The 72,089-nt window shown below is 33.8% G+C and overlaps 1 pseudogene; it reads left to right on the forward strand.

Annotated features, from left to right (window-relative positions):
• The first annotated feature begins 44,771 nt into the window (after positions 1–44,771).
• On the forward strand, positions 44,772–59,230 carry LOC149551859 (peroxisomal 2,4-dienoyl-CoA reductase [(3E)-enoyl-CoA-producing] pseudogene; annotated as a pseudogene).
• The last annotated feature ends 12,859 nt before the right edge of the window (positions 59,231–72,089 follow it).

Here is a 72,089-nt window from a genome sequence, read left to right on the forward strand (position 1 = left end):
TCTAAATATATACCTTTTAGATTATCAAGTCGGCTCAAATATAAGTTACAACAACTGAAAAAATCATTACATTAGTTAGTTGCATGAAACAATTGAACTTAATACCAAAACAATAAAATCCTTCGCTGGCCAACCCAGCTCGGTGATTACTGCTCCAAAATGGTTTTCTAGTGTTAACCAAGTGAGGCTTGGTAAACACTACAAACCTTGCAAAAAATTCTTTGGAGACCGAGTGAACTCGATTAGAACTGACCTTCCTTTGCTAACCTTGTGAGCTCGGTAGAAGCTAACTCTCTGCCACATTTCCTTTGATAATCGAGTGAGCTCGGTAGATGTTAACTTTTCTTTGTTAACCTTGGGAGCTCGGTTAACACTAACTTTTTGCTACAAAATCCTTTGATGCCTGAGTGAGCTCGGTAAACATTTATTTTTCTTCATTAACCTTGGGAGCTCAATTAACACTAACTTTTTGCTACAAAATCTTTTGATACCCGAGTGAGCTCAGTAAACATTAACTTTTCTTCATTAACCTTGGGAGCTCAGTTAACACTAACTTTTTGCTACAAAATCCTTTGATGCCCGAGTGAGCTCGGTAAACATTAACTTTTCTTCGTTAACCTTAGGAGCTCAGTTAACACTAACTTTCTGCTACAAAATCCTTTGATGCATGAGTGACCTCGGTAAATATTAACTTTTCTTTGTTAACTTTGGGAGCTCAGTCAACACTGTAAATTGCTTTGTTGATCATCTGAGCTTGGTAGATTCTGTCTGATGACTGGTATGACATAATTTGTGTAACATCAAAGACAATACACAATTAACAATTGTATCCAACAAAGAGAGGGGAGATAAATTCTTAAGTCCAAATCCTAAACGTTCAAGCCATTTGTCCTAACTGACAATTAGGACAAGTATCTGAGTCATGTACCCTTCGAATGCGTTAGATGATGTTAATTCATGATTATAACCCTTTAGTTTGATTTTGTATGTATTTTTCTCTGATGGGTTTTCTTATGTTGTTTTATGAGTCTTTGGTAAATTTTTTATTAATTAAGTCTAATTAAAAGATTAAATTAATGATTTAATTTAATGGAAAATTATCATGATATTTTAATATTTAATTATTTAAATAAAAAGAATTAAATTTGAAGATAAAGTTATAAGTTTAAATTTGGAACATGATAATATTTATTTAATTTAATAATAATATATTTAGAGTTCATTTTTAAATAAATGCTAAATATTATTAATATTTAAGTTAATAAATATTTTATCAATTAAGTTTCAAAAATAAATTTAAAAGTGAAAATATATTAATTTATTAAAATTGTAAGTTTGCATGATGTATTCATGAGATGAAAATATAAGAAATTAATTAAAAAGATAAAACAAGCAAATTTAATATGAGTTGCATAATGCATGCATGAGAATTTAATAATTAATTAAAAGCAAGTCAAATGGAAAATTAAATAAAATTATTTAATAATTCAATTTAAAATGCATGAAAAAGATTAAGAAAAGTTAATTATGAGTTAAAGGTTGTGAGCAAGGAGTTCTCCCGGGTGGACGCACAATTAGTGCCACGGTTTAAGGAGAGAATTCTTTATCACAATTAGAGGATTCATTTTTGGGGGAGATGAATTTTGATGTGAATTTTGGAAGCAAATTTTGGAAGAGAATTTTTGGAGAAAGTTTCAGAGAGAAGTTTTTGGATAGCAGCGAATTCTCTCACAATTTTTGGGTGGTTGTGCATTAGCATCAAGCTCAGGTAGGGTCTAAAGTTTTGACCACTAAATGAATTATGAAATTCAATATGTTCTGTCTACTTGGTGCTTGTAGAAAAAAAAATTCTCAATTTTTGTTGCATGAATCTTACCACCCTTCATTTTGAATCTTTTGGTATTCGATTTCATCTGTAAATTCAAATTGAAAAACTATTTGGAAAAACCTCATTCCACAATTGAAAGAAATTAGTTTTAAATTAGGGAGGGTTTGAGATCTAGAAAGGAAAATTTTAATTTAGAAATTTTTTTATATAAACTTTATATTGAGAGAGATGATATTCTTTTAGAAAATTTTAATTTAGAAATTCAAATGGTCAATCGAATTTCTCTTATCAGAATAGGATTGCAAATAATTATAAAAAAGAAAAAGAAAAGAAAAGTATATTTGTACTTTGAATGAATTGTTTTTAAAAAGTTTTCAATAAACAAAATTATTTAAATATATATATATATATTCAAAAATGTTATTATAACATTTTATATTTTTAAAAAAAATATTTAAAAAAAGAATAAATAAATTTGAAATAGGAGGTAGGGGCCACCACCTCCCCCACTCCCCCTTGGCGTATAATGTTGTCGGTAGTCACTGCTAGTGTAGGGACTGCGTCAGCAGGAAGCCGTGTGTGATATCCTTTTTAAGGCAGGCTTGGGGGCCTAAAATGCTTAATGTTATGCGATTCAACTTTTTAAATTTTATTATTATTATTATTTAGTTTATTAATACTAAATTATATTTAAATTAAATTTTTATTTATTAATAACTTTTGTTAGCATTTAATAATTTAAATTATTAATTAATGAAATTTGTAATATAGTTTATTATTATTAATTTAATTAATAATTAAATAAATGACATTAATATAGTTTTTTCTAATTATTAATTTACCTAATTAAATTTATTTTAATAAGGTTAATTAATAAAGAGTGTTATAAAGTGAAGTTTTTAATTTATTTAAGTATTATTATAGATAATACTAAGTGTATTAAAAATTGTAAATTATTTTATTTTAAAATTAATAGGTATTATTTAATAATTTAAATAAATTATACCTTTGATTATTTTGGAAAAGTTACTTTAATCAAGTAGGGGTAATTAACTTAAAATCAATAAGGGTAAAATTCGAACTAAGAATGGGTTAATTTGTAAGGGTGATCTTTTAGACTTATTTACTTAAAATATATATTGAAACAAAGACTGATAGCCTTCTGAAACTTGAAACTTTATGTCTTTGAAATCAAGATGAATTATTAGACTATTATGTTTTCTATGTATTGTCTATGATTTGGGGGTTTTGGGGTTGAATAGATGTTGATTAGTTTAGGTTGTTACCAGAGGCTCGGGGGTTGTGTGATTATGATACTATGATGTTTTGGTCTTGATCTTTTTAAAACCCAACCACAGTATGTGATGGTATATTGTATGATATGGTTGTATTTATTGTTGCTATTGCATTCTAGTCTTCTTGTGTGAAGCTGAGGTGTATGTTTATGAGATACCTAACTTAACTATTTTTGAGCCCTCAATTAGTTATACTTGGATTACTTTCCAGTCACTTTGATAGGACTAAAGTGTTGCTTTGTTTTGATGTCATGTTGTGACATGTTTGATTTGACCATTTTGGAGTCTTCAATCAGTATTATTTTGGGATATGTTCTGGTTGCTCGTTGAGAACCAATGGATATTGTGATTTATCTTGAGATTCTTTTTAGCTGCTCATAGAGAACTATTGTGATTATTATGATTATCTTTTGGTGCTTTCCAATTACTCGTGGAGAACTGGTATGATTATTGTGGATTATCTTTGATGCTTTTCAGTTCCTTGTATAGGACTAAGCTAATATATTATGATTATTGATTTGTGCTTTTATGAGCCTAGGGTAGGTCATCTACTTGTAGTGTTGGGAAGTGGCTTGCAATGGGGGCCAGGTCCCTAAGTGGCTGCCAGGGTAACTCATTGTAAGTTTTTTTAATAAGTGAAAACATTACACTAAATGGGGATTAAAATGAACCTAATAATATAATTGTATGTTCTCACCCAGTCTTGAGTGCTAGTACAAACTAGGATGGGAGTAGAGAACACTTGGTTGTGACCTTGCATTCCGTAGTATGCCTTGTCAGTACGAGAGGATACTAATGGTTGCATGGGGATCACTAGGGACCCTAGAGTCCTATGAAATTGCCAAGGTAACTCCTACATGATTCATGTGATGACAATTACTCGCTTACATAGTAGGTTTCCTACATGTCTTATGTGCCTCTGGGAATTAGATGTCGATCTATGTTAGAACTTTTGAGTTAGTATACTTTTAGGATTTCTTGGACTCAAAGAGCACTTTTGATGTGTGGTTTGTTATCCTATTTTGGACTTGAGAATATCTCCTCAACACGATGGGAGTGGACCATTTAGGTTCCACGCAGTCAGGTGGTAGTGCTTTTTCACTCTTACCATTGAGATCTGTCTGTAGTCCTCATGGCTGGAGCTTCTTGGGATGCTTGTTTATCATTTTTAGATGATGTTATTTACTGATGCATTTCCTTGTATTGATTATTAGCATGTGATAGGTGATGTTATCTACTTTTTAGGATCATCTTATGCTTATTTTATTATGTTAGATTTCCTTATGCTTATGTTGCAGTATGTACAATAGTGATGTCCCTATTACTATAGTATCGATGATTTGTTCGGTGGCTTGGGATGTTATGCATGGGGGATGGTTAGGGCCCACAATGTTGTAATGATGCTATTGATGGTTGGGAGGAACCACAGATTTAGTTACTTGTGTTTTATGATGGATGGATATATCATGTATATTATTGGTTTCATTACTTCATTGTACTTTGTATCATGGATCTAAAGAGGATGATGTATTTCTATTTTTACATATGTATATTCTTTTAGCCTTTCATACCCTGTGACATGTATAGTGGATGATTGAGTATTATAGATTTCATTTGCCAAGAGGCATTCAAAACAAATGTATATTATTATATGGACTTTGGACTTTCTATTATTCTTCCACATGGATGTGGTAGTGGTCAGACTTAGTATTAGATTAAATTTAAATGTAATTCAACATCATGAGATCCTTAAGAAATGTAACCTATTATTTATGCTTTATTTGACTATATGTTATTGCTTCTACTACTATGTTTTTGATGTGTATGATATTCTTTCTTGCTTTAAAAAAAAATGCTTGGAAAACTTAGTAAAACTTTAGGTCATTTCTTTTGGGCCCCTTTGTGAGGCATTGCAATGCACTACCCCAACACTACTCTAGCTTCTTGCATGTTGCCGCTGCCAGCAAAGCTTCACAGTCACTATTGCTCAGCCAGCTCACCACCCACCTCGATGGTGCCCTTGGTCTCCGCCACCTCTACGGCCACCTCTACCAGGGTTTCTCCACTCCACTCCACCCAACCACCACCCTTGCATAGTTAGAGTTACAGTGACACTTGGCACACTCTGTGGGTGACACATGGCATTGGTGCCACATTGGCACTTACCTCGTGGCCCCTGCCATGTTAGCCCACCACATCAGCCTCCTACCACGTGTCATGCCACACGACTCTTTTTTTGATGTGACAGCTGCAAGGCCATCAATTTTAACATAGTCATTTGCTGACATTAACATGATGTCACCTTGCATCAACACCCCCGCTAGCACTCCAGGTCCCTTTGAGCTACTCACAATTTTTTGGCCATAACTTGAGCATATGGAGGTGTTTTTCTAATCTAAAAGAAGTGCTAGAAAGCTAGTTCCAAGATAAAGACATTGGTGTAGGTATTTTTAGGTTTTGATGCAATTTTATGGCTTGTTTTTGTAGTCAAAATCTAAAGTTCTATTTTCACTCCCGCAAGGTTATCTTTTGCGTCCCATTTCCATTTTTTGAAAATGTTATATTTTTAGAAAGTTGGTTTTGTCATCGTTTTAGAAATGCTGTCATTTCCTTCAAATTCTACCCCATGCTCTTTTTATCATATTTTTGGCATTTTTGCTTTATGGTGGATATCTTGGGTGTTCCAGGTCTGAGGATCATTTTAATGGCATGGAAATTTTTTGTTTTGGGTTGTAATATCTTTTGTATCAACCTTTTTTCTTTTCTAATCATTGCAACTATCATTTATAAGCATCTTTATGCAAATGAACTGAGATAAAGTGCCACTCTTGCATTGTGGGTTCATGAACATCATTTTGAGACAGTTGTACTTGCACTATTTTATAAAGTACCATTGGGGGGATGGTTTTTTACCATTTTTGTGCCCTCTTCCTTTTTTTGCCCCATGTAGAGTCACCGACCATGCCTTTGTAGGTGTTTGTACCTCTTCAACTCTCTTGTCGTTCTTGGTTCTTTCTGTAGAGTATTTGGCCCACTTTCTCAGTTGCTTGTCATCTCACCCAATCTACATTAAGGGGGGTTTATTCTATTGTTCTAATACTTCCTTGGTTCAATGGTTTGATAGTGTGAACTATGTATTTAGTGGTTGATCCTATATACTAGGTGATTGTAGTGGTTGGCTACCTATGCATTTCGGTGAGATGGATCATCTACCATATAGACACGCTCGATTTGTGCCTTCTTCCATGGAGATTCTTTAGATCAATAGTTTCTTTCTGATGAAAGATTTTGTGGCTTCTTCATGCTTCAGTGATTCTCTTCATGATCTTCTCTTGTTCTTGTTTTCTGGGACATTCCTCTAGTTGGAGGCTTCTTTAGTCCTTCACTAGGTTTTCTTACCTCTTTTTGGGGGAGGGTTTTTCCCATGTGGTTTTCTCTCTTTCTTCATTTTAAAATGTTGCATTTCTTTGCATTGTTCATTGGTATCTAACATGATCTCGTTGCTAAGACCCATTTTGTATTTCATCTTAGTTTTTGTGAGCTTAAGGCATTCCCTTAAGTTGCACTTAAGTGGGGGTGTTATAGTAAATAATTATTTATTCTTTTACTTAAGTTTACTTAGATTAATACATTTATTTATTAGTTGTAGTTGATGAATTATTGACAACATGGGAGTTTTTTCCTATCTATGTCATACTTATCCTCTCACCTTGATCAAGGATATCCCACCTTTTGTGGATGTATGCGTAGTTGTCAACCTTATCTTCTATAACTTTCCATCTTGTCCTACAAGCTTCCTTGAGGCCTTTATATTTGGTCTCTCTCATTGTAAACTCATAACTCATTTCAATCTTGTATAGCAATACATTTTAATTGTTTGCAATCTTCTCTATCAATCTATTTAGTGTTTTTCCAAGCTCCACCTCTTCCTTCTTTGGTTTCCCTTCAATAGGTTATTTTCATGTAGGTGATCTTGGCAAGTTATGAAGTTATCTTTCATCAACTTCTACATTCCTTTCTTTGGGGAATGAAATTTAGGTCCATGTACTATATGTTTTCAAAATTTTGGGACATGGGGAGAGGTTCTTCTATTTTTACTCTCAGACCCTAGGCCAAACATCCCTATGCGTTTGACAGTCCAAAGAGAAATTTGAAGTGATACAAAAATTTAGGGGTGGATAAACCAAAACCAATTGAAGTCTCCAATTTCAAATTGATAACTTTTCATGTTCTAATAAGTTTTCAAGTCCAATCAATCCTCTAGTTAAGACTTCCTTCTTTAACCCTTCTAATTAGGCTTAATTAGGTTTATTACAATATTGGCTTAATAGAGCAAACCCCAAGGCTTCAAGGACTCAAAATTTAGAATTAGTGGAGTCATATTAGAGAAAAAGTGATTAGGTAATCAAGTTGGCAGGTCATTTGGAAAAATTACTTGTTAAGTCCAAATTCCTTGTTTTTAGGGCTACTAGGAATTCTAGGCCTAAAAGATAGAATTGTGAAAAAAACCCCTATAACCTATTGGGCCAGATTGATCATCATTATATGAGACTAATGATTTTTAAGGAACCTTTCCATCCCCTCTATAAACTTGTGGGTTCCCAAAAAGGGAAAATCCTTATTTTGATGTTTTGGGTAAATAGACCAAGTGAAGTAGCTTTGGGTGCCTAGGCTATTTTGTCAAGTGACCTTATTACAAAGGTGTAGAGCCCTCTCTTGACTCCAAATTAGGGTCGTAAGAAGTGATCCAAGGCCACACCATAGAAGTTTCCCTATTTTAGCGAGAGCTCTACATCAATGCCAAGGGAGGCTTATGTGATGATCATTAAATTCTATCCATTATCATACTTAGTTATTTTATCCCAAATCTTATTATGATTGATTTGTGGAAAATTTTGTAAACTCCCACAAGTGATGTGAAGGTTTTGCATCATATTTATCAATGACATAAAATTTTATACCCTTGAAGAAGTTAGAAAGGGTTTTGTATTGCTAGTTGTGGTAATTGATTAAAATTATGATCTATCAATGGTGTTGTGTCCTTTACTCTTAATGAGAGTAATTATATCAACAGGGATCGATGCAATTGTCTCCAATACCAAAGACCCATCATTTCCAACCCCAAACCTATTATCTTATCTACCATGCAATTTCCTTCTTGATACATTTGGTGAGTTGTGATTCCCTCCATTCTTTCAAGGTACAACTTGACATCTGATAGAATGCTTGGTAGGGACCAATCCATCTTTGACCACCGATTGACAACTTCTATAAAAAATTTGGAATCCCCTTCCACCACTAGCATGATAATTCCCAAATGGGTTGTGAATTCAACCCCCCACAACAAATTTTGTATTGCTAGTTGTGGTAGTTGATTAAAATTATGATCTATCAATGGTGTTGTGTCCTTTACTCTTAATGAGAGTAATGATATCAACAGGGATCGATGCAATTGTCTCCAACACCAAAGACCCATCATTTCCAACCCCAAACCTATTATCTTATCTGCCATGCAATTTCCTTCTTGATACATTTGGTGAGTTGTGATTCCCTCCATTCTCTCAACATACAACTTGACATCTGATAGAATGCTTGGTAGGGACCAATCCATCTTTGACCATCGATTGACAACTTCTATAAAAAAATTGGAATCCCCTTCCACCACTAGCATGATAATTCCCAAATGGGTTGTGAATTTGACCCCCCACAGCAAGGCCAAAGCTTTTTCCACGTTAGAGGAGTTATTACCAAAACTTCTTATTTATGCCAAAATCATATGTCCTCTTTCATCCATAACAATACCACCCATGCTTCTACCCCCAAGTTTTTCATGCCATCAAAATTAAGCTTGATCCAACCACACAAAGGTGGTTTCCATTTGGTATTATCTCTTTTCATCCTTTAAGAACTATCGAAATCTTTGGCTCCCCTAGGAAGTTGACATGCATTGAGCACATGACAATACCAAGGGGAGGCATGTTAACATACTCATAGAAAGACTTATCACATTCTAATTTTATATATATATATATATATATATCCAACCACACAAGTGGTTGCCATTTGGTATTATCTCTTTTCATCCTTTAAGAACTATCAAAATCTTTGGCTCCCCTAGGAAGTTGACATGCATTGAGCACATGACAATACCAAGGGGAGGCATGTTAACATACTCATAGAAAGACTTATCACATTCTAACTATATATATATATATATACATATATATGTATGTATAGACATATGTATGTATATACATATATATGTATATATATTATATGTATGTACATATATATATATATATATACATACATATATATGTATATACATACATATCTATGTACATACATACATATCTATGTATATACATACATGTGTATATATATAAATATATATACATATACATACATACATATATATATATATGTATATGTATATATATATGTATGTATATGTATATATATGTATATATATACACACATATATATACATACATATATATATGTATATGTATGTATGTATGTATGTATGTATGTATGTATATATATATATATATAGATATATATATATATATATATATAATTATAAAACTTTTATTTTACTTTGACAATTTTTTATTTAATACATAATCACATTAATTTTATCGTATTTAAATTAAAATTTATTTATTTATAATATAATATTATTTTATAAAAACTAAGTCAATTGTTAAATATATTTTGATCAAAATATGAAAAATAAGGAAGATTATATATATTAGAAAATAATGCAGGAAAATTTAGTGATTATCACATCTAAGATAAAAAGAAAGAATTTGTGTTAACACCTTTGTACCATTAAATCCATTGAAAAACTCTCCTTTTTGTTACTATTGTAGGGGAGATGACCCAATAGCCACCCAAGCTAACTTTGGACACCTAGAACTCCTAATCTATATGTCAAAATTTGCCATTTTTTGATGAATCTCTATAGGTGAGTGAAGAGCTTAAAGCTAACCTTTCGGATTTTTTGCATTTACAAAGTTCTCTATAGAACTTATAGTGTGCGAGGCTATCTAAAAGTGTCATTTCAAAATGTCCACTATGAACTTGTTATGTTCACCCCCAAATAGCCACTCCCCAAAAAATAACACTTATTGCACAAATGGACCAATCAACGACTAAAGAAGCTAAAAAATGATCAACTATTAGTACATCTGTTATCGGCTATTAGTACATATGTTATCTATTAAAGTAAAGGGTTAATTTAATTTAATTTAATTTATTAAATTATCTTTACTCCCTTCTTCAAATTTCCCTTTATGCACATGCATTCCCATTCAATAATTAAATAATTATTATTAAAAGTCATTTACCTCTTAGGGTTTCCCTTTTAGTTTTTATGATCTCCTTCTATAAGCATCGATCAATTGTAAATTTCATTCATTCCTTCAGTCTGATAATATATTCTTCAACATTTTTTAGATCCAAACCCTTGCCTTCTCTTTGTCTTCTCTTATTTGTGATAGGTTCTTTCATGCAGGTGATCTTCAGGTTTTGTGGATTTATATTGCTAAAATCCTTCATGGTCTCAGAGTTGGATCTATTGTAGCTTGTTCAATTTTTTAAGAAAAGTGGGAACAAGGGTTTGTTGGATTACAATTGGCTATTTTTAGGTATTTTTGGTGAAAATAGGATGGTCTAAATTTTAGAGCACTTTGAGGCTAAATAGACATCACAATTAGATTTAAAAGACGTCAAAACCCCTATTTTCCTATAAATTTTGTCAATTTTAGAAAATGTTGACTGGGGAGGCAAATTTTTTTATACACCAGGGTTGTACAACCTTGGCACACATTTTGATGTAATTTTTTTCAAAAGAGAAAATAATTATTTTTTTAAAAAGTGTGTGATGTAAAACAACACCACACCACCCTCCCACCACCATTGTGGGTGGAGCATCCACCATAGTGCAGCCCGAGTTTCACCGTGAGGCCCCTGCACTATCAACACATCCCTTGTCTCAGTCGTCACTTCCTCCATTGACACTAACCATTGCTGGCCAACCAATCCACCAGCTACATCATCATTTCTCCACTAATGGGCCACCACTGACTAGCCTCACCTAACCTGTGGTCATGTGGGGGGCTAGGGGCCATTTTTAGTCCCTTTTTCAATTTTTTGGGGGTTTGCAATTTTTTCTTTTTTTGTAGAGGCCTTGTCAATTTTTCGGCTCTAACTTGAGCATACGATATCATTTTTTGGAAAAAAAAATCATCGGATAGGTGATTTTGAGATGGACATGATGGTTAAGGTATTTTGTGGTTTTTTTTCTAGTTTGGTCCCTATTTTTTTGCTCGAAGTTAGATAATGCTTTCTATCTTCTAGGGGTCATTACTTATTCATTTTAGCTTTGTTTTCCAATCCAAAAAAAGTGTCAAAAATAACTTTTGAAGCACTTTCTCAATTATTTTTTATTTCACCATTATTTTTTCTAGGTATTTGTGATGCTCAACTAAATATTTTTTGCTCTTTTCTTGTATACATATTTGTTCTAACATCTAGGGATCATTTTTTGCATTGTGGGATTTTATATTATTATTTATGTTATTTACATCAATAATCCATAATTTTTTCAAAAAAAATTCAATACCTTTTTTAAAAATGGCCAAGACCTCTTCTTGTCTAGAACTTATGACCCCTCATAACTATCACACATGGAAGTGCCTGATGACATGGCTTCTTTAGTCAAAAGGGTTGTGGTCTTGTTTAGATATAGTGCAACTAGTTTTCATAGAGGCCTTTTGAGGTCATGCAACATAGGAACAAGATGGATGAGGCAATGGGGTTGATTTCTTTACAAGTATTTGATAGTCTATAGTTTCATCTTGATGGGTGCAATACCCCTCTAGCTATGTCAACCAAGCTTGACAACTTGTTTGGTATAGTGAATGAGTTTAGGGTACTTTAGATTGAGGCAAAGCTCACCTCTCTTGTACCAAATTATTTTCCTTCCAATGAGGATTTCATGATGAAGTTCAAACAAAAAAGATCTTTATTGTAGGGTTGTGGGAAAACCAAGACTGACACTAAGTGCATTTACTTGATTCTTTCTAAGCTTCATGGAAACTTTCATATTTTTGCTTCTACCTGGGTACTAGATTTATTGTGCCATCCTTTAAGGTATTTTATGATCATTTGAATCAAGAGAAAGATAAGCTCTCTCAGTTGGATTCTCTCATAGGATCACATACTTATGCATTGGAAACTCAGATATCTTCTAGAAAGAAGGCAAAGAAATAGAAGTCACATCCTACAAAGTCTTACATTGATTCTAGCCCTCAAATCACATCATTCCCACCTTATCCTAAGGGGGATAAACCAAAGCTAGATAGACTAAAGTGTTCTTATTGTAATAATCTCAATCATGATGAGTCACATTGCTAAGAGAAGAAGTTAGATGGCTATGCCAAATAGGTTTTAGATTTGATAGCTCTCCTTCAAAAGAGAAATGTTGATATTCCTTCTATTTCTCACAGATCTTCTTCTTCATCATTTTAGTCAAATGGTAAAGACATAGGAAAGGTTCATGCACTACATGTAATTACTACTCCATATTCTTCTAGATGGTTATTGGATTCAGGTGCTTTACACTATATGGCATCTTCTCAAGATTTGCTCTCTTCTTTTGAGGCTTCTCCTACTCCACACATTTTGATGAGGAATAGCACTATTATGATTGCATATGGGAAATGTTCTATTGAAATTGATGATGGTACATTTCATGATGTACTATGTATTCCATCTTTATCCTCTAATCTTCTCTCTATTTATCAAATTATACATAGTGGGACAGGAAAGACAATTGGGCTTGCACAAGATTTAGTGCACACCAAAGATAGTGAGACAAGAAATATTGTTGCTATAGGGTCTGTTGACCATTCTTCCTACCTATACTCTTTCTCTCATTTTGGTCCACCATCTCCATTATCAGAGACTTTCTCTTCTTCACAAGAGACTACTGAGGTGAAGTTAGGTCACTTGAAGTTATGTATTGTTCATGAGACTAGTGTTGTGAATTCTACACCTCTACCTTTTGTTCAAATTCCATCTATTGCACATGATTTCTCTTCAACATTGCTTAACATTACAGCTCCATTTATCAAAACACCTAGTGCAATTTTTTAGGATATATTAGAGGACACACATCTCCTCTTAGATGATAGATTCAACACACTTGTTATCCCACCTCCATTAGAGATTCTATTTTGAGATTCTCATACATTCTCCTTTAAGAAGTAGCGAGGACTTCCTACTTCACCTTATAGTTAGGGGTTCCATCCTACTTGTCCAGTGTCTTTGTTTCTTTTAGATTGGAGCAACTTTGATCTATTCATCGACATAAGAGTTCTTCCATTCTAGGGGGTGCTATGTTGTCTCAAACCTCTATCATGGGGGTTTTCATTGTACTTATGGTTTTGAGAGAGTCTCTTGAGACATATCATTTGTTTTCTTTCTATCTCTTTTTTATAGTAGGGTTTTCCCACATGGTTTTCCCTATTTCTTTGTTTCATAGAGATTTGGTTGTGATTGGGTATCTCATTAGGCCTTGTTGTCAAGACCCAAGTTTTCTGTTGCCATTGTAGTCTCCTTTCTTTTTCATGCATTATTTGTAGATGCATTGTTTCTCATCTTAAAGGGGGACATTAGAGTAAGGGTTTAATTTAATTTATTTTATTAAATTACCTTTACTCCATTCTTAAGATTTCCCTTTATGCACATGCATTCCCGTTTAATAATTAAAAATTAATTATTAAATGTCATTTACCTCTTAGGGTTTCCCTCTTAGGTTTTATGATCTCCTTCTATAAGGATTGATTAATTGTAAATTTCATTTATTCCTTTAGTTTGACAATATATTCTTTCATATTTTCAAAGCCAAACCCTTGCCTTCTCTTTGTCTTTTCTTCTCCTTGACAGGTTCTTGCATGCAAGTGTTCTTTGGATTTTGTGGATTTGTATTACTCAAATCTTTCACAGTTCTAGGGGATTTTTATGAGTAGGAATTGGGAGATATATAATGATAATCAAAATTGGAGCACGGATGAGTACTGGTTCATCTCCCCTAGAAAGTTTATTCATTTTGATTTCAAATAAACAAGTGCAACATAAATAGAAATTGTCATTTTAATAATATAGATAATAGATTCCAAATTAGGCATAGTACAATATAAAATTAATAATGTTTAGCTGATCAAAAGTAAATTGATTAAAAGAGATCTTGGAGTTTTATATTTGAGCCTCTTAATTAGAGAAGAAGTACTTTGAACAAAGGAAGAATATCTAGTATGGTGGGACTAACAATTTACACTATTGTGTATCTTTGTAATGGTAGTCTATATTTGTTTGAGAAAAGATGGATTGAATCATAAATATTTGAAGATGTAGTCATGTGGGTCAAGAGAACAAGCACTAAAATTCTCATTCCTAGGTGTAAAATTAGAGGGAATCAATGGAGGCCTTGTTACAAACTCCAGCTCCTCTGATCAAAGGTCATGGAGGAAGTAGTGCATTTTTCATCCTCTTCTCCTCTTACAATCCCCAACCTTCTGGAGGGCTTTTCTTGTTGGGCCACCTAGTATTGTTAGGAAATATATGTACAAAAATGCCTTCCTAAAGTCAAATTATAGGGAAAATAAGGAAGACTTTGAATAACCTTCAGAACATTCGAGATAAGAAGATGAAAAAAAACATAAAAAAAAGTATGAGCACAAGATAAACATAGAAGACCAGATTTAATGTCGAAAACCCTTATAGGAAAAAAACCCACCACCCAAGAAAATTCTTTTTACTATAGTAATCAATATTACATATTTTGAACTACAGATTCTTGCATAGGCTCAAATGCTTATATTTATCTTACAATCAACTTGGTATTACACACTTCAAATCTAATGAAACATGTAATAATTTATACAGTGTAGTTTGTTATGAAATTTGGTGCATTAACTTTGGTCACTTAGATGCCTTCAATCATGTGGATGCCTCCAGTCATTCAGATGCCTTTGGTCACTCAGATGCCTTTGATCATGTAGATGTCTTTGATGACATGGATGCCTTCAATCACACCCTCACCACACATGTATTGTACATGGAAGCCACCATACAAAATTCTTGCTTCATTGTACGTCTTGGCAACTAACATCCAAACTTTCCTCAGTGTACTATGAGCATTGTATAGTTTGGGTAATTCTTAATAGGTATGGTTCAAATATATGAAAGCCAGACAAATTAATAGAAGGTTTTTTTTTTAATGTTTGTACTATATAGTATCATTAATAACATAGAAAAATATGTGGTAATGCTTCGAATAATCCAAGAAAGTACAGTTGTGTATGCACAATGAGAAAATAGTTTTGAGAGGAACATATATCTTGAGGATAATGATAATATGTGGAGTTAGCTAAAAACAATGGATGAATCACATAGAGTATGAGCACAAAGCCTCCCTTCCAATCTATTTTGATATGCTAGCAATTGCACCTTGGTGTGCAATGTGTATGCTAAAGTGGTAGGGAATGTAAATTAAGATTTGGCATTTTTTTTACATACATTTGTGCAATACATAAGGTCAAAGATGAAATAAAAAAGATGGAGCTAGATAAAGAGGCAACAAGATATAGACCTAGAGGTCTAAGAAGAGGGAGAGGGAGAGGGATGGATAGATGGTGAGAGGTATATGTGTATAGAGTAGAGGAGGAGACCTCATGATAGAGGTAATGATGAAGATAAAAGAGAGGGAGAATAATTGATAGAGACGTAGAGAAAGGTATGCCTTTCTTCATTTATTTTTCCCTCTATCCATATCTCTCTCTCTCATCCTCTTTATGTCTCCTTATTTATCTATCAATATATCTCATCATTTATATCTATTTCTATCTCTCCCTCTAAATTTGTGTCTCTTTATGTCTCCTTTTATGTCTCCCTATATTCCTTTCTATATTTACCTCTTGATCTATTTGTATATCTCTATCTTTTTTATCCTATTGCTTTGATTATAGATTCATCTCTCTCTCTCTCTCTCTCTCTCTCTCTCTCTCTCACACACACACACACACACACACACACACACAAACTACATGACCTTATTGTTGAATAATTTAAATAATAAATTCATTAAATAAGATTTACATTATTATTTGTCAAATCTATAAATCAATTACAAATACATTTGAGAAAAATAATATAACTAGAATATAAGTTCTCTCTCCCCCTATCTCAAACACAATATGACCTTATTTATAAATAATTTAAATAACAAAATCATTATATAAGATTTACACTATTATTTGTGAAAGTCTATAAATTAATTACAAATACATTAAATAAACAACTATATATATTTCATTTATTTATAATTATTTTAAATATTAAATATTTGAAGATAAAATAATATAACTAAAATATAAGTTAATTTAAACTATATAAATTCATATTTTGTTATAATTTCAATTTTTTATACTTCACTTATATTTTGTTATAATTTTTAAATATTTAGATTTTAGATTTTTTGGTATATGATATTACTTACATTAATTTATAAGATAACATACTAATTTTAAATATATAATATATTTTAATATAAATTAAATATTAAAAATTTATATAATTTAACTTATTTAATTTCTATCCTATGTAATCGTACAAATAAATATATACTATATAATATGACATATGAAACCATATTAGTATATTCAATATAAATAATATAACTTATAAATATATTGATTTTTCAATAACAAATTTATTACAAAAGAAACTCAAAGTTCTTTTTATTTTATTTTTAAAACACTTTATCTGAGGTGGATTTTCTTTAATTATTTAAAAATTAAGTAGTCATTGCATTCAAAATAATTAACATGGGAAAAGTGAATACGACTAAGTGAGGACTAAATCCCAACAAAATTCTCCCTCCACCAAATGCTAAACCCTTGATCCTTATAGACATATGCTCCATGTGAGGGTTATTTTCTAGCAAGTCACCAAAATAGGAGAGTCACTACTAAATTCAGCTATAAAAACCCCGCTTCTTCCATAGTTAAAAGCATTAAAAATGTCTGAAATTGTAGGAAAAAATGGAAAGAAAGTGGAGGAGCTTCCTTTCCCAAAGTAGGTGAAGAACACACATAATATTACATACTCTTGCACCCAAATATCAACATCATCTGTAGAAAAAATGGTCATTAAATATCTAGTTCTCATTATGAACTGAATCACTTTAGTTATGAATGAGAAAGCCATAAAGAAAAGCTCTCAGTTTGAGAAGGTACTTCTTAAGAAAAAGCCATGTAATTGAAATTGTGGACTTGGACCTAAGATTTTTTTTTGAAGAGAAGGAAAACAAGTCGTTTATCCAAGAAAAAGTCCCCTTCTTCTACAATGAGCAAGATCCAATTTCCACACTCCAAGAATCACTTTATTCCACTTTCGGTACAATGAACTTGAATTAGGAAAGATTTTTCCAATGGTCATCCATGCTTCATGCTTTTCTTAAAATATGTAGATTTTAAAATATATCTTGTCCATCTCATATAAGGAAACATCTTTGGCATAAAAATACAAGACAATGATTCATTATACACTTCTCTCTCATTCACTAATTTTTCTAATAATAAATGATTTATTTTTTAAATTTAAGTATTATAGATTTTTTTAATCTTCACATTTTAGTTGTAGGTAGTTTAATGTCTATTTAGCATTTCTAAAAGGGAAAACAAAGGTCTCATGATATTTCATGTAATAACTTTCTACTAATGAAGTTAACCCCTCAAAACTATTGGTCCCTCTCACTTAATGACTTACCTATTGTCTTAGTGACTTACTAATAACCATTCACCTAAACAATCTTACATATAACAATTTGGATCATTTATGTACCAATAGTTGATCTTTTCTTTAAATTTTATATCTTTTCTAACTCATAATTGGCCCATTTTTGCACAACTATTGGAGTTATGAGAACCAATACTCAAACATTTGTGCACCACTATTAGGACATTTGTCCATGGGTATTGATGATTTTGACAGAATGGTTATTGGTACAATGGGGGTCATGTATTGGTAAACATTTGAAATGAACAATCGTTTACCCTTTTCATACATAATGACTCCTACAACATGTATAGTTAATACTGAGAAGTTGAAACTTATCTTAAGGTTGTTAACTCGCACAAATAATTATTTTTTTTTAATCTTGAAAGCTGATATACCATTAGGAGTTATAAGCATGCAAAGTTAGTTATGGCCACTATTGATGCCTTTCCCTTAGTACATATATGAGATATTAGATTTCTATCTAGAATCTAGAATAATTACTATTGTGTTTCTTAATTTAGTTGCATATGTTTAATCATATTGATGATACAAAAATAGGAAAAATAATAGAAAATTTGCATCAAATGTAAGATTTTAGATAAAATTAATATCCATTTCTTATGGCATCATCATAATTCAAGAAATCATTCATTCAACCCATCTTAACAAGGACCCATGTATGCTTATCAAACTTGATATTCAGAAAGCTTATGACTTGAAGTAGATTGGAGATTTATGTGTAAATGTATTGAAGTCTTTTGCTTCACTAAACAATGGGTTAGTATTATCCACGTTTTTATTTAACCACCAAACTTCTCCCTTCTTCTCAAGAGAACCTTAGAAGGATTGTTTGATATCTTGTGGGGCCTTAGGCATGGGCACCCTATATCCTTTCTTTAAAATTATCATCATGGTTGAATCTTTTAGCAAAGCCATAAGACAAGTGTATTAGGTAAGCAATATATTAAAAACTAGAATCACAAAAGGTGTGCTAAATGTGACACATTGATAATTCATGGATGATATTATCCTTCTTGGTAAAACCACAATATATAAGACATAAATTACAAAAAACCTCTAAAATCTATATATGGAAGCTTCAGATAGATGGTCAATATTGATAAATCCAATACTACAACCCCTTAGGGAACATTTGATGGATCTAATACTATTCTTCCACTAGATCTAGATTTCAACCCTTTTGTGGAACTATAGGATTAATCATGTGTCTAAAGGATTGGCAAAGAGAAAACTATGACTATATATAAAATGATTACAAAATGTCTAGTTGAGGAGAAAAATTTGTAATAATCAATAAGAAAATTGACTATGGAGGTTATGAGTTCTAGTAAGAATGAATATATTAACAAACTACTCAGGATTAAGAGACAAAGCCCACATGGTTAATGAAAAAGAGTGGGAAGATCTTCTTGGACCCATAAAACAAGTTACAAATGTTAGAGTAAAGTGTTAATTTAATATGATTTATTAAATTTTCTTTATTCCCTTCTTAAGATTTTACTTTATGCACCTTTTGCATCTCTATTTAACAATTAATTAGTAATTATTAAATAGCTTTTCCTTTTTAGGTTACCCTTTTGGGTTTTGATCTTCTTTTATAAGGATTGATCTTTTGTAACTGTTGATTATCTCTTTCATTTCTAAGAATACATTCACATAATTTTTAGAGCAATACCCTTGCCTCCTCTCGTCTTTTTCTTCTATGATAGGTTTTTTACATGCAAATGTTCGAAGGCTTTGTGGATTTGTATTGATCAAATCCTTCATGGTATTAGAGCCAGATCTGATGTAGATTGTTCGTTATTTGGAGAAAAAGAAGAATGAGAGTTTGATAGAATAGATCTGGAGTTTTTTATGTATTTTTGTTAAAAAAGGGGGTCACTAATTTTTAGAGTAGGTTGAGTCCATAAGGACATCACATATGGATTTAGAAGGCATCAAAACCCTTGCTTCCATATAAAGTTTGTCCATTTCGGACAACCTTGATCTGGGAGCAAATTTTTTTGCACAATAGGGCTATACAACCTCTACACATAGTTTGAGAGGCAAAAAAGTTTTAAAAATTGCAAAAATCAATCTTTTTCAGCCACCATGGTTTAAAAACTAGCTAGCAATCACTGGAACTACTAGCAGTCCTGGTAACCACTAGTGGTCCCGCACATCGCTACAGTCCCAGCACTGCTAGCCACTGGCAGTTTACCTTCTCTCCACCATGGCACTCTGCATCCACCACCCTCCTCCACCTAGAACACTACTCCACTAGCATTTTTTTTAGGGCTTTTAATTTAAAAAAGAAAAAATAATAATTTGTATTGCTTCTAGGGGCCCTATCGCCTTTTTTACAATAACTTGAGCATACAAGGGTCTTTTTTCAATCCAAAAAAAGTGTTAGAAAGTTTGTTCTGAGATGGAGATGATGGAGAAGGAATTTTTGGTATTTTTTTCTAGATTGATACATTTTTTGGCACTTGAAGTATGTTGATGAATTCTATCTTTTGGGAGGCATAACTTCTTCATTATAGCTCCATTTTCCATTTTGAAAAAAGTGTCGAAAAGCTCTTCTCGAGAACTTTCTAGATTCTTACTCATTTCACCAATATTTGGTACTAGGAATTTTTGATTCATATCTAAAGTTTTTTTCTCTTCTCTCATTTATATAATCTATTTGTGAGCTAAGGTTCAATTTATTGCATTTTGGGCAGCATTTTTATATTATTTTCTATAATTATTTCATTATATTAGAAAATATAAATTTTTTTCTCTAAAACAATGGGTGAGACCACTTCTTCTCTAGAAATTTTGACCCCTCACAATCAAAAGGGTTGTGCTCATGTTTAGATGTTGTGCAGCTTGTTTATCAGAGGCCTTGTGAGATCATGCAACATTGAAAAAAAATGGATGAGGCAATTAGATTGATTTCATTATAGGTATTAGATAGTCTACAATTTCATTTGGATGGGTGCAATACTCCTCTAGATATATAGACCAAGCTTCATGGCTTATTTGATATTGTGAATGAGTTTAGGGAAGTTCAGATAGAGACAGAGCTTACATCACTTGTGCCAGATTCTTTTCTGACTAGAGATGACTTTTTGATGAAGTTTACTCAACAGAGATCCTTGTTACAAGGTTGTGGAAAAATGAAGACTGATGCTAATTGTATTCAGTGATGAGTCCTTCCTTCCTTCTTTTTACCACTATCTCTTTTTGGAGTAGAGTTTTTCCTTCTCTATTTCTCCATTTCATAGAGATTTAGTTGTGATTGGGTACCTCATTAGGCCTTGTTGTCAGGACCCAAGTTTTCTTTCAGCATTGCATTGTGATTTCCTTTCTCTTTTTGCATTGTTTATAGCTGCATTGTTGCTCATCTTAAGAGTGGTTGTTTGAGTAAAGCATTAATTTCATTTCATTTATTAAATTTTCTTTATTCCCTTCTTAAGATTTTACTTTATGCACCTTTTGCATCTCTATTTAATAATTAATTAGTAATTATTAAATAGCTTTTCCTTTTTAGGTTATCCTTTTAGGGTTTCAATTTCCTTTTATAAGGATTGATCTTTTCTAATTATTGACTATCTCTTTCATTTTTGAGAATACATTTTCATAATTTTCAGAGAAAAACCCTTGCCTCCTCTCATCTTTTTCTTTTGTGATAGGTTTTTTCCATGTAGGTGTTCAAAGGCTTGTTGATTTGTATTGATCAAATCCTTCAACGAATTGGTGTAGGGCACCCATTCAAGGATAAGGAACAAGGGGTATACATCTTCCACATCAAATAGAATTGGCCTTATCATGTTTGGATCTAAGATTAGTCATACTAGGTCTTGCTCACTTGTAAAGGGAAATGCATCAAGATGTTTTATAGATCTTGATTGCATTTTTCCTACATGACCCTTAGGAGTCTTTTCTTAAATTTGGTTGAACAATGCCAAAAAGATCTATTTGATGGTTTTAAGTATGTTTATATATTAGCTTACTTATATAGTAAGGTTATGAGTCAATTCTTGTTGTTTGAAGCAAAACTGCACTTTATTGCAAAACTTGTTAGCAACTTTTTGACAAGAAGTTGGAAAACTTCAAAATGATCTCCAACAACCAAAATATGGTTGTAGTCATTAGAGGAAGGTCATTTAAGACATGTGTCATCTCTCTCTAGTGAAAGAACATAATTGTAAAAGAGGACATTTTGAAATCAATAAAATAAACCCTATTTTTGTGCAAATTTTATTGTAATTGCTACTAGTACGACTCTGTATGAATATTCTAACACATACAAGTGATATGGTTGGATAAAGGGGAGAGTTGAAATTTTTTTATAGTTAGTTTGAAACCATTTCATTAAGTAGGAAGCAAGTTGTATTGATTCTTGTAAAACTGGTCTACCAAACCCTTGAAACTAGGGTATTTATCAAAATAGGGCCCTAACTTGACTTTCCACTAGTGGATTTGTACAACCACTTGGAGGAAACAAGTTAGGATGACGAAAAACCATATTCCAAAAGCTCAAACTTAGTGAATGAATTTTTCTAATTTTCCTTCCTTGCCCTAGGCTAAATATCATAATGTATTTAGCATCTAGTGAATGTGTTTGAAGGATCAAATGACTAAGTAGTGTTGATTTGGCTAAGTGATGGTGGATTTGGTGTAGTTTGGAGTCAAGACACTTGTTGGAATCAAAATTTTAATCCCATGAACCCATTTTAGAGTAGTTACTTAAGAAACCACACCTAATTAGGCCTATTAGGTTTGTGAGTCTTAGGATCATTCTGGGATGCTAGAGTAGGGTTGGAGTTTGAAACCTTGTAGTCTATAAGAAATCCCAAAAGGGTGTTGAAATTCATAATTCATTCACCAAGTATTTTGGATAAATTTGGAGTAAGTTCTCAAAAAAAGGATTCTAAGGACTAATTGCTACTAGATCTAGTAAGCGCAATTTTCTAGTTTTCATAGTTTGGTGATTAGTGAGGGGAAGTTATTATAGGATCTTAGTAATGGTATCAAGTTGACATGGTAGACAAGGAGTGGGGCTTTACAAACCTTCACAACCACATCTTTTGATAAACAAGTAATTTCTCAAGGAATTGAGCAATATTTCAATTTAGGAGTGAAAGGAACCTTTTGCTGCTAAGTCTATGCATCACAGATAAGGACCTAAAGAGCTAGGAAGGGGAAAGAAACATAGGAAATTAATAAGATATGGATGTGAGCCTATGCCAGATGATAATGATGATGAATACTCACCATCTAATAGTAGCTCAAGTAGTGAAAGGTCTTTGATTCACATATACTTAGAAATAAAATTTTAAGGGATCTTATGGGATCTTAAGTGGTACCTATGTTTTTTTTGAAACACTAGGACCCCTCATGACCCATTTTGACACATTAGAGATAGCAATTTTTTGGAAGCACTTATATTTTTCAATGGAGGAGATACACTAATTAGATCTACAATAAATTTATATCTAGAGAGAAGGAGGAATGATAGGGGTAAGGAAGGTGTGTGTGTGTGTGTGTGTGTGTGTGTGTGAGAGAGAGAGAGAGAGAGAGAGAGAGAGAGAGAGAGAGAGAGAGAGAGAGAGAGAGAGAGAGAGAGAGAGAGAGAGAGAGATTGGGGCAGCTCCATAATTATGTCCATACACTCACTAGAGCACTTATCAACACGTTTCATTTTTATAAGATCTATACTAAATTGGCTATCAATGTTGACCATCAATTTGTCTTTCATTTGGGAAAGAGCTCCAATAATTTTTCTAGCCCTTCAAGAAGAATATTGCTACATGTTTTCTTATTTGTCATGGTAATACACCCCTGGTTCAATTTCAAACCCTTCTTCCTCCTATTCTTGACATATACACAAAAACCATCATTGAATTTTCCTACATGATAAGAATAAAAGAGGAAGTTGATGAAAATGAACTAACATACCTCAAGTCTTTCATAGGTAGTCTCTATCATTTCTTCACAAGATGATTTATCTTCTAGTTCAACCATAATAATCTCTCTCCTATATCTTGACCTTACATTATACTATTGCATTGTAATGAGGTTTGCCCCATATGGGCCCAAAATTACATCAACTACCCCTAATTTATGATGGTGGGGTAGATTTTTCAAAATTGGTGCCATTTTTTGAATTTCCCTCTAATTTCATTAGATGTCAGAGTACTTATTACATTAAATATCATATTTCTGACAATAATGAGATATCATTTTTTTTTAAAAGACAAACACCAAATCATTTTTACCTAAGACCACATGTGAAAGATAAGATTCTTGTTCAAGTGCAAAAACATGAGTAGCATGTCTCAATGTTTCCAACCCACCACTGATACTACCTAGGTAAGGATGTGTATTTCTTATGCAAACCCAACAATGACACTACCTAGGTAAGGACATATTGCTTCAAGTTTAAGTGATTTAAAAATGAAATTATTTGAAATGTGGTATATGTAATTTGAAAATAATTTTTTTTTGAAATGTGGTATATATAATTTGAAAATGAAATTATTTGAAATGTGGTATATGTAACTTGAAAATGAAATTGTTTGAAACTTGGTTTATATGATTTGAAAATAAAATTTCTTAGCTAACCTAATTTTATTTGAAAATGAAATTTCTTGGAACAACAAAAAATGTGCAAAAATACCATTAATTATAAAACTTTGACCCTTGTCCATTTGACCAACACAATTTTTAGCACCGATATTTTTGGGATGACTTCCTTCTGTAGACACCTAAAAACCTTTAGAAAATAAAGTATTTTTATTTTCTGAAAAAGTCCTGATGACATCATCATTTATTAATTAATTAATTTTTATGCCATTAAATCCCTTTATCTTAATTAAAAATATTTAATTAAGGAATCCCTCCCAAAAATGTTTAAATCTTATTTAAACATTATTTCCTTATTTATTAATTATTTAATTAATAAATTGACTAAAAATCCTAAAATAAATAAAAAAATTATTTTTTGCCCAAAACTTGGCCAATATCCTTATGACCAATAACCTCTTCCAAAATCTTCTAATCCTTCTTTAATTTTGATTAAAGGCTAATCCCATCATTTCCTACCCCTAATCCCAACTCAAAATATTTAATTAAGATTAAATATTAATCCTCATGTTTATTAAAAAAATTTTAATAAATATCTCCTCAACCCAAACCCTTGAAATAAATAAAACTTTATTTATTTCCTAAAAATCTAATTTATCCTCATCCTAAGAAGTTCTAGACTCTTCTAGAAAGTCTTCATCCTCATCCTAGGAAATTCTAGACTATTCTAGAAAGTATTTATCCTCATCCAAAGTCTAGACTCTTCTAGAAGATGTCTTTAAACCTAATCCTAATCCCCTCCTAACCTTGTCACATTCCCTAAACATGGGTTAAAAAATTACTAACCCAAGCCAAAGTTAACAAATATCTCCTCCTTCACCCACCCTCATTAAATGCCATCCACTTGCCTATCCCTAAGCTAATCCTAAACCATCCTAATCCATCCTCTAATCATTTGCACAAGCCTAAGCAAGCTTAAAACCTTCCTAATCAAGTCCAAGTCGAAATTGCTCTCATCACCCTCAAAATATCTCAACCATAAAACTTTATGAAGTCCACTAGGTCATAAATGACTCTTACAAGCCCTTTTATTGCTCTTACAAGTCATTATGAGGGTCTTTATGAAGATTTTATCCCTTGAGCCTCCTTTGTTGACTCATCCTTCCCCTTTCCTCCATCCTCTCACCATGTGACATGTGTCACTCCTTGATTGGCTATAAGGAAGCACAATCCATGTGCTCTCCTCTCATGCAATCTGAGCCTTCCATAAGCTTTTTCCCATCCTTGCATCTTAGCCCTCAATCCCTCAAGCCTCTTGCCTATAAATTGGATCCTTCCCCTTTACAAAATAACACAATCCATGAAGTAAAGTCATAATGCCATTTTGAGAAGCCATTTTACATCAAAACCATACACTCACACCCAAATTCCAACTCCATTTGAAGCCCTTTTTGAAGCATAAGCTTGAGCATACATCCTATCTATTTAGACAAAGCCACTCAACAAGAGAGCTTCTCATTGAGAGAGTCCATTAATGGCTCATATTCTCAATTGAGATTTCATCTTAGTCTATCTTGAATTTTATGAATTTTGTTTAGTTTGTAGAAGCTTTATTTAAATTTAGTTTCTATTAGCATACTAACATTGCTCATATACACCTTCAACACTAAGTTGTAGCACAAATGCAACCCCCTGGTCCAACTATACAACATGTCGATTCCCATGATATTCATGTATTCATTTAGAATATCAATGTGCTGACCCTAATTATGATTTTTTTAATTTTGGTTTGTAGATTTTGATTTATAAATCTAGGTGCGAATTAATAAGTAGTTGGGATTTTTCCAAGGTGGGTAAGAATATAAATAGTCATAAATGACTAGACATTGAATGATGTAGTTCCTTTCTTTACATAGATTTGATGTGGTGTTCTAATGCAAGCTCCTCTCTCTCTCTCTCTCTCTCTCTCTCTCTCTCTCTCTCTCCCCCCTCTTTACATATAGTAAACAATCCAAATAATCATTTATCGATCTTAGCTATAGCCCCAAAAACTCCTTTATGTTCTCTTTTGACCTAATTTTGCATTCACTTACTTTCTACCATTATTGATAACACACATATTCATGTAAACATGCATTCTTTCTCTTCCATTTTTGAGATACATCATAGGAGGAGATTTTGATACCCCCACTACCCCCTAGCAAAACTTAAACCTCCCCTCCCCATCCTGTAATGTTAATAATATATACACATACTCTTCCAAAACCAATCAAGCTTGTCTATGGTGATGCTTTTCTTACACATGTATACACTAGGCTGAGGGAAATATATCCATTTCAGACTAACAATAGGATTCATTCATATTCTTCTTTAATATGTACCTCTCCACACATCCTGTCCCATCCCATTTTTTCACGTCTCCTAACACCCATATAAGAAGTCAATACAACATCTCCCCACAACTCACATATCAAATTTACAAAAGGCTAAGTGGGCATTTGGAAAATTGGGCGCAAATCAACCTATATAGTGGGGGACAATTGAAACCATCCATTTGTTTTATTATGTTTCTGTAAGAATATTGGGAAGAGAATTCAATAATGGAGGCTCTTGACTTTGGTTATAGTCATGATAAGGGTGATGCACACTTGCCTCCTAGATCTAGTTTTCATCCCAGTTTTCATCCCACTAATGAAGAGTTCATAACACAATATCTCATTAGAAAGGTTTTGACAGTAGTTTCACAGTTTTGTTTTGGGTTCATCTATATATGTATATGCATATGCATATGTATATGTATGAGTGACTCAACACTTTAAATTAGCATAACATCAACACTACTTGGGTAAGGATATGTATGAATTTAAGTTTATATGATTTGAAAATGAAATTTCTTGAAACTTGATTTAAGTGATTTGAAAATGAAATTATTTGAAACCTGATTTTTTTTAAAAATGAAATTTCTTGAAACCACAAGAAAACTATGCAAAAACACCATCATGGGCCCTTGAAGTCTTGTTCACCTATCTTTTATTTTTCAACCTTTTGAAATCAATTGCAAAAATATAAGAATGAATAGCAAAGGAGCATCTTAACTTTGGTTATAGTCATGATAAGGGTAATGCACAATTGCCTCTTGGATTGAGGTTCCAACCCACTGATGAAGAGATCATTACATATTATCTCATGAGAAAGGTTTTAGACAATAGTTTCATAGGAAGGTTCATTGTTGAAGTGGATCTCAAGAAGTGTGATCCTTGTGACCTCCTTGGTATGTTCAATTTCATTCTCCCTTGTTCACTATGTGCATAATTTGACACACACATTTGATCTCAAATGATGATTTGTGCATACTAAATAGTGAGTGTATATACATGCACCCATATATCCTTATACAAAAATTATGCCTGGATAATCTCACACACCCATTTATTCTCATAGTTGTTAGCATGAATTTTTTTGGTATTCCTATGGGGGAGTATCCTAGCATTTCTAGAAAGGTTATATAGTGATCATATGTTGCATTCATGGTAGTGTTTTACCATTGATGCCAACATACATTTTATTTTGTAGAGATTGATAGAGAAATAGGTAGAGACTAATGACTCACAACTCAAGGATTGCAGATAAGGATATACATAGTTGAGGACATGTTTAATAGTGTCTTGATGATGTGGTTAATTGTGCATACAAAAACATGAAGCCAATTAACAACTATTTGAGATTTATTGAAGACAACATTCAAACATAGTTCTTGAGAAGTAGTTACTATTTTTTGTATTATATATCCTAACAGAGATAGAATCTAGTTGAGCAAGCTAAGGCAAAGGTAGAATAAATTTACATGATGACATGGTTGATCTTACTAAGTTAGATGTGACACATATGAAGAGTTCTGAAGGCAACAAGCCAATAGTATTATGTAATTATGAAAAGATATAAAGTTGTAATGTAACATGCATTATATTTATCTTAATGTGGTCCTATATTATATTTGTAAATTGGGAAAGTCCAAGGCAAACTCACTTACATATTCTAGGACTTTGTATAAAGGATTGTTTCCTTGTTTGTAATCATGATGGATGTATAACATGTGAGTATGTGAATTTGGATGTGAGATCTAGTGAACCTAATATTGAATATCTTTTGATCAATGAAGTGTTCGGTATGGTTAATGCATGATGATCTAATTGGGAGACTATATTTGGAAAAGAGGTTATTATGGATAGTTGTTAGTTGGTAGTATACTATGAAAGATAGTACTAAGGCCAGTTGGAAAGTGAGCTTAGTGATCTTTCCCCAGAAGATGTTTGGATAGTGGGTCCTTCTATCTTCCACAACTCCTAAAAGGGTTGGAATATCCTAATAGGGATTCAAAGTCTCCTAGTAAGGATTGATATGTACTAAATGCAATTCATTGAATCCTAATAGGTTATAGCCTCTTTAAGGAATATATATATATATATATATATATATATATATATATATATATATATATATATATATATATATATCAATTTGTGGGTAGCATCCCCACTGGGGTTTTTCCTTTGATCAAGGGCTTCCCTAGTAAACATTTTTGGTGTTATTGTATATCATGATCTTGTTATGGTTGTTGTACTTATTGATTACATGTTTCAAAATTAAAAAGGTTGATAGAATTTTTTCTTATTGGTTAACTGATTCACCCCACACTCTTAGCTATCTTGGTGGAATTTACTTTCTAACAATTGGTATCAAACAATTAGGTCCTTAAAGGAAAAGCCTAAGAACTTAAGGAGATATATGCTGAGTTATTTTAGAAAAAAAAAGTTTGAAATTTTTCAAAGTTAATTATGATAGTTGGAAAGAGAAGATGAAGATACATCTACTATGTAGGGGTGCAAGATATTGGTTGATCACTAAGAATGAGAAGGAAATAGTTGATGAATAAAAGCTTGAATCTTGAATAGAAGGTTAGAGAGATATGTTTATGTGTAATATGCTTGCTAGGGAAGCAATTTTGACAACTCTTCCTGAAAAATGAGTAAAGTCAGGTAAAATATTTAAATTTAGCATGTAAAATTTGGAAAGCCTAGAAATATACTTTTGAAGGTGATAAACATGCTAGAAAGGTTAGACTACATAATTGGATATGTTTATTTCAAAAAGCCAAAATGATGGAAGATGAATCTATAAGAAGCTATTTTGGTAGAATATTAAAAATTGTTGGAGGAATTAAGGCTTGTAATGGAAAGAAGGATGAAAATGAAATAGTATGGAAGATCTCGAAAACTTTGACAACTACATATAAGCAAATAGAACAAATGATGAAACAAGTTATACCTTGGATGAAGAATTTCACAATAGAAACTCTTCTTAGAAGATTGGAATTAGCTAATATTAGTTTGAGATAGAGCAGAGATCTACCTAGAATTAAGACTTCTTTCAAGGCATTTAGTGTTTGACCTACATTGATAAGAAGTGAAAGTAATAGTGGATATTATGCTAGTAGTAGTAGAGGAAAAATAGAAGACAAGAAGATTGAAGAAGGAATTTCCCTAGTTATGAGAAGAAAGCCTAAAGATAAGAAAATATTTAAATGTTGGACTTGTAATGAATATGGTCATTATACTTCTAAGTGACCTAAGAGAGTAAAGATGTATAGAAGGAATTCCAAGCCTAGAAAGGCTAGAGAATGTCTTTATGCAAATGATTAGGATCTAGATGCTAGCATGGAAATATATTTGAGTGAAAGTGATGAAATAGGATTTTAGGCTATTAAGGAGGAAAGTCTTGAAAAAGAAGTTAGAGAAGAAATAGTTGTAGTGTCACAAGTGGAAGATAAGAAATCTAATTCAATCATAAATAGTGGTTGTTCACATCATATGACTAGAGATATGAATAATTTCATTGAATTCAACAATATTGATGGAGGAATTGTTAGATTTGGAAATAATGTAGCTTGTCACATAAAAGGAATATGATCTATTACTCTTGATGGGAAAACTAACATTGATGATGTTTTTTTTTTATGGTCTAAAAATAATGTTCTGAGTGTTGGATATAATGACATGTTTAGTTGCTAAAGTTGATAACAGTTGGTTATGAAATAAGAGGTTTTGTCATATAAACTTTGATAATATTGTGAAGATTAGTACTATGCTTGTTGTTAGAGATTTTCCTAAAATTGTGAATCCTACTAACATGGTATGCAAGGAATTTTTGTTATGGAAAAGCAAAAGAAAAGTTTTTTTTTGAGCAAGAAGTTTACTACATCAATGAAGTTGGAGATACTACACATAGATTTGAGTGGTACTACAAAGTTAAGAGCTTTCTATGGTGAAATGTATTTCACAATTCTTGTTGATGATTTTACTAGGATGATGTAGGTAGCATTTATTAGAGAGAAATAAGAAGCATTTGAGAAGTTCAAAGTATTTAAGAATAGAGTTGAAAATGAATATGGCTTGAAGATTAAATGTCTGAGATTTGATAGAGGTGGAGGGTTTACTTCAAATGAGTTTAATATTTTTTTATGAAGTGAATGGAATTAAAACAAATATTTTAGATCCTAAAATGCCTAAGAAGAATGGTATAGAATAGAGGAGAAATAGGTCAGTAATAGACAAAACAAGAGTTGTAATGTTTGAGAACAATGTTTCAAAGATATTCTAGAGAGAAGTAATTAATATAGTGGTATACACCATGAAGAGAGTACAAATCAGACAAGGTACTAGTAAGACCCCCTATGAGCTTTTGTTTGGACATGCACCCTCGGTTAAGTCTATCAGAATCTTTGGAAGTAAGTATTACATCAAAAGAGAAGATGATATTGGTAAGTTTGATGCAATAAATGACGAAGGTATGTTTCTTGGTTATTCATTGAAAATAAAAGATTAAAGATGTTCTAATCAAAGAACTAAGACTATTGTTGAGAGCACAACTATTAAAGTAATGAGAAGTTTGGAATTCAATGAAGAATGCTTTATTATAATTCTAATGAAGAGATTAATCCAAAGGCTTACCAGGTGAATGTTGAGTTTTTTTATGAGACTAGCACAAATTTGTAGAATGACATACAAATTGTGGAAGAGAGAGAAGAACCAAAGAATGAACCTAGATCTGAAGTTAGAGTTGTGACACCTAATAAGAATATGATAAAGAATCACCCTATTGACCAAATTATTGGAATCAAGGACAAGGGAGCGATGACAAGGAATAAGGTACAAAGAGAAGAATTATGTTTGATTTCACAGGTAGAACCTAAAAGGGTTGATGAAGCTAGTAAAGGTGGTTTTTGGATGAAATCTATGAGAAAAGAATTAGATCAAATTGAGAAGAATGATACATGAGAATTGGTTCCTATACCAAAGGACAAGAATGTTATAGGAACTAAGTGGGTTTTCAAAAATAAGATGAATGAACAAGGAAAGGTTGTGAAAAACAAAGAAATACTAGTATTTAAAGGTTATTCACAACAAGAAGGTATTGATTATAAGGAAACATTGGACCTTTTTCTTGAATAGAGAAAATTAGATCATTTTTGGCATATGAAGCTAATGAGAAATTCAAAGTGTATCAGATGGATGTCAATTAGCATTTTTGAATGGAGAACATAAGGAAGAAGTTTACATTGAGAAACATGAAGGTTCTCCTTTGAAAGAAGAAGGATATATGGTTTGTAAGTTTAAGAAAGATCTGTATGGATTGAAACAAGTAGCTACAGAATGGTAAGAGAGATTCGATAAGAAATTGGAAAAATTGGGATTTTTTTAAGGTACTACAAACAACAATTTGTATTTGAAGGAGATTGAGAATAGTTTACTAATTGGTGAAGTGTTTTTGGATGATATAATCTTTGCAGGTGATGATGAAGCAAGTGAAGCATCTCTAGTGAAATGAAGGAGTTTGAGATGAGTATGATTGGTGAGATGAGGCATTTCTTGGGATTGTAGGTTGTGTAAAATAATGATGGTATTTTCTTATAATAGAATAAGTATTTGAAAAATTTATTGAAAATATTTTCTTTGGAAATTTGTAAGTCTATTGGTACACCTATGGTAACTGGTCACATTTTATCTAGAAAAGATGAGACACATACTATTGAATATAAGAAGTACATATCTATAATTGAAGGTTTTCAATATGTGACTCACACAAAACCTAATATAGCTAATGTAATTGATATTGTTGGGAGATTTCAAGTTGATCCTAAAGAATCACACTATGTAGCAGTAAAAAGAATTTTCAAATATTTAAAAGCTACAACTAATTTTGGATTATGGTATGAAAGATCAAATGACTTTACATTATGTGCATACACTTATGCAAATTAGGAAGGCAGTATGAATGATAACAAAAGTGCAAGCGGTGGACTATTTTTCTTAGGAGAAAGATTAGTTTCTTGGATAAGAAAGAAACATGAGTGTATTTCATAGAGCACAAAAAAAAAGAATATGTAGCAAAATTAAATAATTGTAACCAAATCATGTGGATGAAGAAAATATTGAAGGACATTAGGGTTTAGTTTGTAGAGTTTTTTATCATATATTGTGATAACACAAGTATAGTGAATATGTCAAAGGATCATGTTTTACATTTAAAGACAAAGAACATATCTATTACATATCATGTTTTAAGAGAGAAACTTGTAGAGGAGAACATATTAGAGTATATCAATACAAAGGAGCCGATAGTAGACATATTTATAAAGACTTTGACGAAGGATACATTTTTGTACTTGAGAGGTATGCTTGGGGTTATGCCCCTACCTACTTTTGGGTAGTTGGTGTAGAGATTGCATTAGTCTAGTGGTACAAAGAAATATTCTTTATCTGTATTGGATATTTGATGCTCCCTCTATGAGGGAGCATCTATGTTTAAGTTGAGCCATGAAGGACTCTTGGTAAGTGGTAGTTAATGGTGTCTTTGGAAACTTGAGCTTATTGAATATATTAAGCAATATAATTGACATAATGATGTCTTTGTCATTGATGTCAATGACAGAGAGTTGTACATGAAAATTATTTCATAGTACATTGAGCTAGATATTGGTACATGATATTGTTATCAATGGGGAAAAGTCCTATGAGATTTAGATTTGATTGATAGAGAGGATTTGTAAATAATATGATTTCACATAGTGTACATTTATGAGGTGCATGAATGGAGGAGTAGTTACAATAGACTATTTGGTGTTTATGGAACTTAGATGTTTTTCATCTATATTGCCATTGATGCCAAAGGGGGAGATTGTTAGCATAAATGTTGTTGGTATTCCTATGGGGGAGTATCCTAGCATTGTTGGAGAGGTGATACAGTCATCATATGTTGCATTCATGGAAATTTTTTTAATTAATGTCAACATACATGCTATTATGTAGAGATTGATAGAGAAACAAATAGAGAATGAGGTCACACAATTCAAGGATTACAGGTGGGGCTATGTGTAGTTGAGAACATGTTTTATAGAGTGTCCTTATGCTATGATTAAGTGCACATACATAATATGAAGCTAGTTAACTATAATTTGAGATTTATTAAAGACAACGGTTAGACTTTTTTTTTTGGATTATATCCACTAATAGAGACGGAATTTGGTGAGCGAGCTAAGACAAAAGTAGAAGAAATTTGGAAGATGATGTGGTTGATCATGCTAAGTTAAATGTGATACATTTGACTTCAGTTCTGAAGACTATAAGCTCATAGTATTATGTAATTGTGAAAAGATGTAAAGTTTTAATGTAATGTGTATTGTATTACTTAATGTGGTCTTATATTATATTTGTAAATTGGGAATTCCCAAGGTTGACTCAATTACATATTCTATGAATTTGTATAAAGGAAGTATTATTTCCTTGGTAAGTATGATGGATGTATAATGTGAGTATGAGAACTTGGAATGAGATCTAGTGAACCTGATATCACTACTACATTTGACGTCATTTTTCGACCATCAATTAAAACGGTTTAGGTTGGTCGAATTGTAGAAGGAATTAAAAAAAATCTAAGCCTGTGTTGGTCAAAATTTTGACCAACACAGGCTTAACTTTAAAATGAAATATCATTTTTGATATCATTGTTGCACGAAGGAGATGGAGCTATAGAACCTTGCTTTCCCGCCGTCGGCTCCTCATCTGGAACACTAGACTCTCCATCTCTCGCATCCAACTCTAAATTTGGTGAAATGATTCCTCTCGATCATCTGTACCCAGACCTCATCAACTGGTTGAGGTAAAAGGCTTTTCTACTTGCTTCAGGTCCCGATATGTATTACCATATGGCTATGGCCTTCTCATTTGACTTGTGCATGCATTCTGAAGCAATAGATATTAAATAAACTGCTTGAGTTTGCACCAGAGTAGGGGGAGATGACACCATCTACAGTTTCCATTAGTTAGCTAGTTGATCAGGCAAATTTGTATGCTAGCGTTCTTCCCTCTGCATCCTCTTGTGCCCATCTACAGCCCTTACATCTCTCCATCTCACTAATTCAAAATTTACTACAAGTTTTGTAGATGGAAAAAGCCAAAGGTTGTATGCTAGGAATTAGTTGAGTGGGGAGAATGTCTTACTATTGATTGATGGGTTGAGAGAGAGTGGGGGAGTGGGAAAAAGAAGAAAGAGGGGGAGATAGAGGTGTGAGAGATAGAGATAATTTTCCAGATACCTTATATGAGAAACCCTTGGATATATCCACTTTAAATCGGTTGACAAAAGAAGTCTCATTCATTGAAAGCCCATATAAAATATACGTTGGTAATCTGACAAAGACTGTAACCACTGAAACCCTAAAAAAGAAATTTGCAAAGAAGGGGAATGTTTTAGATGGAAAATTCATTTGCATACCGTAAACAAGAAATTCATGTGGCTATGGATTTTTTTGGTTTCCATCAGAAGCTAACATTGAGGCTGTTATTTCCTCATTTAGTAATGCGATGAGCTTTCAAAGTCCTTACTTAACCTTGCACTTATAAGAGTCAAGTTTATGTTTTTTGGACTAATCAATGAATTTTAATCTTGAATTACATATTAGCAATACAATACATAAGAGCAAAGAGACCCTTTGTTGAGATAATGGTTGTTGCACACATTGCATAATATTGTTATTTTATTATTTTATTTTTATTATGTAATGTTGTACCTAGATGGACGTGCAACATGTAAAGATTCCCATGGAATATTCTTGATGAGTTGTATTGTAACATTGTGAAAATATTTTATGTAATTATTTAATATTGGGAAAAAGAATTAAATGCCCAATATTAAATGGGGGGTCAGTGGGTTAGGTAGCACATGGTTTTAGCACATGGTTTATGTAATACCACTTAGTGGTTTTGTGGGACTTGCTACTATATAAGCAGCCACAAGGGTAGTTGTTATAGAGAAAAAAAAAGAGTGACAAGAAGAAGACAAAAGGCAAGAGTCGAGCGGGACAAGGCTTGACAGGTTAGCCAAGGGAGCATTTGTGAAGGTTGAAAGCATGGCATGGGATGTGTGGATTCATGCTTGTTCACATAGTTTGCTCGGTTGTGGCTATGGCCATGAAGGTTTCCATGGTTGTATGGAAATGATATTTTTGCTGAATAATACATGGTGATGGATGCTTTTGGAGGCTGGGTTTTTCCCTCAATGAGGGTTTCCCAGGGTATATCTTGTGTCACAATTTTGTGGGTATGTTGTCTATTCTCTTGCATGTGGATTTTAATTCCGTATTTATTTCAAATCTATTATGGGTTATGTGAAAACGGTTATATTCTTTGTTGCCAAGTTTCTTTACAAGTGGTATCAGAGCTATGGTTTTATTATTGTAACCCTAGATTGAATCCATGGGAATGCATGAGAGGATAAAAGAAAGGGCAAGATATATGAATGATTTATTGTAGATCTAAGGGTTTTGGATTTGCTGTTATGATGGGATGTTAAAATATTTTGGGCATGTGAAATTGTTGGAGAAAAAGATTTTTTTGGATGTTTCATTTAAATGAGGGTTTTGGGGGGTAGCTTGCAAAAATGACCTCCTGGGTAAAAACAGACCTCACCATTGGATCCGGGTCGACATTTCCATAAATTTTAATATATAATATGCCCTAGTTTGACCATGTTCAGAGGAAATGAAAGAGTTTTTTGGTTTCAGCTCATGATGGCCATCAAATTTAATCTCGTCGAAATTTTTGTCACTAAAAAAAATTAAAAATGAAAAATCGTACTAAAAATGGTAAAAAGATTGTCTTAGTAAAACGGCCATAACTTTCTCTCAGAATATCGGATTTCAGAGTTCTTATAGGCGTTGGAAAGCTAATTCAGAGCACTACAAGATGGTGTAGGTTTGGTTCTATGATTTTGAGATTTTGTCAAGTTTTAAGAGCCCTAAACTCAGATGTTATTTATTTTGAGCACGGATTAGGGCATAACTTGGGCATACGGAGTCAAATTTTGGACTTCGAGTAGTCAACAAAAATCTCTTGGAGAGCTCTACACAATGGTTCAAATTTGGTGCAGGTTTGGCATGATTTATTTGTTGATATATTTATCTGAACAGTTGATAGATATATTTTGACTATGGTAACTTGTGATTTTATGGCATTGGAGATTTAAGATTTGATGTCATTGTATACTCAGTTCATATTTTAGTTTGGTCTCATGATGATATGGTTATCAGTGTTTGGTTTGGATATGCATGATGACTTGTTGGGTCTACAAGTTGTGCAGTGTTGTAAGCAGTCTATACTTACAGGTTGCATTTATGGCTTGGTTATGGGTTGTCTTTGCCCATTGATCTTTCATTATTGATGCATATTCAAATTGGTGGCTTGGATTTGGGTTTTCTATGCCCTAAGTCACAATATTTTATCTTCATGTAGAAGGGATGAGATGTTGTTACCAGGGACAGTCATGGCAGAGGATTGTGGTTGACTGTGCTGACATGTTGGACATATTGAGAGCCTGATGCTCGGTTCATGGATGTGATCATGGTGTCATGGATTTTGGCATGACATGATTGGATATACAGGTACATCCTTGATGTTCATTAGCTTGGATTTCTGATTTGGTTATGGTGGTATATCTTCTTGGTAGAGGATCATGGTTATTTGGTTTCTTTTGAGGAGCTCATGATGTGCACTTTGAGTTCTTTGGTGGTTTGATGCCTTGGTTGATTCTCATGGTTAGAAGATGGATTTTTTCATCATTATTTCATGGATAGCTTGGATACATGGTTTAGTGGGAGCTTGTGACAGTGATGGGGTGACAGTGCAGGATTAGTTCCTGGTTTGGTTTATATCTTCTTGGTTTGGAGAGGATGGATTTTATGATGCCATAGGTGACTTGGTACCACGGTTGAGTGGGAGTTTTGTTGGCATTGATATATTTATTGAGTGTTTGCAGATGTTGGAGGTTTGTCTTAGATCCTGTTGCTGCAGAAGCGTCTTTGACATTTGCATGGTGCACTTGTTATCTTCATGGTGTTTGAAGATGGTTAGATCTTGAGGACTCATGGAGTTCTTGGTTATCTTCATGGTATGTGGAGATGGTTCTTCCTAGTATGTGGAGATGGTTTTCTTCATGGTGTGTGGAGATGGTTGCATCTTGAGGACTCACAGGGTTCTTGGCAAAGGTGTGGTTTATGCTTTTATTTGGCATGTTATCCTTGGTATGAGGATGGTTTCATTATTATGTCATGGTATACTCTTGATACGCATTTAGAGTTGTGACATGTTATGGTATGTTCATATGGAGCATGTTATCTCTTTAGTTGAGATGGTAAGATCATGTTGTCATGTTTATGTTCCTGAGACCATGGTTGGAACTTTGACATTGATCTTGGTTTAGTTTCTTGGTATTGAGTACACTAATCATAAGCTGGATACTTCATGATATTGCTATGTTGCATTTGGAGTTGGCATGGATTGATTGGTTACAGGTGCTCATGGATACTTAGAGACGGTGGTGACACTGATTTCTCTTGGATTAGAGAAGTATTTGTTGGGATGGTTGATGGTTTCAGCAGGAAGTCCGAGGGGCAGTCACCTAATATGAACTTGAGAGGAGATTGTTCTTAGATGAGTCTTGGTTGGAGACTTGGGTATCTTGATGAGCATTCTCATTCTCCACTCTTGGTCTACTTGGCGGTTTGCTACTTGAGAGGTATAGCCCATTATTTTCTCTCAGTTGCATTATATTTATGCTTTTCATTCATGGATATGGATCTTGAGCTATGGTACATGAGTTAGTTCTGGAGGGTTCATTTGAGAGATGGTTTAGCATTGGTTATCTCCATGTGCATATGTTGTTATGTTGGTTGAGTTTGGGAGATGGTTTTATATTGGGCATATTCCTTAGATTAGGAATGGTTATTCTTTGGTTTAGGAATGGGTTTATTGAGTTTGATCTTCTTGTGAGAAGCTTACATCCATGATGAGTTATATGGTATGGTTTGGGTGTTGTTGAGGCTTCTTGTTGGGGTTTTATGGAGGAGATCATACTTGCACAATTTACATCTAGAGGTGTGTGTAGAAGGACATGATACAGGTTATGATTTGCATGGTTTCTCTGGTCTTGGTTATCTTCCTGGATGTTTAGTTTTGACTACATTGGATTTGAGATTGGTTAGAGATTGTGATCACTGGTTTGTGTTCATGTATGTCATGTGAGAGATGACATGGTTATTTCTTTATCTCTTTCCTTTTTTGGTTGTGGAGAACTTGGAGACTATTGGAGACTTGTTATGAGAGTTTTTTTTGCAGGATATTGGATTATGTATTGTGGATGTCCTTGATACTACATGGATTCACTTCTTTGAGATTTGTTGAGTGGATTGGTTATAGATTTGACATTATCTTTTGTAGTGGGAGCTTCTTGGTATATATGTGGCAGGTATTGCTCTTGAGGCTTGTGATTGCAGGTTGCAGATTGGATATGTCGGTGATATGAGATTCACTTGTTATACCTTAGAGGTATGGATAGTTGGATGGGTTTGGCACTTGCTGTGGGTGCTATTTCAGCTATGGATATTTTGACAACTATGGATACATGTGATTACCTTTGGATCAGGTTTTTGTGCTTAGAATTTCAGTTGGTACAGGATTTTATGATCTTCTAATGCGACAGGTTGGGTGGTTTTCTCTTTGGATGGCTTCTATGTATGTCCAGTGGGAGTGGCATAATAGGAGGTGAGATCATTCATGTTCGAGATGTTGGATACTTTGATTTTGTTGCGGGTACCAGGATGGAGCACTTGGTGTATTTTGATCCATGATGGTGGATGTGCTGGGAGGGATTGTTCTCTTATTCATTTATGTGGCTACGGATTGACCCTATGCAATGTATACAACAAGTGGGAGATTGTTGAGATAATGGGTGTTGCACACATTGCATAATATTGTTATTTTATTATTTTATTATTTTATTTTTATTATGTAATGTTGTACCTAGATGGACGTGCAACATGTAAAGATTCCCATGGAATATTCTTGATGAGTTGTATTGTAACATTGTGAAAATATTTTATGTAATTATTTAATATTGGGAAAAAGAATTAAATGCCCAATATTAAATGGGGGGTTAGTGGGTTAGGTAGCACATGGTTTTAGCACATGGTTTATGTAATACCACTTAGTGGTTTTGTGGGACTTGCTACTATATAAGCAGCCACAAGGGTAGTTGTTGTAGAGAAAAAAAAAGAGTGACAAGAAGAAGACAAAAGGCAAGAGTCGAGCGGGACAAGGCTTGACAGGTTAGCCAAGGGAGCATTTTTGAAGGTTGAAAGCATGGCATGGGATGTGTGGATTCATGCTTGTTCACATAGTTTGCTCGGTTGTGGCTATGGCCATGAAGGTTTCCATGGTTGTATGGCAATGATATTTTTGCTGAATAATACATGGTGATGGATGCTTTTGGAGGCTGGGTTTTTCCCTCAATGAGGGTTTCCCAGGATATATCTTGTGTCACAATTTTGTGGGTATGTTGTCTATTCTCTTGCATGTGGATTTTAATTCCGTATTTATTTCAGATCTATTATGGGTTATGTGGAAACAGTTATATTCTTTGTTGCCAAGTTTCCTTACACCCTTCACACGTTCACTGCATTTAACTTTACAAGGTTGCTGATAAGTGCTGAAAACCCATTAGCCATTTCAATGCCAGCCATCCTTCACCATGCATAAGAATCAAATGTCAAAAATCTTTGAATTGAGTTTTGTCTTAAAAAAATGGCAATAACTCAAGAACTTAATCAGTGCTAAAACTGCACTGTTTGTCCGTTTGTTACTATTTGTAAATTTGAGTTGTCTTTTAAAAATGATAATAACTATCAATAACATGATCAACACCATATTTGCATTGTCTGTCTATTTATTACTATCTTGTGCTTGATCACAAATTTTGAGGAAAATGGATGCAAGTTTCACTACTGCCAAACTTATGTATTTATGGAAAATTGGACCCAGTTCCCTAATTATCCTTTTTTGTGTAATGAACTATCACTCCAATTTCATTCTGATGATTTGATCTGGCTTTGTGCAAAGGTTTCCCCCTCCCTCTGATTGAGTTCACTCCTAAGCTTGACCTTCTTGTGACCCGAAGATCCATTTGAAACCACAATGCAAGTTTTAGAGAAAATCTGTGGTACAGCTATTTTTTTCTAAAATCCATGGTACCGCAACATGATTTTCATGTATGAATGTTATAGATGGCCTTTGGATTTCCAATTCCTAGTTTTGGCCTATTATTTCCAATAGCAGCACCTTCAGGGATTATTTTCAAATAATATTGCATGGTCATACCAAAATTATGGTGGAATTTCAGCTAATTACTGCATTCAACTTGATTTTGATTTTGATTCTACATTCATCTGATGTATATCCTACCTTTCCATCATGTCTAATGTGAAATTTTGGGCATTATATTCATTTCATGAGTATTTTAATGGACTTTGGGTAGAAATTATATGGAATTGCTTGGTATTTACTCTTTAGTATAGTGGATTATAGGTATCTCCCTCAATTTATTGTACAACATAGCTATGCTAGATTTTTAAATTTCACATTGATGGATTGCACAACATCCCTTTAAATTTATCCATGTGTAATTTACTAATTTACAGTGCTATTTAATTGTATATTGGAGCCTCATCTAGGATTTGTTTCTGGCTAGATTTCAGACCCTATTTTTCTTAATGGTTGCTACTAACTCAATCTTCAATAAAGCGGTATATTTTGTGCCATGATAAGCGCTACCTATTGATGCATTTGGTTTTTTGCTCTAGTTATTTTATTGCGAGTTGTGTCTTAAAAAACACGGGAGTTGTTTATGATCAGTGTTAAAGAATGATGAGTTTCATAATTGAACATTTTTCTTAACTTGTGTTTATAGTTCTCTTAAACGATTTACTGAACCATGTGCAAAATACAATCATTCATGCTTGCAATAATGCAACATAAAGTAGAACTAACGAGAGGATGGTATACAAAATAGAATTGAAGTTTAGGACACCTATAAAATGAAAATTTTAAGACCAATTAGTGAAATCAAGGATTGCATTAATATTCATTTTTTCATGTTCTCTTTTCTCTCTAGCATCCTGATGATGGATCATGTAGTATGATCCGAAACGTTGATGTAAAAAAAATTATACACAATCAAATCCAGAAATTTGATAGCACATTAGCATGGATTGTGGAAATCTAATAGATCTCAATATTCCTTCATTTATGAAACCTTTTCTGAGATAACTCACTTGGTCTTTCAAGGATGAACTACATTAGGAGCTTCTTGATGAATATGACATGGTTCAGTCCTTTCTTGCCTTTTAAAATATTTTTCTTCTAAAATCTTAAAAATTGTTATATGATCTAGGATGAACGTAGTTCCATAGCAATGCAAAATTATTTTGGATATCTTATTAAGCAAGCACAAAGTACATCAATTATCAACTCTAACAAATATTCATCTAGGGTTTGATTGCTCATGGGGAAACCTAAAGGATTGACATTTATGATCATTTGGCTTGTCATAGTCTATGCTTGTATCCACTCTTTCTGGTATGTAGCCATTGTGTACTAGTGATTATACCTTTCTTGCATAGTCTTTGTTGCCTAAGATTTGACCACGAAGTAGGTAAAGAAAGCTCATCATAAGCATACTCAATAGTAAAATTTGGACTGCAAGTTCATCATAAGCATGCTCACTACTTCAACAAAGTCAATTTTTGGAAGTTTCATTTAATGCGACAAGAACCCACCTTCTATTGGTGTTGGAACCTTCCTCCATTCGGGGCACCAACCAATCTTCTCCCCCTACCCCCTACAATGACCCCATTACACATTTTTTTTGTTTATAGAATTTATTTATATGTATATGCTTTATGGTTCTTCTTTACCTTCATTCCTGCCTGTGGTGGCTATGCCCATTTTGAAGGACCAATCAGTACTGGAGGGTTTTGCTCCAGTTGCATATATATGAGGAATTCAAATCCCCATTTAGCTTCTTGTTTGCAAAGAGTGTCATTTTGACCTCTACCAGTTATTATAAAAGTCATTTAGGTACTTGAGGAAGCTATGTTGCATAACCCGTATCACTCATATAATCCTACACTTGAAGGGAGCCCAAAACCAGTTACCATGGGATTTTTTTTTTATCAATAGAACATTGACAAAACATATGTGTTAAACTTGCATATGCGAGAGGTTGATATAAGTGCTCCTTTAGAGTTATGTTGATGGTGTGAAACATTTTAACATTATGCATAAAGACATTTTTTCAGTTTTAAATCTGTGGTATCTCCTTAAGAAGGCTTCTACTTCTTTTTTGCTTCTAGTCTAACCGATGTATCCAATTTGCTCATCTTCACAAATTGCTTGAAATTTGAAATGGAATGATTGGGAGGCATTTATTCATTTGAGATGGTTGTTGGATACATGTCTCATGATGATTTTGATGGATAAAGTTTGTAGATGGACACAAATTGGCACACAATACTTATGCTCCACAAATATAATGTAAACATGAGAGGTACATTATATAGCTGCCTTGGTGTATTTATTGTTTTGCTCTTGGTCATGGAAGTTGTTATATTCTATATAAACTTTAATGTCTAATTTCTTTTTTGTTTTCAGTTATGAGCAGTGGGCCATTAACTTTGTTAGAAGTATAAAAGAAAAGGTCGCTCCCTTAAGGACGGCTAGAATGCCAAACTCCATTGTGATATTTTTCTTAATACAGACAACACTATTAATAGTTGTATAGCTTGTTATAACTATCTAGAGGGGGACTAGAATGCAAAACTCCATTGTGGTATTTGTTTTCATATGGACAACACTATTAGCAGTGGCATAGCTTGTTAAGTACTATCTAAAAGGAAGTATCTGTACACAATCATCCCATTACACATTTTTTTGTTTATAGCATTTATTTGGTTGTTTATGCTTTACGGTTCTTGTTTGTCCTCATTCCTGCCTATGGTGTCCTTGCCCATTGTGAAGGACCAATCAGTGCTGGAGGGTTTTACTCCAATTGTATATATTTGAGAAATTCAAATCCCCATTTAGCTTCTTGTTTGTAAATTGTGTCATTTTGACCTCTAGCAGTTAAAAGGCATTTAGGTACTTGAGGAGGCTATGCTGCATAGCTTATATTTCTTATATAAACCTACACTAAAAGGTGTAAAAGTTTAATAGGATCTTTGAATAGTGATATCCTTTTAATATTAATATGAAAGACAAGACACTGAAATGTAACTCTTATGGAAGACTGAAATAAATTCAGAATTCTAATATATGACAATTATATGAATACTCAATGTATTCTATATTATCTTTTACTTCCAAACTATAATTTATATTATGTAACTAAATTGAATGTAGACAAACTGTGTTGTAGATTTGATTGTTGTTGAGACTAATGCGTTACCTTTTGTTATCAATGATAGTCTCCAGCGATATATATATATATATATATATATATATATATATATATATATATATATATATATAAACATAGAGTGTCATGTTCCCATAGGTTGAGTGATTTATTGAAGTTGCTTTGACATTGATGTTCTGCGGAATAGTGCCAAGTCACTTGGATGTTTGAATTGATCTCTCTGTTGAAGCATAATTTCTTAAGGACTTGTTTTTTAAGGGTGTAGATGACTCATACTTTTTAGTTCATTATGACGTATGTCAATGGAGGAAGTGCTAAGTTTTTGTCAACTCTTTTTAGATGTTTTATCTTTTCTCCCTAACTGTGGCATGAAGTTAGATAAATTACATGTGGTTGGAGTACTGGATATTGATGTTGTTGGCACATTTACAATGAGTCAAGCAGCATTGAAGTATTTGAGGGAAGGTGGAATTGGAAAGCCTCCTTCAGAGGCTGGTGTTATTTTAAACTTAAGTGCTATAATACAGTACCTCAGCTTTGTGGTATCAAATTCATGTCTCTGCTGCAAAGGTTCATTTTTAATCATTATATTCTTCTTCAATTAAGATTTGAATTAACTATTTTATAAATTTAAATGTTTCAGCATAAACATGAGAGTCATTTTACTTACATAATAATTTAAACAAGTTATCTAGCAAAATTTTGTTTTGTTTACATGCAGCTGGTGATAGTCTTACAAGATCTATGGCTTTAGAGTGGGCGACATATTATGGAATACGTGTAAATGGTATTGCATCTGGTCCAATTGAAGGTATTCTTAGAATGGACATACTTTCACCCAAGGAATTCCTAGGCGATCTTCAGAAAAACCAACCTCTTTATAAAGAAGGAGAAAAATGGGATGTTGCTATGGCGATCATCTATTTGGCATCTAATACTGGTTAGTATCTCTTGAACCTATCTAATAATCAATATTCAAATCTCAGAGATGGAAGCTATTTAAAGAAAAATATTGTTTGGAGGGTTTATTTGTTTTTAAATTTCTTTTCCATAGACTTGGAGGTATTTTAAAAAAAAAAATTAACAATTTTTGAAAATTCAATGGTATAGAACTTTGAAAATAAGAATAGTATATTAGTAATACAAGAATGCTAATAGTGAAGGTTCTCTCTAACAAAGGATCAGTCATACAATTGTTTATGTCCCTCTTAAAAGGTGTATACCTGATCACTATAACTTTACATGGATTTTTGTATCATTCAAATTATCAGCTTGAAACATTATATATTCTTGTTTTATTTATTTGCTCTTTTTTTCTTTTAACTTGTATTGCAAAATTATTCAATTTCTAAAAATTAATGGAGACATATCTCATACCAGAGATGTGTCCGTCTTCAAAACATGTCTCAGAAGGTGCAAGATGGCTCTCCCTGTACCAGTGCCTTTTTCCTTAGTCTGGAACTCATTAAAATCCTTCTATCCTAATCAATTTTCATTTAAATTTTGGCATGAATAAGGTCTTTACATTAAAACTTAATAAGTGTACATAAACATTCAAATCAGCATTTCCATCCATGCTCAGAGTGGTAATTAATCTATTAGATGAATTCTTACAAATAAGGGGCATTGACATGTTATTATATTTCTTTGAAGTGTTCATAGTTGTAAACATTAAACATCTAGTTTTCTTTCTTTTCTTTACAGATTTCAGGAAATTGTGCCATTGAATGTTGGGAACATATTGGGTGTAGAAGACAATGGTCTCGCTGCAAAATATGCTAAATGTATAAGTTTTGACTCAAACCCTCCATATAGTTGAATCCTAATAATTTAACATAATTTGATACACTGGAAACAATACTCATATGGGAATTAAAGTTACAATATCCATAAAGATAGAGGTTTCACACATCACATATCCTTTTGTTATTCATTGATTACACGATCAATAAACAAGTTAACTAAAATCTCTACATTTCATGTTATATCCATTTGCAACATGTGCCTCATGGCTATGTTTTTGTGCTGGGTGATAACTGGAACAACAACTATGACTCTCATGTTTGGTAAGTAGAGTGGAAGCTTAAGTTTCTAATAGACTGTGTGCCACCGATATTTGTATATCTGACTTTTAAATGGATTGACTCTAATTTGTCTTATTTTAAAATAGCGGATCTCTTCCTGTCAAGAACATTCTAGGAAGATATGTAATGTGTTATTTGCAATCGTCACAATTGGGATCCGACATATACAGACATCATTAGAAATTTAAAGGTATGAGATTTGCCAGGATGTTACTAGACAACAACTTTTATGATAACATGAATTTCTTTTTGTGGAGAAAATCCTAGTAGTAGTCATGCATCATATGCAACCTTCAAATATTGGAAGGGACCCTGGTGGACAAAAAACTAGTGGTTGTGAGTATGTGTCATTGGAGTATCAATTCCTGACTGGGGTAAAGCTTCTTAGGAAAATGTTGTCTATAGTAAAATGAGCAACTGCAGACTCTACAAACTCACTTCTCAATCACATAATTTGGTGGTTGTAATTTCCTTATGTTTCTGATTACGAGATACTACTTGAATTCTTCACAATTCAATGAATATAGAAATAGTTTCTTGTATTAAAGTAATATTTGAATGATTCTTAATTCCAAATGCATATACAGTATGGTTCAGATCAAAATAATTATGATTGCATAACAATCAAGATGATATATATTTGCTATTTCTGATATACAAGAAATTACATGCAACGACTTAGGAAATTCTCAGTACCTTGTACTGTTCATTGTGTCTGATATACAAGTAAGAATTTACAAATATGCAGGTCGTTTCTTATATAACTTTATATTTATGCTCTAAATATTGTGATAAGTTGTCTGATATGACAATATAAATATACTCAAAGATGATGCCATTTCTGATGGTAGACTTTATATGCCTGCACTAAATGGGTGCCAAAGGCAATATGCTCTCTTACAAAGCGATCATTGTGAGATACAAAATATAATAAGTTCTTCCAATCACCCTGAGTTGAATGATAGAACTACCTTTTTACAGCTTTCATTAGAAATGATTAGTCATGTTGTAAATGATGTGAGTTATATCTCTTTTCAGTCGCACCCTTTCATAATAATCTCTAATCACTTCTCTTATGATCCAGATTGGTTTGTTCACAATAAGCACTAGATGGGGGTGACTTGGTGAATTGACCTAGGGGGTGGACTTGGTGAGCGAACATAAAGAGTCCACTTGGTGAGTGTACTTGAATTGTTGGCTTGGCGAGTTGACTAGGGGAGTTGGCCTAGCGAGCTGACATGGCGAGTCGACTTAAAGTGGTGAGTTGGTGGGGCAAGTGGGGATGACTTGGTGAGTTGACCTAGAGAGTTGGCCTAGGGGGTAGACTTGGTGAGCGAACTTAGAGAGTTGACTTGGTGAGCGTACTTCAATTGTCAGCTTGGCGAGCTAACTTGGGGAGCTGGCTTGGCGATCTAACATGGTGAGTGGGCTTAAAGTGGCAACTTGGTGGGGCAAGTTGGCAAACCGACTTAGTGAGGCCACTTAGAGACGTGACATGGCGAGCTGACTTGGTGAGCAAGCTCGATGAGTGGACCTAAAGACTGACCTTGATGAGGCACTTTGGTGGGGTGACTTGATGACCGAACTTAAAGAGTCAACTTGGCGAGCATACTTGAACAGTCGACTTGGTGGGGCAAGTTGGCGAGCCGACTTAGCGAGTCCACTTGGTGAGGCGAGAGGTGAGTCAACTTGGTGCAGCAACTTGGCAAGCTGACTTGGTGAGCGAACTTAAAGACTGACCTTGATGAGGTGCTTTGGTGGGATGACTTGATGAGCAAACTTAAAGAGTCAACTTTGTGAGCGTACTCGAACAATCAACTTGGTGACATGACTTGGTAGGCTGGCTTGGTGAGCTGATCTGGCGTGCGTACTTGAACAGTAGACTTGGTGAGTTGACTAAAAGAGTCAACTCATTGAGGTGACTAGGTGGGAGTGCCTTGGTGAGCTGACCTGGAGAGTTGACCTAGGGGATGGGCTTGGTGAGAAAACTTAAAGAGTCGACTTGGTGAGCGCACTTGAATTGTCGGCTTGGCGAGTAGACTTGGGGACTTGGTGGGACATGTGGGTGAGCCGACTTGGTGAGGCGACTTGGTGACATGAATTGGTGGGCTGGCTTGGCAAGCCGACCTTAAAGAGTCAACTTTGTGAGTGTACTCAAACAATCGACTTGGTGACATGACTTGGTGGGCTTGGCGAGACGACCTAGTATGCGTACTTGAACAATAGACTTGGTGAGCTGACTTAAAGAGTCAACTCATTGAGGTGACTTGGTGGCCTGACCTAGAGAGTTGACCTAGGGAGCAGACTTGGTGAGCAAACTTAAAGAGTTGACTTGGTGAGTGTACTTGAATTGTCAGCTTGGTGAGCTGACTATGGGAGTCGTCCTAGCAAGCTGATATGGCGAGTCGACTTAAAGTGGCAACTTGGTGGTGCAAGTTGGTGAGCTGACTTATCGAGGCCACTTGGTGAGGCGACTTCGTGAAGCGACTTGGTGAGCCGACCTACTAAGTGTACTTAAAGACTGACCTTGATGAGGCGCTTTGGTTGGGTGACTTGATGAGAAAACTTAAAGTGTCAACTTGGCATGCCGACCAAGTGAGTTTACATGGTGAGTGAGCTTAGAGGAGAAACTCTATGGGGCAACTTCGTAAGCACACTAAGTGAGCCCACTTGTTGGGGCAAGGTGGTAAAACCACTGGGTGAGTCAACTTTGTGAGCTGACTTAATGAGTCAACTCGTTGAGGTGACTGGGTGGGGGTGAATTGGTGAGCTGACCTAGAGAGTTGGCCTAGGGGGCAGACTTGGTGAGCGAACTTAGAGAGTCAACTTGGTGAGCGTACTTTAATTGTCAACTTGGCAAGCTGACTTGGGGAGTCGGCATGGCGATCTAACATGGTTAGTGGGCTTAAAGTGGCAACTTGGTGGGGCAAGTTGGTGAGCCGACTTAGCGAGGCCACTTAGAGACGTGACATGGCGAGTTAACTTGATGAGCAAGCTTGATGAGCGGACCTAAAGACTAACCTTGATGAGGCACTTTGGTGGGGTGACTTGATGACTGAACTCAAAGAGTCAACTTGGCGAGCATACTTGCACTAGTGCATTTGGTTTCATTTTTCGACCTTCATTGATCAAATTTTCGACCAAATTTGACCAACCCATTGGTCAAAATTTTGACCAACTCACTGGTACATGATTTGTCTCAATCATATAACTAATTATATATTTTTCATATTAGTTACTGTCAGTGTTTTTCAGGCATTCTATAAAACAGTGCACATGCCTTGCGTATGATATGACATTTTGCATGCATCTGCACTCTCTCTCATCTGGCTAATGATGGATTACGTAGAGTGATCTGAAACCATGATGCTAAAAAATACACAATCAAATCCAAAATGAACTTGCACTACAAATGGATTGTGGAAATCTGATATTGGTAAAATTGCATGCATGTCTACCAGGACAATCACAACTTAAACATATATTTGTCCTGGTAGACATGCATGCAAAATTAATAATATTAGATTTCCGCAATCCATTTGTAATGCAAGTTCGTTTTAGATTTGATTGTGTGTGTTTTTTAGCATCATGGTTTCAGATCACTCTCCGTAATCCATCATCAGCTGGATGAGAGAGTGCAAGATGCATGCAAAATGTCATATCATACGCAAGGCATGTGACTATTTTATAGAATGCCTGAAAAAAAAATTACACCTACTTGTTGGTAGAAATTTCTACCTTCATTGGTCGAAATTTCTACCTTCATTGGTCAAAATTTTTGACCTTCATTGGTCGAAATTTCTACCTTTATTGGTTGAAAATTTTGACCTTCATTGGTCAAAATTTCTACCTTTATTGGTCAAAATTTCTACCTTTATTGGTCAAAATTTTTTTCCTTCATTGGTTGAAATTTCTACCTTTATTGGTCGAAATTTTCTACCTTCATTGGTCAAAATTTCGACCAATTCCTGGTAGAACTTGCACCATGGCTATGGAGGTTTTTCGACTAGAAAAATTTTGACCAATGGGTTGGTCGAATTTGGTCGAAGTTTGGTCAAAAATTGGGTCGAAATTTTGACCAATAATGGTTGAAAAATGGTCTCAAATGTACTAGTGTAAAATCATGTAATTTATTTTGATAAGTTCAAGCATTTCTCGATTGAGAGAAAAGTTCAACTGGATAAACATAAGGGATTACTTACAACATAGTGGCACATCTATATATTCCAAATCGCTTATTTGGCAGGGTTTAATACACCATTAATAATAATAATAATACACAAATGAATTTCATTGACTTTGCCATTGCCTTTTGTGATTTGAAGAATACTATTGTGAGAAAATGCTAATCCAATGGTACCAAGTTGAATCAACCTCTTTGGAGTGGAGTTTCTAACAATATTGAGTCATCCAAAACAAGCCTCCTCTTCCTTTGGAGATTTCATGTAGAAAATTGTAATAATTATGAACCATTTTAGAACTGATCAACATATACATCTAGTGTAAGCCTATGTAAATATACTTTAATTAATATATTAGTTTGATTAGTTGAAATTCAATTTACAAAACTAGAATAATTAGATTTAAAAGACGTGTTATTTTGACTAAGTTTATGACAATTCAAATAATATTTTTAAGAATAGATTGGCACATCAAGGCAGATTAGAAGAAACATAATCTTTGAATCTTTCCATAAGTTTTTTTTGGGATTGGCATTTGAAACTGTTACATTAATGAAAGTTCAAAATTTTCAAAGTCTTTTGACCTATTTACCAATATTTTCATCATAGTTTTGAATATATTTATCCGCAAATCTCACAAATGAAATAGTAGAAACGCCTAACTAGAAAATGAAAGTGACTTAGAAATTTAGGTTGAGATATTAATTTTCCTCTTAAATGGAAGGTCAATATACTATAGAGACATGCCAGTAGAGATTAAAGATAAGATAATGGATTGCGTAAATAATATTATTATTTTATTATTAATCTTGTACAATTTTTTATAAAATTAAATATTCTAGAGGTATGCCTGATAAGATTAGTTGTTTCTTGAAAATTTCCAAAGAGGCATCATTTAATAGTTTGGTGTGAACGCAATGAAAACTATTTCATTATATTTGTGTGTGCTTTATTCTAAATTTTAGTAGTGGTTTGGGTATTGAAGATTAACAGTGGACGATGATAACGATTTTTTTCTGAAAGAAGAGAGTATATATATATATATATATATAAGAGAAAGCAGGGTTTGGTTGCTGAGTAGCTTGGAGTATTGAAATCTTCAAGTCAAATGGTTGTGAACATAATGTGTAAGGGGTGTCCACATAATATAATGATATAAAATACTCAAGAAATGTCCACACCACAAAGTTATAATGTAAAAACAAAGGGCTTTAGCTACGATTATCCTCTTATATAAATGAGCAACTATAGTTTGGAGTTGCTAATAACCATGAAAGCTATAAGAAAATGATAGTTTTTGAAATGTTTGAAAGAACATTACAGAAGTTTCAATCATTTTCTTGAAAAAAAATGTTGCTAATTGCTAATTGCATAAAAATCCATGGTCAAGATTTGCAATGTAAACATAGAAGTAGCAAGGAACTTACACCTGTTCTATGCTAATGCAACAACGGTAACTTGATCTTTGTTTGAAACATGAAACCCTTTTTCTGCCCAATTTCGGATGACAACCGTCATAGATTTCCGCAAACAGCCTTATTTTATCATGTCCAAAAGGTGTAAAGTCTCATGTCTCTTAGGAAGAAAAAAATTCATAGACAATATGAAACATAAACTTAATAGCCAAGGCCAAGAGTTTCCAAAATAAACTCATCATATTAAGAGTGAGGCTCAAATACAAAAGCATAGATGTACAAGAACCTTGAGAAAGGTACACATAGAATGGTCCAATTTATCCAATTTGGCAGTGGCTATGATAACCAGGAAATGACATTTCATTACAAGGAGGTTACACAAGATATCAGAATGAGGTGACACCTTCTACTTCTATTTCCACCTCGAAACAAAAAAGGTAAGAACATAGGCTTGTGTGATCATCAACGCAAGACATTTATATCCCAATACTATTATGGATTCATGAGGATTATAAGAATAAGGAAGGATTGCAAAGATATTATTCACATCCCACCTTAACAGTTAAACTTTGTGAGTCGACTAATAAATTTAATACCCGAACAGTTAGCAATGACTAATCCAGATATATATAGCTTTGAGCTAAAATTGCCTTTTCCAAATAAAACACATATAAAATTCTTATCAAAAGAAGTGACGTGGTGTTTATTGATGAAGTCAATGAGGAAAGACATAGAACCATCCTAATGTCTAGGCATTTTTTTCATTTTCAATACGGTGGAAACCATTTTGGGGGAAGAGTTCATGACGACATATCCTGGACATTGAGTGAATTCAAATGTGGTTGCAATATCATTAGCCATCATATTATAAATGGGGAGTTGAAGGAGGGAGTGGGGGTCTTATGTGGAAAGGTGAAGTTGAGGAAAAATTCTAAGGGTAAATTGAGGATGTTATGGAAATTTTGACCGGGATGGACAGATTTCCCTTTTGTATGATTATTATGTTGTTCAGCACTGCAAGAGGGAGGTAAAGGAGTTTTCACTAATCACATTCCTAGAGTAAGCGAGGTTTGAAGAGAGAAATTCCACTATCATAAGAGATATTATGTTTTTGGAAGTACATGTTTGACGTCATGCTCAATGAGGTTGGAGTTTGGATGAATAGTTATTTGCAAAGAAAAGGTCTTGAAATTGATGGGGATGATGAGTTTGGTTTGAACAAGATCATTAAGGAGAAGATACATTGGTTGTAAATATGAATCTTTTTGGAAATTTTGCTAAGGTAGACAATTGGGTTCTGTCATTTATGGAAAACTATCTTTAGTATGAAGAAGGCAGGCTTTGAAGATTAAGTTATGACATTCATACTTAGAAAATTGTCTAAGTGCTGGTAGAATAGATATAGTTTTGGTTGGCAAGCTTCACAGAAGTAATATTGGCATGTGCGGACTTAAGGAAAGGTAGTACAGACTGTGATGATGATCTATGCCAAAGCGTACATCAGTACGAGTAGAGTTATGAGCAGATTATCAGTTACGATAGTATATAAACATAACATAGCATAACAGAGAAATGGGTATTTTGGGTTAACAAATTTTTTTTCTTACGAAATAATTATGTAACTAATTAGGGATGACATCCTAGATGTTAACCCTAAGTCAACAAAAGATAATAATGCATTTGTAAAGTGTAATAATGCCTGAAGGCCAACTTGACAATAATATTATAATTGCAAAGGTATAAAGGAAAGTTTGGGAATGCGAAGTTTTATAGATGTGATATGTAATATGTGAGATGGAAATTTTGATGTATGATTAGAGGAATGTGAATTGAGAGAAATTTTTGTATGAAGCAACAAAGGCAATATCATATATTGAGGATATCATCAATAGTAGTGTAAAAGAGGTTTTAGTATCTAATTATTTGTATTAAGGAATCACATTGTATATTGCATGTTTGGGCAATGGGATCATCTTGCATACATTTTTTATTTGTATATTACAACTCTTAATAGGTTTGGGGCGTCTAGCAAGGCTTAAGTCCTCTAACAAGGACCTAGACACTATACAGATGTAATAAACTCCTAACAGGTCAATATCTTTAACCAGATACATTTGATTAGTGGATTATTTTGTGAATACCATCCACATTAGGGTTTTCTCTTGTCCAAGGTTTCCCTAGTTAACAAAATATGGTGTTATGAGTTATCTTATCACATGGTTATGTTTATTATTCAACTTAATTAGTTTACTTTCATATGCAAGTAATAAGGTTATCAATAATATCTAGTTTTGGGCTAAAATTTGTAAAATATTGATTCACCCTCCCCCCACCCCTCTTAGTATTTCCTAGGTTTAACAATTGGTATCAAAGAATAGCTACTCAGAAGAGGCTCAACAACTTCAGTTAGATCCCTATGGATATGGAATAGTTATAGAAGAACCTAGAAGAAGCTCTTGAGAAAAATGATATTCTCACCAAAGAAATAGACAACTTGAAAGAAAGATATGAAGATGCAAAAGACTACATTGGGAAGTTGAAAGACAAGATTGATCATCTCAAGTCCAAGAAAGAGCCTAAAGATCAAATTAAGGATAGTGATGAAGTTTTGAGATTAAAGAAAGAAAATGAGATCCTGAAGCATGAACTGAAGATTACAGATCTAAAATTGAGCTCGAAGAAAAATGATAGAAAAATTGAGTCAAATCTAAAATCTAAGAATGCAGATCTAAGATCCAACCTTACAAAAGTTACAACTAAACTTGAATCCACCAAGTTGCAATATGCAAATCTTGAGAAATACAATGTTATTGTGAAAGGATAGCTAACTCAGACTAAGCAACAAATAGAGAAGTTATATTCTTGTAGTGAGAATATTGATGAACAAATATATTTTTAGAGACTTTCTTATGATAAAAAAATGGTCTTGGATATTTTATTGAAGAAAAATCAGCTATGAAATCTGAAACTAGAAAGGAACCTAGTCCTAAAATTGATCAACCCATGCAAGAGAAAGAAGATCTAAACAAGGTTGAGTTTAATCAATTTGATAATGCACCCAAGGATATTGAACTAGTTGATCAACCCAAACAAATTGAGACCTAAAGAAGTGAGATATGAATTCAAAGGTAGATGTAATGAAATTGGCCATATGAAAAGGGAATGCAAAGATAAGTCATTTAAACCATTTATAGATTTTATTTGTTATAATTGTCATGGTTTTGGTCATAAAGAAGTTAATTGTAAGAAAACTAAGTTTGATAATAGTAATAGCAATAGTAGAATGTTTAGAGGTACTAACTGTGCAGAAAGAAGATTTGAAGAAGGAAACAATGGAGCAAGGAACAACATTGTGTGTTACAAGTGTAGCAACTTTCTACACATAACTAGAAATTGTAGAGTACCTGTAAACCAACCTGGACCTAGATTTGGAAACAATGCACTAGTGTGCAAGTTGGGTAACAACTCTTTGGGCATATAGCAAGATTCTATAGAATGGATATGAGGAACATTTATAGAAATCCAAACTTCACAAGAAATATGAACATGAATAATAGGAAAACTAAGAGCAGTAATGACAATTGGAAAGAAAGCTTAAAAGAACGTGTAGAAGAATTCAAAGAGGTATTTTTCAAAGCTAAAGATCCATCCATCTCACATGTAGTGTTAGAAGAATAGTCAATTGAAGCACCTGAAGGAAGATTGAATTCAACAGTTATATTTGATTCATCTTACTTAAATTGAGTACTTTAGATAAGAAATCAACCATAAAAAAGGTAAAGATGATATTAGAGAGTGAGTTAAGGTTTGAGCAATTAGTATGAGGTACAAAATGATGTTATGAAGCCATGGTTAAGAGTTCAGATGATTTGGAGATTGTATGTAAGTGTACAAAGGTACTTGAGTTGCCTGGTAATAAAAAATAATTGTTGGTGATTGCACACTTATGCAATTAATGCATAATTGAATTAGAAGTAATCTAAGGATTGAAATCGATTGATTGAGTACCGTTCAAGTGTATAAGAGTTAAAGAAGTGTTGTACAGTGAATTTAAGGTGAAATTGAAAGATCTTTCATGTGTAAGAAAGAAGAAGCCCTAATTACATAGAAATATGGTATTTACGGTAAGAAAAGTTATATTTCAAAGCTTTAATCAATAATAATAGAAAATCCCATAGTCTTTGATGTGAGTGAGCATCCTAGTATAGGTTTTAGAGACACCCCCATGTGTCATTGGAAGATGATCCCTTAGAAGAATTTTCATAAGTTTCATAGAACCTCCTACACGTAGAAGACATTAGAGCTTATTCATTGCAAGTTTGAGAGTATTGGAGGTAGTAACATCCACAAGGATTTAGACCTAGTATGCAATAATGATCTATCTCTTAAACAAGGGTTTGAGCATTTGAGTCATTTAAACATTATCAAGCATATGTTATATATGGACTTTGATAATCATGAATGGAGTAGAATAATACTGAGTAGAATTCATGATGGAATGTTTTGGGTAACAATTAGTTCAAACTATAACCCCTCTCGGTACTAGAAGGTTTGCTAGACTAACTGAAGTAAAGTGAGAACCAACTGATTCACCAAAAAAGAAGAGAACTAAGTAGATGTCTAGTGGACTTGGCAAAAGAAGAAAGACTTTAAAAATAGTTGAACTAGATGAATCAGAAGAAGAAGAGTTAGAGGAAATAGAGGAAAAACCTGTTGAAAAGGTTGAAGCAAAAGCAAAGAAGACTTCAAGTAGGAAACCGTGGAAACCCAAAGTTGAAATTTTGAATGTACAAATCATTGATAATAGAAATTTTGTATAGTTGAAAAAGTATGACAATTTGTATAGTAACATGGATAGATTCCAACTAGATAATATTGTAGTTAGGCACATGATCCTAGAAAACAAAAAAATTGAAGATATGCAGAAAGATATTTCACAAGACTTGTATAATGTAGTGTCTGCCCCTAGTTCTCATTTTTGTTATCATTATCAAATTCTTTTAGGTTTATTTTATGCTTTGATTAGCTTTAGAGATACTAGATTTGTAATATTATGATATTATTTCATGACTTTGATTACAAATGTATCAGTTATTGTTGTTTAGTTGATTTCATTTCACATGACGTTAATGATGTTTTGATGATTCCTAGTTAGTAAATGTGGTTTCTTTCATAAAAATGTTAACATGATGTCTTTAATGATGATTATGTTGTATTGATAGAGATGCATTATTATATGTACGAATTTGATGTTAGACTTGTGATTTTTACGATACTTACCCCATACTTGCATGTGTATGGTGTGCATGTTTATTTTATCTTCTGTCTGACGTGTTTGATGTGGCTAAGGGAGGGAGTCATAGTCACCTGCTAGTCGGGATCTACACGATGAACCACTCCCCGCCATTGTCTATTTAGTTTAGATATATTATATACATGTACATGCTCGTCTTTTATGCAGGATGCAGGTACCGAGCATCGACTTCCCTGAATTGCCAGGATGAGCGTGCCCTATTACAAATACTCAAATGGTGAGAATGGGAAGATAATGATCAGGTCCAATCCTAGCCATAAGCCTATAATACTTGTCCTGCAAGGAGGACTCGTAACAGATTTTGTGAGTCTTAGATGAAATTTCTATTAATTAAGTCTAATAAATAGATTAAATTAATAATTTAATTTAATTGAAAATTATTATGACATTTTGAATATTCAATTATATTTAATTAATTGAGAAATTAATTAAATATAAAGAATTGAATTTGAAGATAAAAGTTTTAAGAATAAATTTAGAACATGATAATATTTATTTAATTTAATAATAATATATTTAGAGTTCATTTTTAAATAAATGCTAAATATTATTGTTATATAAGTTAATAAATATTTATCAAATTAAACGTTCAAAAATAAATAAATTAAGAAGTTAAAAGATATTAATTTATGGAAAAGATTTAAGTTCACATGAGTGGGTTTTTAATATAAGAAATTAATTAAAAGATAAATATGTGAACTTAATAAGGATATTTTAAAGTGTGCATGAGATTAAAGTTATAAATTTATTAAAGTAAAGTAAAGTGGAAAGATTAAATAAAGCAATTTAATAATTCACTTAAAGTGCATGAAGGATTAATAAAAGAATATTTTAATTTAAAAAGGAAATTAATTGTGCATGAAGAATTAATTAAATAAAATAATTATTATTTTAGAGTTGTGGAGACAGAAACCCTAAAGTTAATTAGATTCTATATTAGAGGGTTTTTGGGGTCATTTTTGGGGGAGAGTTTTTCAGACACAGATTTCAAGACACACACAGGTTTGAAGAGAAAATCAGAGGGTTTGGAAAAGAAGGGAAGATTTTCGTAGCTGGAAGGGTTTCACTTGCAGTAGGAATCTTTATCTAGCTACCACTGTTTAGCATCAGATCTAGGTAGGATCTTGTGGTTTAATTGTATAGTAGTTTTTCGCTTTTCAAGTTTTTGTCTACTCCGTGTCTTTTGCATGTGTTGTTTTTCGGGTATGCAATATTGTTCTTGTTTGAGAAATATCTGTACATGGCTTAGATGGATACTTCGTTGAATTATTTTAGAGGATTGCATAAGATTGAATAAGAAATCAAACAATACGAGAATCTATTAGATAATTGAAAGAGGGTTTGAGGTTTAAGAGTAAATTTAATTGAGAAATTCAATGTTAGACAAACCCTTCTATCGGATGGTTTGGGAAGAATTTGGAAATTGATATTAGACTTTGCAAATTATATATATATATATATGGTTAATAGAAATTCTTCTATCAGACCATATTTGCAAAATATGTTTAAATATATATATATATATATATATATATATATATATATATATATATATATATATATGAAATCAAATAATAAAACAATTCTTTTTTTTTTTTTTTTTTTTAAACAAATATTTATACAAAAAAAGAAAATGGGCGACTTTAAATGTTATATATAAAAAAATTTAAAAAAATAATATGGGAGGGGCGCGTTTTACCCACCCCCTATCCCCTTATCCTCTCTTAAAGCGTTGTCGCGTGCGCAGGCGTACTGCTGTACGCAGGCATTGCCTGCGGTAGCAGTCAGCCTGCCGCATGGCAGGCGCCGTATATCATGGCCGGCGGGCCTTAATCGCATAGTATATACTTTTATAAAAAAAAAAAAAAATTTGTTTTTATTTATTAAAGTTTTTTTTATAATAGATATTATTTAGTTATATATATTTATTAATTAGTATTAATATATATAAAATGCTATTTAATATGTACTATATATTAATCAGTTTTAATTTATAAAATGATTAATGAGTTGTTATTAATAATATAAATTAGGTTTAAATAAACTATTAATATTAATTTAATTAATTTATTTAAATTTTGAGAATATTTAATTTAAGTCTTAATTAAATTATTATTAAAGTAATTTATAAACCATGTTCAATTAGAATTTGATATGAATCTTTTATATATTAATTAATTTAATTGAATATGATTTAATTAGAATTAATTAATAATGAAAGTTGTTTAAGTTATAAGTTTTACTTAATTATTGTAATATTAATTTTTAATAAAATCGTAGTATTATTAACAATTTAATTTTTACCCTTGGGTTGTTTTGGGGACTTAACTTGAAATCAATTACGGGTAATTGTGTGTTTCATTTGGATATAGGAACAAGATATTTTTGCAAGGGTAAACTATGTGATTTATCTGATTAAAACATACGTTCAACCAGAAATGGAAACCTCAAATTAACTCAAAAGCATATTATCAATCAATTGAACTATGAGACTAGTTACGTAAACACAAACATTGAAAAACTAAAACTTTACTTGTAACCCAATTATGTATTTTAACCATGAAATTGTGTTGTTGCTTGTACTATCTATGCTTTGGGATTTGCGAGTTGTTTAGATGTTGACCAGTCTAGGATGTACACCAGAGGTTTGTGAGATTTTTGTTATACCATTTATGTGGTTGGATGTCATGATATGTCTTGTGATTCAGATTGGAAATTATAGTTATGAGGTTTACTTTATGAAGCATTTATGTTTACTTGGGTGGGAGAACCATCCTATTTTCAGGTTTCCTGTTAAGGAACCGAGTTTGATCTTTAGGGTTGTTGTGGTATGGGACACAACTGTGTTTTTATGTGCTTAGGAGAGGTTGTCTAGGTACGTGACTTGGGAGTGGCTTGCATAGGGGTCCGGGACCCAAAGTGGTCAGTACCAGGGTAACCTAATGCAAGTTATGTAATAAGTGATAATCTAGTAATTAAAATTTATGGGGGGAAAACACGCTTAAAAGATAAGTTAGAGATATTTGATCTACTCATGCCTTTAGTGCTTGTATAGACTAAGGATGGGAATGAGATGAGTGCCTCGTCTTCTTGAGAGGGCTTTCTAGTTTCCATATGTGTGATGTTGAGGGTCCGGGGTTCAGAGTAACCAGTCCAGGGTAACTCAATGCTTGAGGGTCCGAGGTCTATTAAGAGACCAGTCCAGGGTAACTCAAGCAACCATGTGATGACACTCCCTAGTATGTAGCCTGAGTCTCCTTTGTAGATTATGTGTACCTCTGGTGGTGTATTTATTGTTGGATGTGTTTATTGTGGTTATTACTTTCATTGAGGATGATTGGTTATTCATGGATGATGTACTCTTGATATGTGGTTTTTGACTTGAGGTGATTATCTTTCATTGACTTTACCTTATGATCTTGGTATTTGGTTTATACTTGGTTCGTGTATGATGTTTGGTTATGTGGTGTCGGTATTGGATTGAGTGTTCTTACTTTTGGATTATTTTATCTTCTTAAGTAGCATGCGTTACCTTTGAGGTAGTTTTGGCTATTAGGGGTACCTTGCCTAAGAATGTTTTATGTTTGATTAGCCATATGTGGATCGTTCATTATCTTTCCTGCACGGTGGGAGTGGAAGCCTGACTAGGTAACCACGCGGTCGGGAGGTAGTGCCTTCTTACCATTTGGGTTCCCCTTCACATTGCTAGCTTTTGGATGTTCGTTGCAGAAGATGTACCTTTATCATTCTTATTTCTTATCTTAGAGACTTCTTTTTAGATGATGTATATACGTTATCATGTATCATGATGTATTGTATCTATTCTCACATACCCTGCGACATGTGCAGTGGATGTTATTAATTGGATGTGCTTTCATTGTATTGTTTATACTTATGCATTTGTTTATGCGATTAGGTATTTGTTATTTCTTTATGATCTTGAGACATTGTACTTGGAACTTAAACTAATTAATTTAAAAATTATTAAATGTGACTCAACGTAAAGGAATCCTTGAGGAATTGAAAATGTATCTATAATTGCAAATGTGTATTTGATATGTATGTTCTTATTGCTTCCGCATTAATGTTATCTTGATGTTGCTTAAACTTCAAAAAAACATAGTTCAGTAAACATTGTAACATGTTAGGTTTAATTCTCTTGGGTTCCTGAGTGGGGCGTTACATATAATAGACTAATTAATAGAAAGTGGACAATAGAAGATGAGGATAGAGGAGTAAGACAGAATCATATCAGAAAATTATGTGATGTAAATATTGATGATGACATAGAGAAAATAATGAAGGGTATTGAACGTTTGTTAAGAAATAAAAGGAAACCAATTTTGTTGATGGATGACGATTATGAAGAGGTAAATAAAGAGACTAAATTAGCAATTGTAAAATTCATGACCTCTACATCTAGCATCCCATAGCCAAACAAAGATTTAGGGAGAGAAATCCTTGTGACAAAATAAAGGGAAGTATCAGTAGAGTCTGCAATAGAAAAGACTATAGAGTCTATAATAGTGGCTACATTAGAGGTAAAGAAAGAAAAGGATACCTTGAAGATAGAGTGGACTCCACAAATAATTATTGGTACCAGTACCATACAAGTGGATAGTACAAAGATAATAGTTGATGAAAAGGATGATCCTTTCAGAGACTGTGGAGAATCTATTGTTGATAATTTGGTCGGCAACACCAGCTCAGAAGAAAAAGAAGACGAATAAGAAGAATAAAGGATGTGGAAAGTTGAAAAGAAAAAGAAATTAGAGATTGGAGAAAAGGAGAAAAGAAAAGGAAGATAATCTAAGAAGAAAGAAGTAGAAGATAAGAAGAAGGAAGTACAAGAGAAAGAAGGAAGAGAAAGAAAGAAAGATTAGAAGCTAAGAAGAGAAAGAAACTTGAAGAGGATGAGCTAAAGAAGAAGAGAGAAGAAGATGAAAGGAAGAAATTGGAAGAGGAGGATAGAAGACAAAATGAGGAAGAACACAAGAAAATATAGGAAGAGAAGAAAAAAATGGAGGAATGGAAGAAGAAGGAAGAAGAAGAGAAAAGAGAGAAAGAAGAAGAAGAAGAAAAAGAGAAGGAAAGATGTCTTTGGTGGAAACTCTAGAGAACTTATCTGATGATGATGATCAACAAGGTTTGATATCATCTTTAAGTAAGTTATTTAAAGGAATAAAAGGGTCAAGAGTTTAGAAAGAACCTTAGGTGACATATCATACAAATTAAAAGTTGTATATGTTAGAATAAAAGATACTAATCCACTAGAGAGAGTAGTCAAGCTAATAAGTAAATTTGATAATGAACTCAATCAGTTAGCAGAGGTAGTAACCCATCAAGTGTAGATAAAACATGATGCACAATTATTTGACATTGTGTGCACTAGTGTGAGAAATGACTTGCAATCACTTGATGCTTGCATCAAGGAGTTAAGAAGATGTCTAGAGGAAGGAAGAAAATTGTATGGACAATGTACTTTGTCATACAATTACATTAAGGACATAGATGATGAGTTTAATGCTAAGCTAAATGATTTACGGGTAAGTGCACCAAGTTGTTGTGCCAAAAGGGGGGTATATGTGGCCACTTTTTTTTTTTCTGAAATCAACAATTTTTGAACTTTGACAATAATTTGAGGATAGTTATGCTCAAAATTTTAAGATATGACAAAAACAAAAGTAGTAGTCCTTTGAATCTAGTTTCTAAAATACTATTTTTTTTTTCAAAATAGTTTAGCTTTAGGTTCTCAAAAAAGGGGTCCACAAAAAGTGGTACTTTTTTTAGAAAAAAACATAACATACTAAAAAAGTGTGGCCCCCCTAAAATTTTAACTTTTTTTTTTGAATTCTTTAATTGCTCTGATCAAAAGCTATCTAACACTGTGTAGTTTATCCCAGATTTTTCGGGTAATTTTATAATGCCTATTTTTTTAATGAATTTTGTAATTGGACACATCCCAAAAATATGAAATATCTATGTGTTTCCCCTAGAAATGATTGAAAATTTATCTAAAATCAAAATTTTATTTTTTTTAAAGTGTGTAGAATGGAGTCTAGTTTCTAAAAACCTAAGTTGTTGTGAAATTCGATGAACAAGATAAAATCTACACCCAATTAGTACATGTTGGGTTTTGAGAAAATATTGACATACATTCAATAGAAATTATAGTTGAAAGGTTTGAAATATTTCAAATTCAAAATAAATTATATGGTTATATAGCTAACACAGAGATCTACAATATCATGTAACCTTATCTTATCAATCTCAAACACAAGGAAACTTTAAGGAGAGCACAAAAGAAAAATCAATCATTTTTTGTATGTTTTCTGAAAAAAATGTCTCAGACCAATTTAGAGACTCCAAACCTTTGGGTAGGATCCCCAGTGAAAATCTAAGCCTTAGGCTTGGTAAAATACAAAGCTTTAAATAGCATGCACATGCTATTTAAAACATTTTAAAATTTAGGCATACATAGTGTGTGTTCACTAAAGCGCACTATAGTGCGCACACACTTGGTAAGCCTAAATTTCAATGGAGAGCGAAGGATAGGGTGAAGGAGAGAGGGTAGAGAGTGAAAGAGAGTAGAGGATGGGGAGAGAGTAGGATATGGGAGAGGGTGTATAGGGAGAGGGTGGGATAGAGAGAGAGGAAGTGGGAGATGGAGAGAGGGATGAGAGAGTAGGGTGGAAGAGGGAGAGAGAGTAGGGGATGGGAGAGGGTGGGATAGAGAGAGAGACTAGGGGATGGGAGAGGGTGGGATAGAGAGAGAGAGAGAGAGAGAGAGAGAGAGAGAGAGTAGGGGATGGTAGAGGAAGAGAGGGAGAGGGAGGCAGAGAGAGAGAGAGAGAGAGAGAGAGAGAGAGAGAGAGAGAGAGAGAGAGAGAGAGAGAGTAGGGGATGGGAGAGGAAGAGAGGGAGAGGGAGGTAGAGAGAGAGAGAGAGAGAGAGAGAGAGAGAGAGAATAGAAGACGGGAGAGGGTGGGATAGGGGGAAAAAGAGTAGGGGATGAGAGAGAGAGAGAGAGAGAGACACTAGGGGATGGGAGAGGGATAGGGTGAGAGAGAGAGAGAGAGAGAGAGAGAGAGAGAGTAGAGGATTGGAGAGAGTGAGTGAGTGAGAGAGAGAGTGTGTGTAGGGGATATGAGAGAGGAAGGGAGAGATTGATAGGGAGTAGGGGATGAGGTTTCGAAGAGTGCATGGGATGGGATGCATAGAAAGAGAGAGGGAGGAGGATTAGGGAAGGGGAGAAGATGAGAGAGAGAGGATTGGGTAGGGAGAGAGGGAGGGAGGGGGGGGAATAGAGGGAAAGAGATGGGGAGGGAGAGGGGGAGAGAGTAAGTAGGGGATAGGAGAGAGAGAGAGAGAGAGAGAGAGAGAGCGAGAGAGGGAGAAGGGGATGAGGGAGAGAGAGAGGATTGGGTAGGGAGAGAGGGAGGGAGAAATAGAGAGAGAGGAGGATGTAGAGGGAGGGAGGGAGCAAGGGAGGGAGGGAGGGAGGGAGGGAGAGAGAGAGAGAGAGAGAGAGAGAGAGAGGGAGAGGGGGGGAGAGAGAGAGAGAGAGAGAGAGAGAGAGAGAGAGGGAGGGAGGGAAGGAGGGAGGGGGGAGAGGCAGAAGGGAGGGAGAGAGAGGGAGAGAGGGATAGAGAGGGAGGTTGAGGGAGGAAGGGAGGAAGAGATAGAGAGGGAGGGAGGGAGGGAGGGAGAGTGAGAAGGGGATAGGAGAGAGAGAGAGAGAGAGAGAGAGAGAGAGAGAGAGAGAGAGAGAGAGAGAGAGAGAGAGAGAGAGATTGATAGGGAGTAGGGGGTTCAAATAGTACATTGGATGGTATGCATAGAAAGACATAGAGTAGGGGATGGAGGGGAGATATATATACATACATACATATATATATATATAGAGAGAGAGAGAGTATGGGATGAGGTAAAGAGTACTAGATAGGATGCAAAGAAAGAGAGAGGGGATAGGGTAGGGAGAGAGGAAGAGAGGGAGGGAGAGAGTGAGAGAGAGAGGATGGGGTAGAGAGAGGGAGGGAGGGAGGGACGGAGGGACAGAGGGGGGAGAGAGAGTAGGGGTTATTTTTTATGTGATTTCCAATAGTGCGTACGTGTTATAGCACACACGCGCTATGGAGAGTCTCATAGTGCATACACAGTATAGTGCACACACACTATGGCCTAGGCTCCACAATCCTATGCCTAGGTCATAGCATGTACACGCTATAGTGCATGCACACTATTGGAGATTTCGAAAAAATAAAAAAAGGTGTCATGTTTTTGGCACCACAAGTTGGTGCACTCACCCTTACAGGTTTTGACAACTAGACTACAGTAGCTAGACACAAACATTAAACATCTTGAGGAAAAATTACACAAGTAGGTGATGATATCAAAATCATTGAACTGAGAAAAGAGAAAGTGATAAAGAGGTTCTCTTTGCTAAGACAACATCTAACACTGAAGATCGGTAATGTACATAAACAACTTGAGGAATGTCTTGCAGCGAAGACATAATATGAGAAATTTGTATACAAAAACTTGAATGCTTTAGAGGTGGCATCCTATGGCCTATGTGCATTGCTCAACATATCAGAGGTAGTAAAGGACACCTGACAAAAAGAATTTGAGAGCTTGAAGAAAAGCTTTGCAGATTGCATATCTAGAGTCTCAAATTTGGCATAAAGCAAAGGTAATATGATTTTGATCTATAAATAAGTTTTGGTACCTTTTTCATTGATGTCAAAGGGGGAGAGAAAGATAAGGAAAATCATATAGATGTATGAGCATAGAAGGATAAAGATAATGGGAGAAAAAATAAGGAAAATAGATTGTATATTGTATAGATATGTATAAAAGGGAGATTAGTCAAAGGGGGAGTTATATAATGTGATAGATTTGATGAGAAAAAATCCATAGATCCAATAGAACACTTGCATGCAAGAACTTATCGCAAAGAAAAAAATGAGAAGAGAAGGCAAGGGTTTGACTCTGAAAATATGCAAGAATATATTTTGAGACTAAAAGAATGAATTGAAATATACAACTGTTCAATCCTTATAGAACAAGATCGTAAAACCTAAAAGGGAAACCCTAAGAAGTAAATGATATTTAATAATTAATATTTAATAATTAAATGAGAATGTATGTGCATAAAGGGAAATCTTAAGAAAGGAGTAAAGGTAATTTAATGAAATGAAATGAAATTAATTCTTTACTCTAACCCCCCCCGGCACCCCCACCCCCACCCCCCCCAAACCTCTTAAGATGAGAAACAATATAGCTACAAATAATGCAAAAAAAACAAGGAAATTACAATGCTGAAAGCATAAAATGGGTCGTGAAAAAATGGCCTAATGAGGTACACAACACAACCAAATCTCTGAAAAATAAAGAAATAGGGAAAACCATGTGGGAAAAACCCTACTCCAAAAAGAGATAGAAGAATGCTAAAAATAAAATAAGGAATGACTCATCACTAAGACCCCCCAAGGATAACTTCCTTCACCACAAGCATAGAACATAGTTGGAGATACCATGAGGATGCAAAAGGTTTAGTGAAGATGTCGAAAACCTGCTCAATAGTGGGAATATATGCCAAGATAAGAGAGTCATCCTGAATCAAATGCCTGATGAAGTGTATATGAAGCTCAATGTGCTTGGTCCATTGATGCTCAACTGTGTTGTGGGAAATGTGTATAGAAATTTGATTGTCACACCAAAGAAAGGTGGAACTATCAAGGGAAGTCTAAACTCTATCATCAATTATCGAAGGCATAAAACCTCTTGACTAGCTAGCACAGCTTCCCTATATTCTGCCTGTGTAGACGATAATGTGTGAGCATGTCGCTTCTTACAAAACCATGTGATAGGACCAAAACTAGGATAGAATAAAAAACCAAAAGTAGACTTCCAATCATCAATATCACCAACCCAATATGAGTTTGTATAACCAACAATGTGAGGATCTCCTGATGTATAGTGAATTTTATAACATGCAGTACCCTGAATGTACCTCAAAATATGCTTGGTAGCTTACTAATGACTATTATGAGGATCATGTAAGAATCAAGAGACAAGGTCAACCAAAAAGGAAAGATTAGGACATGTGTGTGTCAAGTACAGCAAACTACCCACAAGTTGTCTATACAAAGTGGAATCCACAGTAGGAGTAGAGAAAGTAGTAGATAAAACAACACCCAACTAAAAATGTGTGGGAGCAAGCTTGCAATAAAGCATGTTGAATCTCTAAATCATATCAAGAGCATACTTTTTCTAGAGTATGGCTATCCCATCCAAAGACTAAAAAACTTGTAGGCCCAAAAAATAGTGCAAGATTCCAAGGTCTATCATCTCAAAGTTCATTGAACAATCTAAATCATAGAAGGTGAGCTATATGTAATAATGAGATCATCAACATATAGCACAAGTATCAATAGATCAGCTCCATGATGTTGAATGTACATTGTAGGATCAAAATGACAATGTGTGAAGTGTGATGCAAGAAAGAAAGAATACATCTTCTCATACCAAGCCCAAGAGGCTTTTTTGAGACCATATAAGGACCTTTGATGTTTGCACACCATATAAGATTCCTACATAAAACCCCAAGGCTTCATCATATAGATCTCCTCATGAAGGTGTCCATGCAAAAAGGCTCTCTTCACATCCATCTAAAATATGGTCCATCCATGAGAAGCTGCAAGAGAAAGTACAAGGTGAATAGAATTCATCTTGGTGACAAAAGAAAAGGTCTCAGAGTAATCAATACCCTCCACCTATGAAAAGGCTTTAGAAATAAGACATGCCTTGTACCTATCAATAGAACCATCTGCAACATACTTGGTATAGTACACCCACCTACATCGAACCAACATTGTTCTTTTCAAAAGAGGACAAAGATCCCAAGTGTGGTTCTTCATCAAAGAAGAGTACTTCTCATCCATAGCCCTATCCCAATCTTTGTGTCTTTTTTCTTGTGACAATTTTTTTAGATTATCTCAAAACTCAAAAGTCCAATACCATATGTCTAAGCATGAGTACGATGAGAATCTAAAGGATTTCTTGTCATAGGTCTAGCTGAATCAACAATATCATGAGCCTACTTGGGTACTTGCAGAACATCAGGGGGAGGAGGGGAAGGTGGATCATCATCAAAATATTCCTCAAATGATAAAGAATCTTGTAGAGAAGAGGAAGATGTATTAGGTCGTGAGGTAGAAGCTAGTGATGGAGGCTCCATTGGAGGATAATTCTCATCAAACTAGAGATCTCACTGAGACAAAATCTATCTAGGATTAGGATCAAACAACCTATATGCCTTTGTATCCTCTTAGTAGCCAAAAAATATGAGTGTTCAGATCTTCCTCTCCATGGTTTTCCATTGTGCATCTAAAATAAATGTCTAAGCCTCACTACCAAAAATATAGAATGTAGAAACATCAAGTTTGACATGAGTCCAAGCCTCCTCAAGAGTCAAATGCAACAATGCCTTGTGAGGTGTCTGATTCTGAATATAGTTGGCACAATTGATAGCCTCAGCCCAAAAAGGAGGATGCATATCTTGAGATTGTATGATACATCTGGCCATCTCTCATAATGTTATATTCTTTCTCTCAGAAACCCTATTCTGCTGAGTGGTATGTTGAACTATTAACTGATGTTGCAAACCATGCTCAGTGCTAAAATCTCTAAAAGACTAATTCACATATTCCCTTCCATTTTTAGTGTGTACAGGCCTAACAAAAAGACAAGTCTACTTCTCCACACATGTTTTAAAGATTTGAAATGAATCAAAGGCATCAAACTTATACTTCAAAAAGTACACCCATGTTCATCTAGAGAAGTCATCTATGAAGGTAAGTACATAGTGAGCACCAAAAAAAGATGGAGTGGGGAATGACATACTATCACTATGTATCAACCCCAATGGTTCCTTAGCACACATGGATCTACCTATCAGAAAAGGATCTTTGTAATGTTTTCCAAGTGCACAACCTTGACAAACACTGATAGTATAAGAGATCTAAGGTAGCTGAGTTACTAGCTCTTGTGTAATCATCTACTATAGATATTTGTAGTTGACATGGCCCAAATGTTCATGCCAAAGTTTTCTCATAGTGTTTTCATGAGCAACAAGAGAAACATCTATATAATCAAACCTCTCGAAGCCATCAAAGTGATATAAGTGAGTCTATAAATCAACACTCCTAATAGTAACAGCCAAATCATGATTATGGAGGTCTTGAATAACCACATCATGTGGTGAGAACTCAACTATCCTACCAGAGCCAGAATGACAAATCTCATAGATAGACAAGAGGTTTGTAGAAATGGTAGAACTAGTAGAACATCTTGAAGGGACCCACCATCCAAAGAGATAGTTCTAGAACCTGAAACTAAAAGTTGTGCAAAGTCATTGATTATAATTTGTGGAGTAACACTCTAAGAAAGTGAGGTAACCAAATCAAGTGAGTATCTCATATGGTGGGAAGAACCTGAATCAATAATCCAAGTAGTAGAAGAAGACAAAGATCATGCAGAAAGATCATGTTTTTTCCTTGAAGGAGGAGGTGATGGCTTCATAGAAGCAATATTGTGTTGTTCCATGGCCTTCTCTAAAGCCTCAAGTAATTTCCAACACCTTGAAGTTGGATGTCCTTCCTTGCCACAAAAACTACACGGATCACCTCTAATTATTTTAGTCTTGGAGGAAGACTCACAAAACTTTCAAGGTTTACCCTTCGGACTGGATTTTTGAGTATCTGATCTAGGAGATGGCTTGGAGGAACTTTCACTACCAGCTAAATCTATTTTGGGCTTTGGTTTCTACTTTGGCTTCCCTGTAGATGTCTAAGCAACCAATGCCTAGTTCGTTGTTCCTATTAGAGAGTCCAACTATGTAAACTTGGCCTACTCTCTAGTCAACCAATCATAGAATACCTCAAATGTGGACATGGTAAATTTAGGTCCCAAGGCATCCATAGTGGAATGAAAGGTAGAAGATAAAATCTAAAAGTTTCCTTGAAGCTTTGACAAAATTAGATAAATGTACTCCTTACCAATATTCAATTTCCCACAACCATGTAGCAAAGTTCTTTGTTGTTTAAATTTCATTAAAGTCCTCAATTGAGTGAAAAGCACCAGGTATAAGTGATGTAAGCTCTACCTTAATATGAAGTGTCCTGAGCTCATTCACTGTACCAAATAAGCCCTCTAGCTTAGTCCACATCTTTCAAGGAGTAGTGAACCCATCAAGATGAAATTGCAAACTATGGGATACCTGAAAAGCAATGAACACCAAGGGCCATCATTGAAAAGGATTACAGACTTGATGAAGAAAAATATAGAAGAGAAGAATATATATATATATATTCTTCTCTTCTATATTTTTCTTCATCAAGTCTGTAATCCTTTTCAATGATGGCCCTTGGTGTTCATTTCTTTTTGGTGTTCATTGATATATTCTTCTCTTCTATATTTTTCTTCATCAAGTCTGTAATCCTTTTCAATGATGGCCCTTGGTGTTCATTATTTTTCAGGTATCCCATAGTTTGCAATTTCATCTTGATGGGTTCACTACACCTTGAAAGATGTGGACTAAGCTAGAGGGCTTATTTGGTACAGTGAATGAGCTCAGGACACTTCATATTAAGGTAGAGCTTACATCACTTATACCTGGTGCTTTTCACTCAATTGAGGACTTTAATGAAATTAGGTATAAGTGATGTAAGCTCTACCTTAATATGAAGTGTCCTGAGCTCATTCACTTTACCAAATAAGCCCTCTAGCTTAGTCCACATCTTTCAAGGAGTAGTGAACCCATCAAGATGAAATTGCAAACTATGGGATACCTGAAAAGCAATGAACACCAAGGGCCATCATTGAAAAGGATTACAGACTTGATGAAGAAAAATATAGAAGAGAAGAATATATATATATATATATATATATATATATTCTTCTCTTCTATATTTTTCTTCATCAAGTCTGTAATCCTTTTCAATGATGGCCCTTGGTGTTCATTGCTTTTCAGGTATCCCATAGTTTGCAATTTCATCTTGATGGGTTCACTACTCCTTGAAAGATGTGGACTAAGCTAGAGGGCTTATTTGGTACAGTGAATGAGCTCAGCACACTTCATATTAAGGTAGAGCTTACATCACTTATAACTGGTGCTTTTCACTCAATTGAGGACTTTAATGAAATTTAAACAACAAAGAACTTTGCTACATGGTTGTGGGAAATTGAATATTGTTAAGGAGTACATTTATCTAATTTTGTCAAAGCTTCAAGGAAACTTTTAGATTTTATCTTCTACCTTTCATTCCACTATGGGTGCCTTGGGACCTAGATTTACCATGTCCACATTTGAGGTATTCTATGATTGGTTGACTAGAGAGTAGGCCAAGTTTACATAGTTGGACTCTTTAATAGGAACAACGAACCAGGCATTAGTTGCTTAGACATGTATATATACATATATACATGTATATATGTGTACATATGTACATATATACATGTATATATGTGTATATATGTACATATATACATGTATGTAGATACATATATACATATATATACATCTATATATATATACATATATACATATACATATATGTATATACATATATACATATACATATATGTATATACATATATGTATATACATATATACATATACATATATGTA

The sequence above is a fragment of the Cupressus sempervirens genome, chromosome 6 (genome assembly GCF_028749045.1).
Source record: "Cupressus sempervirens isolate cs-2001-9-10 chromosome 6, ASM2874904v1, whole genome shotgun sequence".
NCBI lineage: Eukaryota > Viridiplantae > Streptophyta > Pinopsida > Cupressales > Cupressaceae > Cupressus > Cupressus sempervirens.